General features: G+C 33.7%; 4 non-coding genes across 4 annotated transcripts; all 4 read left to right on the top strand.

Moving 5' to 3' along the window:
• Positions 1-32,371: 32,371 nt before the first annotated feature.
• Positions 32,372-32,442, top strand: TRNAG-GCC (transfer RNA glycine (anticodon GCC)). The gene has a single exon. It is a non-coding gene; the product is annotated as a tRNA-Gly (tRNA).
• A 4,385-nt stretch (positions 32,443-36,827) lies between these two features.
• TRNAG-GCC (transfer RNA glycine (anticodon GCC)) lies at positions 36,828-36,898 on the top strand. The gene has a single exon. It is a non-coding gene; the product is annotated as a tRNA-Gly (tRNA).
• Positions 36,899-38,961: 2,063 nt separating this feature from the next.
• Positions 38,962-39,032, top strand: TRNAG-GCC (transfer RNA glycine (anticodon GCC)). Its single transcript has one exon. It is a non-coding gene; the product is annotated as a tRNA-Gly (tRNA).
• Positions 39,033-41,143: 2,111 nt separating this feature from the next.
• On the top strand, positions 41,144-41,214 carry TRNAG-GCC (transfer RNA glycine (anticodon GCC)). Its single transcript has one exon. It is a non-coding gene; the product is annotated as a tRNA-Gly (tRNA).
• The last annotated feature ends 10,158 nt before the right edge of the window (positions 41,215-51,372 follow it).

Raw genomic sequence — 51,372 nt, 5'->3', positions numbered from 1 at the left:
GAATAGTGATACCGTGTACTCTGTTCGGCTGCGTAGGTTATAGGAAAGTAGAATAAACCTAATTTGGTCAAAACATACCCAGACCACACTAAATAACACAACACAAAATAAATCTAGTGCTGAAGGCTTCAACGGATTTTTTCTACCATCCTACATTCCGAATTAGCTTCTGCTTCTTCATGAAAAGTCGTAGCTCTTTTCTCTTAGCTTTCCAACTAATGGTAGCATGCATCGATCTGATACTCCTAGCTCCAGTTATAAATTTATTCGTGCAACTGCTAATGCTGAAAATAAACTGCGAAAAAAAAATAGTGTATAAATAAGATAATTATAAAAACACATTAAAAGGAAAAATAACCAACTAAAACATGGAAATGTAGAAGTATAAATATAGAAGAATGTGCATCAAAATGCACGGATCAGGTGCCCTAGAGAGGACTGGAATATGAAACTAGTTGATATCCCTCCTCATGTAAAAACATTATGATGCAAATGGACATAAAAAAGCAGGCATGACGAGACGGCATATTGAACAATTTAAGGCCATATTGTGGAAAAAGTGTATAACATAATATAGGGATTAGATTTCTATGATACATACTCCCCTCTATCCAAAATGACCAGTGTGATTCTAGTAGTCACACTAACTCTCAAAGCACAATTGGAATATACATAAACTTGATGTAAAAAGTACATTCATAAATGGAAAACTTCAAGAAGTTGTTTATATGGAAATAACCCATGTGGCTATCTCGTTTAGACTTAACAAGTGAGAGAGCTTATTAAATCCTATATGGCCTTAAAGAGGTGTGTAGAAAACATATGAGAAGCTAACCACGTCCCAACATAATATCACCAAGCTGCGTCTAAAATCTCACATTAGTCATTCACATTATGGTAGTATATGTAATGATGTGATACAAGCCGATAATTCACTTCTCTAATTTAGCACCTCAAAGTAGTTCTCCAGGAATCCTTCAAGATCAAAAAATTAGGTCAACTTAAATACTTTCTTGGCATTGAATTCTCCCGTTCTATCAAAGGAATTTAGATTTGTCAAATAATTATACTTGCATGATCTCATTTGTGACACCTCTTTCTGCTCCAACCTGTATGAAAACCCATCTGAGTACTCTCTAAAATTTTGCGGGACTGTGATGGCTATTGCCAGACATTTGTACAAATAAAGAAACATAGACGCATTATTATAGAATACAAAATAAAAAACCTATCATCCCATACATCGTTCAATAACCATCAGTTTCTTTACAAGATGGTCTCATTCACATCATGCGCAACTCGAGTAATCAAGTAGCTCAAACAAGACAACCCAAGCAAAAGCAATGTCTTTTTTACCTAGAAAGTCACCGCTACAACCCCTTGGTTTCACAACCGTAGAATGGGATGGATACATTGATTCTACATATTAAGTGTTGGATAATTCTTCTTCCATTGTAAAGATCTAATATCTTGAGAACCAATAAACATCTCACAGTATACATATCATTTATGAGGCAGATCAGATATAGAGCACATTCACTTCAACTATCCAAGTGAAAGCGTGAAAGTTAATTTACAATAAAGTTTCTCTTTCTAATACCTTAAAGAACGAGTCGTGACAGGAATGAAAGGGAAAAAGATAGATAAAGACGCAAAAGTATATTTCTATGATCCATCGCATCATCATAGATGAAGCTATGTCTATTAATGTGTTTATCATGCGAAAATCATAGGTTCCAAAAATCTTAAAATGTTTTAATGTTCTAGAATTTAAACATGATTTTGAAAACTCTAACTTACATTTTCTTCTCAATGACTCGAAGTTGTTGTTCTTTTTTTCGGGGACTAAATTAAACCTTGCATGTTTTGAAAGAGTAAAGTGAAATTTGATATGTTGATAATAATAACAACAACATAACTCATATGCAAATAAAAATACTATTAATTAGTTATATTATATAGTATAGACTTGCATAGTTACATGTGTAGTATCTTTTTCTAGTGCTCCCACTAAGCACCAGCGGTTTAGTGGTAGAATAGTACCCTGCCTCGATGCAGACCTAGGTTCGATTCCCGACTGCTGCACAAATATAGATATGGTAACATTAGTGATGTTTGGTAACTTCACCGGTCATCCTTCATTTGGATGAAGTGTAAATCGCTGAGCTCTATTTTAATTTTAAATTTTCATTTACCAGTCTCAAAAGCATAATATTATTTTCACCATAGTTTGAATTAAATTTTTCTTTTTGTTTGTTTTTGAATTAGTTTGTTTAAATCGTGACCATTTTAATTATTATGAATTGTATATAGGGTTTATGAAGATTTAATTTAAGCATTACCCCTATCTACTATACATTTATTTTTATACTTTAATGTGATGTTTTTTTAAAAATATATTATCTCGTCTCAATGTTTTTATCTTATATGCCCCTCATCTCTTTGTCGTTTTGTCTTGTCTATTAATGTTCAAACTGAACCTAAGTCTTATGCCGAGTCTATAAGTGCGACACTTTGAACCAAACCAAACAAGTCGAGTTGGGTGCCATAGAGAGGACTGGAATATGAAAACTAGTTGACCTCCCTCCTCATGTAAAACCATTAGGATGCAAACGGACATAAAAGAGCAGACATGACAGAGACGGTATATTGAAAAATTTAAGGCCATATTGTAGCAAACTTATATAACATAATATAGGGACTAGATTTCTATGATACATACTCCCCTCTATCCAAAGTGACCAGTGTGATTCTAGTAGTCACACTAACTCTCAAAGCACAATTGGAATATACATAAACTTGATGTAAAAAGTACATTCATCAATGGAAACCTTCAAGAAGGTGTTTATATGGAAATAACCCATGTGGCTATATCGTCTAGACCTAAGAAAGTGAGATAGCTTATTAAATCCATATATGGCCTTAAAGAGCTATGATGAAAAAATAAGTAAAGTTTGGTAACTTCACCTGTCATCCTTCATTTGGATGAAGTGTAAACTCCCTGAGCTCTATTTTAATTTTAAATTGTCATTTACCAGTCTCAAAAGCATAATATTATTTTCACCATAGTTTGAATTAAATTTTTCTTTTTTGTTTGTTTACATCACGAACATTTTAATTATTATGCATTGTATATAGGGTTTATGAACATTTAATTTAAGCATTACCCACTATCTACTATACATTTAATTTTATACCTTAATGTGATGTTTTTTTAAATTATATTATCTCGTCTCAATGTTTTTATCTTATATGCCCCTCATCTCTTTGTCATTTTGTCTTGTCTATTAATGTTCAAACTGAACCTAAGTCTTATGCCGAGGCTATAAGTGCGACACTTCGAACAAAACCAAACAAGTCGAGTTGGGTGCCCTAGAGAGGACTGGAATATGAAAACTAGTTGACCTCCCTCCTCATGTAAAACCATAGGATGTAAACGGACATAAAAAAGTAGGCATGACAGAGATGGTATATTGAACAATTTAAGGCCATATTGTGGCAAAAGTGTATAACATAATATAGGGACTAGATTTCTATGATACATACTCCCCTCCATCCAAAATGACCAGTGTGATTCTAGTAGTCACACTAACTCTCAAAGCACAATTGGAATATACATAAACTTGATGTAAAAAGTACATTCATAGATGGAAACCTTCAAGAAGTTGTTTATATGGAAATAACCCATGTTGCTATCTCGTCTAGACCTAACAAAGTGAGAGAGCATATTAAATCCATATATTGCCTTAAAAAGAGGCGTGTAGGAAAACATATGAGAAGCTAACCACGTTCCAACACAATATCACCAAGCCGCGTCTGAATCTCGCCGTAGTCATTCACATTATTGATAGTATATTGGTATGATGTGATACAAGCCGATAATTCACTTTCTAAATTTAGCACCCTCAAAGTAGTTCTCCAAGAATCCTTCAAGATCAAAAAATTAGGTCAACTTAAATACTTTCTTGGCATTGAATTCTCCCGTTCTATAGAAGGAATTTAGATTTGTCAAATAATATACTTGCATGATCTCATTTGTGACAACTTCTTTCTAGGCTCCAAACCTGTATCAACACCATCTGATAACTCTCTAAAATTTCTGCGGGACTGTGAGGCTCTATTCCCAGATATTTGTAAAAATTAAAGAAACATAGACGCATTATTGTAGAATACCAATATAAAACCTATCATCCCATACATCGTTCAATAACCCATCAAGTTTTTTTACAAGACTGGTCTCATTCACATCCATGTTGCAACTCGAGTAATCAAGTAGCTCAAATAATGCCCAAGCAATTGTCTGTTTTAACCTAGAAAGTCACCGCTACAACCCATTGGTTTCACAACCGTAGAATGGGATCGATACATTTATTCTAGAATATTAAGTTTTGGACAATTCTTCTTCCATTGTACAGATCTAATATCTTTGAGAACCAATAAACATCTCACAGTATACATATCATATTATGAGGCAGAATATGGAGCACATTCACTTCAACCATCCAAGTGAAAGAGTGAAAGTTAATTTACAATAAAGTTTCTCATTCTAATTACCTTAAAGAACGAGTCGTGACAAGGAATGAAAGGGAAAAAGATAGATAGAGATGCAAAAGTATATTTCTATGATCCATCGCATCATCATAGATGAAACTATGTCTATTAATGTGTTTATCATGCGAAAATCATAGGTTCCAAAATTCTTATAATGTTTTAATGTTCTAGAATTTAAACATGATTTTGAAAACTGTAACTTACTTTTTCTTCTCAACGACTCGAAGTTGTTGTTCTTTTTTTCAGGGACTAAATTAAACCTTGCATGTTTTGAAAGAGTAAAGTGAAATTTGATTATGTTGATAATAATAATAACAACATAACTCATATGCAATATAAAATACAATTAATTAGTTATATTATATAGTATAGACTTGCATAGTTACATGTGTAGTATCTTTTGCAAGTGCTCCCAATAAGCACCACGGTACAGACCCGAGTTTGATTCCCGGCTGGTGCACAAGTAGAGCTATGATGAACAAATTAGTGATGTTTGGTAACTTCACCTGTCATCCTTCATTTGGATGAAGTGTAAACTCCCTGAGCTATATTTTAATTTTAAATTGTCATTTACCAGTCTCAAAAGCATAATATTATTTTCACCATAGTTTGAACTAAATTTTTCTTTTTTTGTTTGTTTTTGAATTAGTTTGTTTAAATCACGGCCATTTTAATTATTATGCATTGTATATAGGGTTTATGAACATTTAATTTAAGCATTACCCACTATCTACTATACATTTAATTTTATACTTTAATGTGATGTTTTTTTAAATTATATTATCTCGTCTCAATGTTTTTATCTTATATGCCCCTCATCTCTTTGTCATTTTGTCTTGTCTATTAATGTTCAAACTGAACCTAAGTCTTATGCCGAGGCTATAAGTGCGACACTTCGAACAAAACCAAACAAGTTGAGTTGGGTGCCCTAGAGAGGACTGTAATACGAAAACTGTGAAGACATGACTTCTCAGATATTTCGATGACGACAAACCTTGTTACATAGCTAAAGTCGGATTAACAAAAAGATTTATCAAGGTTCAAGCTCGTATATGAAGTTTCCAACATATGATCAAGTCTTGATATATCACATGAAGAATTGGCTTTCACATGGATCAGGTGACACTTGAACTCTAGATAGTTATACAAGTGTTCATAACATGTTGTATTCATATCATAATAATTGAAAATAGTTTTATGCATCAAACAAACCACCACACTTCATTTTTTAAATTATTTTTCAAAACTGTGTTAGAGTAACCGGTTATCAGTTTTAGAGTAACCGATTACTCTGTGTGATTTTCAAACATTTTTGTAACGTTGGAACCATGTAACCGGTTATCCATTTTAAGGTAACCGGTTACCTCAAGCAATTTTCAAATTATTTTGTAACGTTGAATGCATGTAACCGGTTACCCTATTTAAGGTAACCGATTACCACTGATCCAGAATGAAAAATATTTGCATCTTTTCATGAAAACTCTTTTGTTCTCTTCATCATGAAACATGGCAACCTTTGGATTATTGCATTCATCTGAGGAGGTGTTTTAGACAATATATAAACATCGTTTTCCAGATTTCAAAATTACCTCCTTGCAAAATTTTAAATCATTTACACACATTCTCCCAATCTTTCTAAGTGTTCATCCAAATTTTCTTAAGAGTGAAACTTTGCATAAACCTTCATTTTCAGCATCATAGTTTCATTCCGTTTCAAGAACACTTGTATAATTACTGTGAGATTTGAGTGTTACAAAGGAGAAGATCAATTATTTAACTGATATACTTCAATTTTCATCTATCTCATCTTATACAAATTATTCAAAATTATATTCTTTGATTACAACTTATTCTTAGGATTGTTAAGGATAGGTTTGTAAGGTGTTATCCTTGTTATCCGGTGTGTGGATACAAGAGGTCCATTTCGGAGAAATTGAGTCTCGATTGGACTTTAAACATTGTAAACCAAGAGGATTGTTCTGTGTGTTAGAATAGATAGAAAGACCTTAAGGTGTCTTGTCTAGGAATCTAACATTATAGTGAAATTCTCTTTGTTGAAAGGGGAGTGGAGTACTCTCAATCTGCGACGGGAACCACTACACATCACCGTGTCCTTTACATTCCGCACTTTACTGCTTTTCTTCACTTAAGCATTTTAGAAAGTAAAAGTCATAAACCGTCAAAAATCCGTAAAATACTCTAAGTGCCTCATTCATCCCCCCCCTCTAAGCCACTCCTTAAACTTACAAAAACTAGTTGACCTCCCTCCTCATGTAAAACCATTAGGATCCAAACGGACATAAAAAAGCAGGCATGACAAAGATGGTATATTGAACAATTTAAGGACATATTGTGGCAAAAGTGTATAACATAACATAGGGACTAGATTTCTATGACATATACTCCCCTCTATCCAAAATGACCAGTGTGATACTAGTAGTCACACTAACTCTCAAAGCACAATTGGAATATACATAAACTTGATGTAAAAAGTACATTCATAGATGGAAACCTTCAAGAAGTTCTTTATATGGAAATAACCCATGTGGCTATCTCGTCTAGACCTAACAAAGTGAGAGAGCTTATTAAATCCATATATGGCCTTAAAGAGGCGTGTAGGAAAACATATGAGAAGCTAACCACGTTCCAACATAATATCACCAAGCCGCGTCTGAATCTCGCCTTAGTCATTCACATTATTGATAGTATATTGGTATGATGTGATACAAGCCGATAATTCACTTTCTAAATTTAGCACCCTCAAAGTAGTTCATCAGGAATCCTTCAAGATCAAAAAATTAGGTCAACTTAAATACTTTGTTGCCATTGAATTCTCCCGTTCTATAGAAGGAATTTAGATTTGTCAAATAATATACTTGCATGATCTCATTTGTGACAACTTCTTTCTAGGCTCCAAACCTGTATCAACACCATCTGATTACTCTTTAAAATTTCTGCGGGACTGTGAGGCTCTATTTCCAGACATTTGTACAAATTAAAGAAACATAGACGCATTATTGTAGAATACAAAAACAAAACCTATCATCCTTTACATCGTTCAATAACCCATCAAGTTTCTTTACAAGACTGGTCTCATTCACATCCATGTTGCAACTCGAGTAATCAAGTAGCTCAAACAATGCCCAAGCAATTGTCTGTTTTTACCTAGAAAGTCACCGCTACAACCCATTGGTTTCACAACCGTAGAATGGGATCGATTCATTTATTCTAGAATATTAAGTTTTGGACAATTCTTCTTCCATTGTAGAAATCTAATATCTTTGAGAACCAATAAACATCTCACAGTATACATATCATATTATGAGGCAGAATATAGAGCACATTCACTTCAACTATCCAAGTGAAAGAGTGAAAGTTAATTTACAATAAGGTTTCTAATTTCTAATTACCTTAAAGAACCAGTCGTGACAAGGAATGAAAGGGAAAAAGATAGATAGAGACGCAAAAGTATATTTCTACGATCCATCGCATCATCATAGATGAAGCTATGTCTATTAATGTGTTTATCATGCGAAAATCATAGGTTCCAAAATTCTTATAATGTTTTAATGTTCGAAAATTTAAACATGATTTTGAAAACTGTAACTTACTTTTTCTTCTCAACCACTCGAAGTTGTTGTTCTTTTTTTCAGGGACTAAATTAAACCTTGCATGTTTTGAAAGAGTAAAGTGAAATTTGATTATGTTGATAATAATAATAACAACATAACTCATATGCAATATAAAATACTATTAATTAGTTATATTATATAGTATAGACTTGCATAGTTACATGTGTAGTGTCTTTTGCAAGTGCTCCTAATAAGCACAGTGGTCTAGTGGTAGAATAGTACCCTGCCACGGTACGGTTCGATCTGATAGTTCGTGACAATCCTATCATGTATGGTGATGTCGTACCTCAATCACCCATGAAGTGTAACTCTATCTTTTAATTTTAAATTGTCGTTACTAGTCTCAAAAAGCATAATATTATTTTCACCATATTTTAATTAAATTTTTCTTTTTTTGTTTGTTTTTGAATTAGTTTGTTTAAATCACGAACATTTTAATTATTATGCATTGTATATAGGGTTTATGAACATTTAATTTAAGCATTACCCACTATCTACTATACATTTAATATACCTTAATGTGATGTTTTTTTAAATTATATTATCTCGTCTCAATGTTTTTATCTTATATGCCCCTCATCTCTTTGTCAATTTGTCTTGTCTATTAATGTTCAAACTGAACCTAAGTCTTATGTCGAGGCTAAAAGTGCGACACTTCGAACAAAACCAAACAAGTCGAGTTGGGTGCCCTAGAGAGGACTGGAATATGAAAACTAGTTGACCTCCCTCCTCATGTAAAACCATTAGGATGCAAACGGACATAAAAAAGCAGGCATGACAGAGATGGTATATTGAACAATTTAAGGCCATATTGTGGCAAAAGTGTATAACATAATATAAGGACTAGATTTCTATGATACATACTCCCCTCCATCCAAAATGACCAGTGTGATTCTAGTAGTCACACTAACTCTCAAAGCACAATTGGAATATACATAAACTTGATGTAAAAAGTACATTCATAGATGGAAACCTTCAAGAAGTTGTTTATATGGAAATAACCCATGTTGCTATCTCGTCTAGACCTAACAAAGTGAGAGAGCATATTAAATCCATATATTGCCTTAAAAAGAGGCGTGTAGGAAAACATATGAGAAGCTAACCACGTTCCAACATAATATCACCAAGCCGCGTCTGAATCTCGCCGTAGTCATTCACATTATTGATAGTATATTGGTATGATGTGATACAAGCCGATAATTCACTTTCTAAATTTAGCACCCTCAAAGTAGTTCTCCAGGAATCCTTCAAGATCAAAAAATTAGGTCAACTTAAATACTTTCTTGGCATTGAATTCTCCCGTTCTATAGAAGGAATTTAGATTTGTCAAATAATATACTTGCATGATCTCATTTGCGACAACTTCTTTCTAGGCTTCAAACCTGTATCAACACCATCTGATAACTCTCTAAAATTTCTGCGGGAGTGAGGCTCTATTCCCAGATATTTGTAAAAATTAGAGAAACATAGACGCATTATTGTAGAATACCAAAATAAAACCTATCATCCCATACATCGTTCAATAACCCATCAAGTTTCTTTACAAGACTGGTCTCATTCACATCCATGTTGCAACTCGAGTAATCAAGTAGCTCAAACAATGCCCAAGCAATTGTCTGTTTTTACCTAGAAAGTCACCGCTACAACCCATTGGTTTCACAACCGTAGAATGGGATCGATACATTTATTCTAGAATATTAAGTTTTGGACAATTCTTCTTCCATTGTACAGATCTAATATCTTTGAGAACCAATAAACATCTCACAGTATACATATCATATTATGAGGCAGAATATGGAGCACATTCACTTCAACTATCCAAGTGAAAGAGTGAAAGTTAATTTACAATAAAGTTTCTCATTCTAATTACCTTAAAGAACGAGTCGTGACAAGGAATGAAAGGGAAAAGATAGATAGAGATGCAAAAGTATATTTCTATGATCCATCGCATCATCATAGATGAAACTATGTCTATTAATGTGTTTATCATGCGAAAATCATAGGTTCCAAAATTCTTATAATGTTTTAATGTTCTAGAATTTAAACATGATTTTGAAAACTGTAACTTACTTTTTCTTCTCAACGACTCGAAGTTGTTGTTCTTTTTTTCAGGGACTAAATTAAACCTTGCATGTTTTGAAAGAGTAAAGTGAAATTTGATTATGTTGATAATAATAATAACAACATAACTCATATGCAATATAAAATACAATCAATTAGTTATATTATATAGTATAGACTTGCATAGTTACATGTGTAGTATCTTTTGCAAGTGCTCCCAATAAGCACGAGTGGTCTAGTGGTAGAATAGTACCTTGCCACGGTACAGACCAGAGTTTGATTCCCGGTTGGTGCACAAATAGAGCTATGATGATCAAATTAGTGATGTTTGGTAACTTCACCTGTCATCCTTCATTTGGATGAAGTGTAAACTCCTTGAGCTCTATTTTAATTTTAAATTGTCATTTACCAGTCTCAAAAGCATAATATTATTTTCACCATAGTTTGAACTAAATTTTTCTTTTTTTGTTTGTTTTTGAATTAGTTTGTTTAAATCACGACCATTTTAGTTATTATGCATTGTATATAGGGTTTATGAACATTTAAGCATTACCCACTATCTACTATACATTTAATTTTATACTTCAATGTGATGTTTTTTTAAATTATATTATCTCGTCTCAATGTTTTTATCTTATATGCCCCTCATCTCTTTGTCATTTTGTCTTGTCTATTAATGTTCAAACTGAACCTAAGTCTTATGCCGAGGCTATAAGTGCGACACTTCGAACAAAACCAAACAAGTTGAGTTGGGTGCCCTAGAGAGGACTGGAATACGAAAACTGTGAAGACATGACTTCTGAGATATTTTGATGACGACAAACCTTGTTACATAGCTAAAGTCTGATTAACAAAAAGATTGATCAAGGTTCAAGCTCGTATATGTAGTTTCCAACACAGATCAAGTCTTGATATATCACATGAAGAATTGGCTTTCACATGGATCAGGTAACACTTGAACTTCTAGATAGTTATACAAGTGTTCATAACATGTTGTATTCATATCATAATAATTGAAAATAGTTTTATGCATCTAACAAACCACCACACTTCATTTTTTAAATTATTTTTCAAAACTGTGTCAGAGTAACCGGTTATCAGTTTTAGAGTAACCGATTACTCTATGTGATTTTCAAACATTTTTGTAACGTTGGAACCATGTAACCAGTTATCCATTTTAAGGTAACCGGTTACCTCAAGCAAATTTCAAATTATTTTGTAACGTTGAATGCATGTATCCGGTACCCTATTAGGTAACCGATTACCACTGATCCAGAATGAAAAATATTTGCATCTTTTCATGAAAACTCTTTTGTTCTCTTCATCAGGAAACATGGAAACCTTTGGATTATTGCATTCATCTGAGGAGGTGTTTTAGACATTATATAAACATCATTTTCCAGATTTCAAAATTACCTCCTTGCAAATTTTTAAATCATTTACACACATTCTCCCAATCTTTCTAAGTGTTCATCCAAATTTTCTTAAGAGTGAAACTTTGCATAAACCTTCATTTTCAGCATCATAGTTTCATTCCATTTCAAGAACACTTGTATAATTACTGTGAGATTTGAGTGTTACGAAGGAGAAGATCAATTATTTAACTGATATACTTCAATTTTCATATATCCCATCTTATACAAATTATTCAGAATTATATTCTTTTATTACAACTTATTCTTAGGATTGTTAAGGATAGGTTTGTAAGGTGTTATCCTTGTTATCCGGTGTGTGGATACAAGAGGTCCATTTGGGAGAAATTGAGTCTCGATTGGACTTTAAACATTGAAAATCCAAGAGGATTGTTCTTGGTGTGTTAGAATAGATAGAAAGACCTTAAGGTGTCTTGTCTAGGAATCTAACATTATAGTGAAATGCTCTTTTGTGTTGAAAGGGGAGTGGAGTACTCTCAATCTGCGACGGGAACCACTACACATCACTGTGTCCTTTACTTTCCGCACTTTACTGCTTTTCTTCACTTAAGCATTTCAGAAAGTAAAAGTCATAAACCGTCAAAAATCCGGAAAATACTCTAAGTGCCTCATTCATCCCCCCTCTAAGCCACTCCTTAAACTTACAAAACTAGTTGACCTCCCTCCTCATGTAAAACCATTAGGATGCAATCGGACATAAAAAAGCATGCATGACAGAGATGGTATATTGAACAATTTAAGGACATATTGTGGCAAAAGTGTATAACATAATATAGGGACTAGATTTCTATGATATATACTCCCCTCTATCCAAAATGACCAGTGTGATTCTAGTAGTCACACTAACTCTTAAAGGACAATTAGAATATACATAAACTTGATGTAAAAAGTACATTTATAGATGGAAACCTTCAAGAAGTTTTTTATATGGAAATAACCCATGTGGCTATCTTGTTTAGACCTAACAAAGTGAGAGAGCTTATTAAATCCATATATGGCCTTAAAGAGGCGTGCAGGAAAACATATGAGAAGCTAACCACGTTCCAACACAATATCACCAAGCCGCGTTTGAATCTCGCCTTACTCATTCACATTATTGATAGTATATTGGTATGATGTGATACAAGCCGATAATTCACTTTCTAATTTAGCACCCTCAAAGTAGATCTCCAGGGATCCTTCAAGATCAAAAAAATTAGGTCAACTTAAATACTTTCTGGCATTGAATTCTCCCGTTTATCCAAGGAATTTAGATTTTTCAAATAATATACTTGCATGATCTCATTTGTGACAACTTCTTTCTAGGCTCCAAACCTGTATCACACCATCTGATTACTCTCTAAAATTTCTGCGGGACTGTGAGGCTCTATTGCCAGACATTTGTACAAATTAAAGAAACATAGACGCATTATGTAGAATACCAAAACAAAACCTATCATCCCATACATCGTTCAATAACCCATCATGTTTCTTTACAAGACTGGTCTCATTCACATCAATGTTGCAACTCGAGTAATCAAGTAGCTCAAACAATGCCCAAGCAATTGTCTGTTTTTACCTAGAAAGTCACTGCTACAACCTATTGGTTTCACAACCGTAGAATGGGATCGATACATTTATTCTAGAATATTAAGTTTTGGACAATTCTTCTTCGATTGTAGAGATCTAATATCTTTGAGAACCAATAAACATCTCACAGTATACATATCATCTTATGAGGCAGATAATATAGAGCACATTCACTTCAACTATCCAAGTGAAAGAGTGAAAGTTAATTTACAATAAAGTTTCTAATTTCTAATTACCTTAAAGAACCAGTCGTGACAAGGAATGAAAGGGAAAAAGATAGATAAAGGACGCAAAAGTATATTTCTACGATCCATCGCATCATCATAGATGAAGCTATGTCTATTAATGTGTTATCATGCGAAAATCATAGGTTCCAAAATTCTTATAATTTTTTAATGTTTAGAATTTAAACATGATTTTGAAAACTGTAACTTACTTTTTCTTCTCAACGACTCGAAGTTGTTGTTCTTTTTTTCAGGGACTAAATTAAACCTTGCATGTTTTGAAAGAGTAACGTGAAATTTGATTATGTTGATAATAATAATAACAACATAACTCATACGCAATATAAAATACTATTAATTAGTTATATTATATAGTATAGAGTTGCATAGTTACCTGTGTAGTATCTTTTGCAAGTGCGCCCAATAAGCACCAGTGGTCTAGTGGTAGAATAGTACCCAGCCACGGTACTATTTTAACCATAGTTTGAATTAAATTTTTCTTTTTTTGTTTGTTTTTGAATTAGTTTGTTTAAATCACGACCATTTTAATTATTATGCATTGTATATAGGGTTTATGAACATTTAATTTAAGCATTACCCACTATCTACTATACATTTAATTTTATACTTCAATGTGATGTTTTTTTAAATTATATTATCTAGTCTCAATGTTTTTATCTTATATGCCCCTCATCTCTTTGTCATTTTGTCTTGTCTATTAATGTTCAAACTGAACCTAAGTCTTATGCCTAGGCTATAAGTGCGACACTTCGAACAAAACCAAACAAGTCGAGTTGGATGCCCTAGAGAGGACTGGAATATGAAAACTAGTTGACCTCCCTCCTCATGTAAAACCATTAGGATGCAAGCGGACATAAAAAAGGAGGCATGACAGAGATGGTATATTGAACAATTTAAGGATATATTGTGGCAAAAGTGTATAACATAATATAGGGACTAGATTTCTATGATATATACTCCCCTCTATCCAAAATGACCAGTGTGATTCTAGTAGTCACACTAACTCTCAAAGCACAATTGGAATATACATAAACTTGGTGTAAAAAGTACATTCATAGATGGAAACCTTCAAGAAGTTATTTATATGGAAATAACCAATGTGGCTATATCGTCTAGACCTAACAAAGTGAGAGAGCTTATTAAATCCATATATGGCCTTAAAAAGAGGCGTGTAGGAAAACATATGAGAAGCGAACCACGTTCCAACACAATATCACCAAGCCGCGTCTGAATCTCGCCTTAGTCATTCACATTATTGATAGTATATTGGTATGATGTGATACAAGCCGATAATTCACTTTCTAAATTTAGCACCCTCAAAGTAGTTCTCCAGGAATCCTTCAAGATCAAAAAATTAGGTCAACTTAAATACTTTCTTGGCATTGAATTCTCCTGTTCAATCAAAGGAATTTAGATTTGTTAAATAATATACTTGCATGATCTCATTTGTGACAACTTCTTTCTAGGCTCCAAATCTGTATCAACACCATCTGATTACTCTCTAAAATTTCTGCGGGACTGGGAGGCTCTATTGCCATACATTTGTACAAATTAAAGAAAACATAGACGCATTATTGTAGAATACCAAAACAAAACCTATCATCCCATACATCGTTCAATAACCCATCAAGTTTCTTTACAAGACTGGTCTCATTCACATCCATGTTGCAACTCGAGTGATCAAGTAGCTCAAACAATGCCCAAGCAATTGTCTGTTTTTACCTAGAAAGTCACCGCTACAACCCATTGGTTTCACAACCGTAGAATGGGATCGATACATTTATTCTAGAATATTAAGTTTGGACAACTCTTTTTGCATTGTAGAGATCTAATATCTTTGAGAACAAATAAACATCTCAAAGTATACATATCATATTATGAGGCAGAATATAGAGCACATTCACTTCAACTATCCAAGTGAAAGAGTGAAAGTTAATTTACAATAAAGTTTCTAATTTCTAATTACCTTAAAGAACCAGTCGTGACAAGGAATGAAAGGGAAAAAGATAGATAAAGACGCAAAAGTATATTTCTACGATCCATCGCATCATCATAGATGATGCTATGTCTATTGATGTGTTTATCATGCGAAAATCATAGGTTCCAAAATTCTTATAATGTTTTAATGTTCTAGAATTTAAACATGATTTTGAAAACTGTAACTTACTTTTTCTTCTCAACGACTCGAAGTTGTTGTTCTTTTTTTCAGGGACTAAATTAAACCTTGCATGTTTTGAAAGAGTAAAGTGAAATTTGATTATGTTGATAATAATAATAACAACATAACTCATATGCAATATAAAATACTATTAATTAGTTATATTATATAGTATAGACTTGCATACTTACATGTGTAGTATCTTTCGCAAGTGCTCCCAATAAGCACGAGTGGTCTAGTGGTAGAATAGTACCCTGCCACGGTACTATTTTCACCATAGTTTGAATTAAATTTTTCTTTTTTCTTTGTTTTGAATTAGTTTGTTTAAATCACGACCATTTTAATTAATATGCATTGTATATAGGGTTTTATGAACATTTAATTTAAGCATTACCCATTATCTACTATAAATTTAATTTTATACTTTAATGTGATGTTTTTTTAAATTATATTATCTCGTCTCAATGTTTTTATCTTATATGCCCCTCATCTCTTTGTCATTTTGTCTTGTCTATTAATGTTCAAACTGAACCTAAGTCTTATACCAAGGCTATAAGTGCGACACATCGAACAAAACCAAACAAGTCGAGTTGGGTGCCCTAGAGAGGACTGGAATATGAAAACTAGTTGACCTCCCATCTCATGTAAAACCATTAGGATGCAAACAGACATAAAAAAGAAGACATGACAGAGATGGTATATCGAACAATTTAAGGACATATTATGGCAAAAGTGTATAACATAATATAGGGACTAGATTTCTATGATATATACTCCCCTCTATCCAAAATGACCAGTGTGATTCTAGTAGTCACACTAACTCTCAAAGCACAATTGGAATATACATAAACTTGATGTAAAAAGTACATTCATAGATGGAAACCTTCAAGAAGTTGTTTATATGGAAATAACCCATGTGGCTATCTCGTCTAGACCTAACAAAGTGAGAGAGCATATTAAATCCATATATGGCCTTAAAAGAGGCGTGTAGGAAAACATATGAGAAGATAACCACGTTCCAACACAATATCACCAAGCCGCGTCTAAATCTCGCCTTAGTCATTCACATTATTGATATTATATTGGTTTGTTATATGATTTATGATGTGATACAAGCCGATAATTCACTTTCTAAATTTAGCACCCTCAAAGTAGTTCTCCAGGAATCCTTCAAGATCAAAAAATTAGGTCAACTTAAATACTTTCTTGGCATTGAATTCTCCCGTTCTATAGAAGGAATTTAGATTTGTCAAATAATATACTTGCATGATCTCATTTGTGACAACTTCTTTCTAGGCTCCAAACCTGTATCAACACCATCTGATTACTCTCTAAAATTTCTTTGGGACTGTGAGGCTCTATTGCCAGATATTTGTACAAATTAAAGAAACATAGACACATTATTGTAGAATACAAAAACAAAACCTATCATCCCATACATCATTCAATAACCCATCAAGTTTCTTTACATGATTGGTCTCATTCACATCCGTGTTGCAACTCGTGTAATCAAGTAGCTCAAACAATGCCCAAGCAATTGTCTATTTTTACCTAGAAAGTCACCGCTACAACCCATTGGTTTCACAACCGTAGAATGGGATCGATACATTTATTCTAGAATATTAAGTTTTGGATAATTCTTCTTCCATTGTAGAAATCTAATATCTTTGAGAACCAATAAACATCTCACAGTATACATATCATATTATGAGGCAGAATATAGAGCACATTCACTTCAAATATCCAAGTGAAAAAGTGAAAGTTAATTTACAATAAAGTTTCTAATTTCTAATTACCTTAAAGAACCAGTCGTGACAAGGAATGAAAGGGAAAAAGATAGATACAGACGCAAAAGTATATTTCTACGATCCATTGCATCATCATAGATGAAGCTATGTCTATTAATGTGTTTATCATGCGAAAATCATAGGTTCCAAAATTCTTATAATGTTTTAATGTTCTAGAATTTAAACATGATTTTGAAAACTGTAACTTACTTTTTCTTCTCAACGACTCGAAGTTGTTGTTCTTTTTTTCAGGGACTAAATTAAACCTTGCATGTTTTGAAAGAGTAAAGTGAAATTTGATTATGTTGATAATAATAATAACAACATAACTCATATGCAATATAAAATACTATTAATTAGTTATATTATATAGTATAGACTTGCATAGTTACATGTGTAGTATCTTTTGCAAGTGCTCCCAGTAAGCACCAGTGGTCTAGTGGTAGAATAATACCCTGCCACGGTAAGACCCGGTTCGATTCCCGGCTGGTGCACAAGTAGAGCTATGATGAACAAATTAGTGATGTTTGGTAACCTCACCAGTCATCCTTCGTTTGGATGAAGTGTAAACTCCCTGAGCTCTATTTTAATTTTAAATTGTCATTTACCAGTCTCAAAAGCATAATATTATTTTCACCATAGTTTGGATTAAATTTTTCTTTTTTGTTTGTGCATTACCCACTATCTACTATACATTTAATTTTATACTTTAATGTGATGTTTTTTTAAATTATATTTTCTCGTCCCAATGTTTTTATCTTATATGCCCTTCATCTCTTTGTCATTTTGTCTTGTCTATTAATGTTCAAACTGAACCTAAGTCTTATGCCGAGGCTATAAGTGCGACACTTCGAACAAAACCAAACAAGTCGAGTTGGGTGCCCTAGAGAGGACTGGAATATGAAAACTAGTTGACCTCCCTCCTCATGTAAAACCATTAGGATGCAAACGAACATAAAAAAGGAGGCATGACAGAGATGGTATATTGAACAATTTAAGGACATATTGTGGCAAAAGTGTATAACATAATATAGGGACTAGATTTCTATGATACATACTCCCCTCCATCCAAAATGACCAGTGTGATTCTAGTAGTCACACTAACTCTCAAAGCACAATTGGAATATACATAAACTTGATGTAAAAAGTACATTCATAGATGGAAACCTTCAAGAAGTTGTTTATATGGAAATAACCCATGTGGCTATCTCGTCTAGACCTAACAAAGTGAGAGAGCTTATTAAATCCATATATGGCCTTAAAGAGGCGTGTAGGAAAACATATGAGAAGCTAACCACGTTCCAACACAATATCACCAAGCCGCGTCTGAATCTCGCCTTAGTCATTCACATTATTGATAGTATATTGGTATGATGTGATACAAGCCGATAATTCACTTTCTAAATTTAGCACCCTCAAAGTAGTTCTCCAGGAATCCTTCAAGATCAAAAAAATAGGTCAACTTAAATACTTTCTTGGCTTTGAATTCTCCCGTTCTATCAAAGGAATTTAGATTTGTCAAATAATATACTTGCATGATCTCATTTGTGACAACTTCTTTCTAGGCTCCAAACCTGTATCAACACCATCTGATAACTCTCTAAAATTTCTGCGGGACTGTGAGGCTCTATTGCCAGACATTTGTACAAATTAAAGAAACATAGACGCATTATTGTAGAATACCAAAACAAAACCTATCATCCCATACATCGTTCAATAACCCATCAAGTTTCTTTACAAGACTGGTCTCATTCACTTCCATGTTGCAACTCGAGTAATCAAGTATCTCAAACAATGCCCAAGCAATTGTCTGTTTTTACCTAGAAAGTCACCGCTACAACCCATTGGTTTCGCAACCGTAGAATGGGATCGATACATTTATTCTATAATATTAAGTTTTGGACAATTCTTCTTCCATTGTAGAGATCTAATATCTTTGAGAACAAATAAACATCTTACAGTATACATATCATATTATGAGGCAGAATATAGAGCACATTCACTTCAACTATCCAAGTGAAAGAGTGATAGTTAATTTACAATAAAGTTTCTCATTCTAATTACCTTAAAGAACGAGTCGTGACAAGGAATGAAAGGGAAAAGGATAGATAGAGACGCAAAAGTATATTTCTACGATCCATCGCATCATCATAGATGAAGCTATGTCTATTAATGTGTTTATCATGCGAAAATCATAGGTTCCAAAATTCTTATAATGTTTTAATGTTCTAGAATTTAAACATGATTTTGAAAACTGTAACTTACTTTTTCTTCTCAACGACTCGAAGTTGTTGTTCTTTTTTTCAGGGACTAAATTAAACCTTGCATGTTTTGAAAGAGTAAAGTGAAATTTGATTATGTTGATAATAATAATAACAACATAACTCATATGCAATATAAAATACTATTGATTAGTTATATTATATAGTACAGACTTGCATAGTTACATGTGTAGTATCTTTTGCAAGTGCTCCCAATAAGCACCAGTGGTCTAGTGGTAGAATAGTACCCTGCCACGGTACAGATGTTTGGTAACCTCACTAGTCAACCTTCGTTTGGATGAAGTGTAAACTCCCTGAGCTCTATTTTAATTTTAAATTGTCATTTACCAGTCTCAAAAGCATAATATTATTTTCACCATAGTTTGAATTAAATTTTTCTTTTTTGTTTGTTTTTGAATTAGTTTGTTTAAACCACGACCATTTTAATTATTATGCATTGTATATAGGGTTTATGAACATTTAATTTAAGCATTACCCACTATCTACTATAGATTTAATTTTATACTTTGATGTGATGTTTTTTTAAATTATATTATCTCGTCTAAATGTTTTTATCTTATATGCCCCTCATCTCTTTGTCATTTTGTCTTGTCTATTAATGTTCAAACTGAACCTAAGTCTTATGTCGAGGCTATAAGTGTGACACTTCGAACAAAACCAAACAAGTCGAGTTGGGTGCCCTAGAGAGGACTGGAATATGAAAACTAGTTGACCTCCCTCCTCATGTAAAACCATTAGGATGCAAACGGACATAAAAAAGCAGGCATGACAGAGATGGTATATTGAACAATTTAAGGCCATATTGTGGCAAAAGTGTATAACATAATATAGGGACTAGATTTCTATGATACATACTCCCCTCCATCCAAAATGACCAGTGTGATTCTAGTAGTCACACTAACTCTCAAAGCACAATTGGAATATACATAAACTTGATGTAAAAAGTACATTCATAGATGGAAACCTTCAAGAAGTTGTTTATATGGAAATAACCCATGTGGCTATCTCGTCTAGACCTAACAAAGTGAGAGAGCTTATTAAATCCATATATGGCCTTAAAGAGGCGTGTAGGAAAACATATGAGAAGCTAACCACGTTCCAACACAATATCACCAAGCCGCGTCTGAATCTCGCCTTAGTCATTCACATTATTGATAGTATATTGGTATGATGCGATACAAGCCGATAATTCACTTTCTAAATTTAGCACCCTCAAAGTAGTTCTCCAGGAATCCTTCAAGATCAAAAAACTAGGTCAACTTAAATACTTTCTTGGCTTTGAATTCTCCCGTTCTATCAAAGGAATTTAGATTTGTCAAATAATATACTTGCATGATCTCATTTGTGACAACTTCTTTCTAGGCTCCAAACCTGTATCAACACCATCTGATAACTCTCTAAAATTTCTGCGGGACTGTGAGGCTCTATTGCCAGACATTTGTACAAATTAAAGAAACATAGACGCATTATTGTAGAATACCAAAACAAAACCTATCATCCCATACATCGTTCAATAACCCATCAAGTTTCTTTACAAGACTGGTCTCATTCACTTCCATGTTGCAACTCGAGTAATCAAGTATCTCAAACAATGCCCAAGCAATTGTCTGTTTTTACCTAGAAAGTCACCGCTACAACCCATTGGTTTCACAACCGTAGAATGGGATCGATACATTTATTCTATAATATTAAGTTTTGGACAATTCTTCTTCCATTGTAGAGATCTAATATCTTTGAGAACAAATAAACATCTTACAGTATACATATCATATTATGAGGCAGAATATAGAGCACATTCACTTCAACTATCCAAGTGAAAGAGTGAAAGTTAATTTACAATAAAGTTTCTCATTCTAATTACCTTAAAGAACGAGTCGTGACAAGGAATGAAAGGGAAAAAGATAGATAGAGACGCAAAAGTATATTTCTACGATCCATCGCATCATCATAGATGAAGCTATGTCTATTAATGTGTTTATCATGCGAAAATCATAGGTTCCAAAATTCTTATAATGTTTTAATGTTCTAGAATTTAAACATGATTTTGAAAACTGTAACTTACTTTTTCTTCTCAACGACTCGAAGTTGTTGTTCTTTTTTTCAGGGACTAAATTAAACCTTGCATGTTTTGAAAGAGTAAAGTGAAATTTTATTATGTTGATAATAGTAATAATAACATAACTCATATGCAATATAAAATACTATTGATTAGTTATATTATATAGTATAGACTTGCATAGTTACATGTGTAGTATCTTTTGCAAGTGCTCCCAATAAGCACCAGTGGTCTAGTGGTTGAATAGTACCCTGCCACGGTACAGATGTTTGGTAACCTCACCAGTCATCCTTCGTTTGGATGAAGGGTAAACTCCCTGAGCTATATTTTAATTTTAAATTGTCATTTACCAGTCTCAAAAGCATAATATTATTTTCACCATAGTTTGAATTAATTTTTTCTTTTTTAGTTTGTTTTTGAATTAGTTTGTTTAAATCACGACCATTTTAATTATTATGCATTGTATATAGGGTTTATGAACATTTAATTTAAGCATTACCCACTATCTACTATAGATTTAATTTTATACTTTGATGTGATGTTTTTTTAAATTATATTATCTCGTCTCAATGTTTTTATCTTATATGCCCCTCATCTCTTTGTCATTTTGTCTTGTCTATTAATGTTCAAACTGAACCTAAGTCTTATGCCGAGGCTATAAGTGTGACACTTCGAACAAAACCAAACAAGTCGAGTTGGGTGCCCTAGAGAGGACTGGAATATGAAAACTAGTTGACCTCCCTCCTCATGTAAAACCATTAGGATGCAAACGGACATAAAAAAGCAGGCATGACAGAGATGGTATATTGAACAATTTAAGGCCATATTGTGGCAAAAGTGTATAACATAATATAGGGACTAGATTTCTATGATACATACTCCCCTCCATCCAAAATGACCAGTGTGATTCTAGTAGTCACACTAACTCTCAAAGCACAATTGGAATATACATAAACTTGATGTAAAAAGTACATTCATAGATGGAAACCTTCAAGAAGTTGTTTATATGGAAATAACCCATGTGGCTATCTCGTCTAGACCTAACAAAGTGAGAGAGCTTATTAAATCCATATATGGCCTTAAAGAGGCGTGTAGGAAAACATATGAGAAGCTAACCACGTTCCAACACAATATCACCAAGCCGCGTCTGAATCTCGCCTTAGTCATTCACATTATTGATAGTATATTGGTATGATGCGATACAAGCCGATAATTCACTTTCTAAATTTAGCACCCTCAAAGTAGTTCTCCAGGAATCCTTCAAGATCAAAAAATTAGGTCAACTTAAATACTTTCTTGGCTTTGAATTCTCCCGTTCTATCAAAGGAATTTAGATTTGTCAAATAATATACTTGCATGATCTCATTTGTGACAACTTCTTTCTAGGCTCCAAACCTGTATCAACACCATCTGATAACTCTCTAAAATTTCTGCGGGACTGTGAGGCTCTATTGCCAGACATTTGTACAAATTAAAGAAACATAGACGCATTATTGTAGAATACCAAAACAAAACCTATCATCCCATACATCGTTCAATAACCCATCAAGTTTCTTTACAAGACTGGTCTCATTCACTTCCATGTTGCAACTCGAGTAATCAAGTATCTCAAACAATGCCCAAGCAATTGTCTGTTTTTACCTAGAAAGTCACCGCTACAACCCATTGGTTTCACAACCGTAGAATGGGATCGATACATTTATTCTATAATATTAAGTTTTGGACAATTCTTCTTCCATTGTAGAGATCTAATATCTTTGAGAACAAATAAACATCTTACAGTATACATATCATATTATGAGGCAGAATATAGAGCACATTCACTTCAACTATCCAAGTGAAAGAGTGAAAGTTAATTTACAATAAAGTTTCACATTCTAATTACCTTAAAGAACGAGTCGTGACAAGGAATGAAAGGGAAAAGGATAGATAGAGACGCAAAAGTATATTTCTATGATCCATCGCATCATCATAGATGAAGCTATGTCTATTAATGTGTTTATCATGCGAAAATCATAGGTTCCAAAATTCTTATAATGTTTTAATGTTCTAGAATTTAAACATGATTTTGAAAACTGTAACTTACTTTTTCTTCTCAACGACTCGAAGTTGTTGTTCTTTTTTTCAGGGACTAAATTAAACCTTGCATGTTTTGAAAGAGTAAAGTGAAATTTGATTATGTTGATAATAATAATAACAACATAACTCATATGCAATATAAAATACTATTGATTAGTTATATTATATAGTATAGACTTACATAGTTACATGTGTAGTATCTTTTGCAAGTGCTCCCAATAAGCACCGGTGGTCTAGTGGTTGAATAGTACCCTGCCACGGTACAGATCGGGTTCGATTCCCGGCTGGTGCACAAGTAGAGCTATGATTAACAAATTAGTGATGTTTGGTAACTTCACCAGTCATCCTTCGTTTGGATGAAGTGTAAACTCCTTGTGCTCTATTTTAATTTTAAATTGTCATTTAAGGTCATATTGTGGCAAAAGTGTATAACATAATATAGGGACTAGATTTCTATGATACATACTCCCCTCTATCCAAAATGACCAGTGTGATTCTAGTAGTCACACTAACTCTCAAAGCACAATTGGAATATACATAAACTTGATGTAAAAAGTACATTCATAGATGGAAACCTTCAAGAAGTTGTTTATATGGAAATAACCCACGTGGCTATCTCGTCTAGACCTAGCAAAGTGAGAGAGCTTATTAAATCCATATATGGCCTTAAAGAGGCGTGTAGGAAAACATATGAGAAGCTAAAACACAAGAAAACAAAAACCAAAAACCACGTTCCAACGCCACGTTCCAACACAATATCACCAAGCCGCGTATGAATCTCGCCTTAGTCATTCACATTATTGATAGTATATTGGTATGATGCGATACAAGCCGATAATTCACTTTCTAAATTTAGCACCCTCAAAGTAGTTCTCCAGGAATCCTTCAAGATCAAAAAATTAGGTCAACTTAAATAATATTAAAATACTTTCCTTTACTTTTCTAAATACTTTCTTTTTTTCTTTCTTGGCTTTGAATTCTCTTCCATTTCTCTCTCTTCTCACCCAACTCCTCTGAATTCTCTTCTCTCTTCTGTCTCTTCGTCCCTCCCTGCTCCGTTCTATCAAAGGAATTTAGATTTGTCAAATAATATACTTGCATGATCTCATTTGTGACAACTTCTTTCTAGGCTTCTCTTGACAACTTTCTTTATAGGCTTCTTCTCCAAAACCTAACCAAACCTGTATCCACAATCCAAACCTGTATCAACACCATCTGATAACTCTCTAAAATTTCTGCGGGACTGTGAGGCTCTATTGCCAGACATTTGTACAAATTAAAGAAACATAGACGCATTATTGTAGAATACCAAAACAAAACCTATCATCCCATACATCGTTCAATAACCCATCAAGTTTCTTTACAAGACTGGTCTCATTCACTTCCATGTTGCAACTCGAGTAATCAAGTATCTCAAACAATGCCCAAGCAATTGTCTGTTTTTACCTAGAAAGTCACCGCTACAACCCATTGGTTTCACAACCGTAGAATGGGATCGATACATTTATTCTATAATATTAAGTTTTGGACAATTCTTCTTCCATTGTAGAGATCTAATATCTTTGAGAACAAATAAACATCTTACAGTATACATATCATATTATGAGGCAGAATATAGAGCACATTCACTTCAACTATCCAAGTGAAAGAGTGAAAGTTAATTTACAATAAAGTTTCTCATTCTAATTACCTTAAAGAACGAGTCGTGACAAGGAATGAAAGGGAAAAGGATAGATAGAGACGCAAAAGTATATTTCTACGATCCATCGCATCATCATAGATGAAGCTATGTCTATTAATGTGTTTATCATGCGAAAATCATAGGTTCCAAAATTCTTATAATGTTTTAATGTTCTAGAATTTAAACATGATTTTGAAAACTGTAACTTACTTTTTCTTCTCAACGACTCGAAGTTGTTGTTCTTTTTTTCAGGGACTAAATTAAACCTTGCATGTTTTGAAAGAGTAAAGTGAAATTTGATTATGTTGATAATAATAATAACAACATAACTCATATGCAATATAAAATACTATTGATTAGTTATATTATATAGTATAGACTTGCATAGTTACATGTGTAGTATCTTTTGCAAGTGCTCCCAATAAGCACCAGTGGTCTAGTGGTTGAATAGTACCCTGCCACGGTACAGATGTTTGGTAACCTCACCAGTCAACCTTCGTTTGGATGAAGTGTAAACTCCCTGAGCTCTATTTTAATTTTAAATTGTCATTTACCAGTCTCAAAAGCATAATATTATTTTCACCATAGTTTGAATTAAATTTTTCTTTTTTTGTTTGTTTTTGAATTAGTTTGTTTAAACCACGACCATTTTAATTATTATGCATTGTATATAGGGTTTATGAACATTTAATTTAAGCATTACCCACTATCTACTATAGATTTAATTTTATACTTTGATGTGATGTTTTTTTAAATTATATTATCTCGTCTCAATGTTTTTATCTTATATGCCCCTCATCTCTTTGTCATTTTGTCTTGTCTATTAATGTTCAAACTGAACCTAAGTCTTATGCCGAGGCTATAAGTGTGACACTTCGAACAAAACCAAACAAGTCGAGTTGGGTGCCCTAGAGAGGACTGGAATATGAAAACTAGTTGACCTCCCTCCTCATGTAAAACCATTAGGATGCAAACGGACATAAAAAAGCAGGCATGACAGAGATGGTATATTGAACAATTTAAGGCCATATTGTGGCAAAAGTGTATAACATAATATAGGGACTAGATTTCTATGATACATACTCCCCTCCATCCAAAATGACCAGTGTGATTCTAGTAGTCACACTAACTCTCAAAGCACAATTGGAATATACATAAACTTGATGTAAAAAGTACATTCATAGATGGAAACCTTCAAGAAGTTGTTTATATGGAAATAACCCATGTGGCTATCTCGTCTAGACCTAACAAAGTGAGAGAGCTTATTAAATCCATATATGGCCTTAAAGAGGCGTGTAGGAAAACATATGAGAAGCTAACCACGTTCCAACACAATATCACCAAGCCGCGTCTGAATCTCGCCTTAGTCATTCACATTATTGATAGTATATTGGTATGATGCGATACAAGCCGATAATTCACTTTCTAAATTTAGCACCCTCAAAGTAGTTCTCCAGGAATCCTTCAAGATCAAAAAATTAGGTCAACTTAAATACTTTCTTGGCTTTGAATTCTCCCGTTCTATCAAAGGAATTTAGATTTGTCAAATAATATACTTGCATGATCTCATTTGTGACAACTTCTTTCTAGGCTCCAAACCTGTATCAACACCATCTGATAACTCTCTAAAATATTTTCGCTGGCGGAACTGTGAGGCCTCTAATTTTCTTCCTCTAAAAATTTCTGCGGGACTGTGAGGCTCTATTGCCAGACATTTGTACAAATTAAAGAAACATAGACGCATTATTGTAGAATACCAAAACAAAACCTATCATCCCATACCTACCCACTCAACCTCTTCCTCCTCTGCCTCATAAACCCTCTCCCTTCCCTCCCGCGTTTCAAATCGTTCAATAACCCATCAAGTTTCTTTACAAGACTGGTCTCATTCACTTCCATGTTGCAACTCGAGTAATCAAGCATCTCAAACAATGCCCAAGCAATTGTCTGTTTTTGCCTAGAAAGTCACCGCTACATACCATTGGTTTCACAACCGTAGAATGGGATCGATACATTTATTCTAGAATATAAAGTTTTGGACAATTCTTCTTCCATTGTAGAGATCTAATATCTTTGAGAACAAATAAACATCTTACAGTATACATATCATATTATGAGGCAGAATATAGAGCACATTCACTTCAACTATCCAAGTGAAAGAGTGAAAGTTAATTTACAATAAAGTTTCTCATTCTAATTACCTTAAAGAACGAGTCGTGACAAGGAATGAAAGGGGAAAAGATAGATAGAGACGCAAAAGTATATTTCTACGATCCATCGCATCATCATAGATGAAGCTATGTCTATTAATGTGTTTATCATGCGAAAATCATAGGTTCCAAAATTCTTATAATGTTTTAATGTTCTAGAATTTAAACATGATTTTGAAAACTGTAACTTACTTTTTCTTCTCAACGACTCGAAGTTGTTGTTCTTTTTTTCAGGGACTAAATTAAACCTTGCATGTTTTGAAAGAGTAAAGTGAAATTTGATTATGTTGATAATAATAATAACAACATAACTCATATGCAATATAAAATACTATTGATTAGTTATATTATATAGTATAGACTTGCATAGTTACATGTGTAGTATCTTTTGCAAGTGCTCCCAATAAGCACCAGTGGTCTAGTGGTAGAATAGTACCCTGCCACGGTACAGACCCATTCCCGGCTGGTGCACAAGTAGAGCTATGATGAACAAATTAGTGATGTTTGGTAACCTCACCAGTCATCCTTCGTTTGGATGAAGTGTAAACTCCCTGAGCTCTATTTTAATTTTAAATTGTCATTTACCAGTCTCAAAAGCATAATATTATTTTCACCATAGTTTGAATTAAATTTTTCTTTTTTTGTTTGTTTTTGAATTAGTTTGTTTAAACCACGACCATTTTAATTATTATGCATTGTATATAGGGTTTATGAACATTTAATTTAAGCATTACCCACTATCTACTATAGATTTAATTTTATACTTTGATGTGATGTTTTTTTAAATTATATTATCTCGTCTCAATGTTTTTATCTTATATGCCCCTCATCTCTTTGTCATTTTGTCTTGTCTATTAATGTTCAAACTGAACCTAAGTCTTATGCCGAGGCTATAAGTGTGACACTTCGAACAAAACCAAACAAGTCGAGTTGGGTGCCCTAGAGAGGACTGGAATATGAAAACTAGTTGACCTCCCTCCTCATGTAAAACCATTAGGATGCAAACGGACATAAAAAAGCAGGCATGACAGAGATGGTATATTGAACAATTTAAGGCCATATTGTGGCAAAAGTGTATAACATAATATAGGGACTAGATTTCTATGATACATACTCCCCTCCATCCAAAATGACCAGTGTGATTCTAGTAGTCACACTAACTCTCAAAGCACAATTGGAATATACATAAACTTGATGTAAAAAGTACATTCATAGATGGAAACCTTCAAGAAGTTGTTTATATGGAAATAACCCATGTGGCTATCTCGTCTAGACCTAACAAAGTGAGAGAGCTTATTAAATCCATATATGGCCTTAAAGAGGCGTGTAGGAAAACATATGAGAAGCTAACCACGTTCCAACACAATATCACCAAGCCGCGTCTGAATCTCGCCTTAGTCATTCACATTATTGATAGTATATTGGTATGATGCGATACAAGCCGATAATTCACTTTCTAAATTTAGCACCCTCAAAGTAGTTCTCCAGGAATCCTTCAAGATCAAAAAACTAGGTCAACTTAAATACTTTCTTGGCTTTGAATTCTCCCGTTCTATCAAAGGAATTTAGATTTGTCAAATAATATACTTGCATGATCTCATTTGTGACAACTTCTTTCTAGGCTCCAAACCTGTATCAACACCATCTGATAACTCTCTAAAATTTCTGCGGGACTGTGAGGCTCTATTGCCAGACATTTGTACAAATTAAAGAAACATAGACGCATTATTGTAGAATACCAAAACAAAACCTATCATCCCATACATCGTTCAATAACCCATCAAGTTTCTTTACAAGACTGGTCTCATTCACTTCCATGTTGCAACTCGAGTAATCAAGTATCTCAAACAATGCCCAAGCAATTGTCTGTTTTTACCTAGAAAGTCACCGCTACAACCCATTGGTTTCACAACCGTAGAATGGGATCGATACATTTATTCTATAATATTAAGTTTTGGACAATTCTTCTTCCATTGTAGAGATCTAATATCTTTGAGAACAAATAAACATCTTACAGTATACATATCATATTATGAGGCAGAATATAGAGCACATTCACTTCAACTATCCAAGTGAAAGAGTGAAAGTTAATTTACAATAAAGTTTCTCATTCTAATTACCTTAAAGAACGAGTCGTGACAAGGAATGAAAGGGAAAAGATAGATAGAGACGCAAAAGTATATTTCTACGATCCATCGCATCATCATAGATGAAGCTATGTCTATTAATGTGTTTATCATGCGAAAATCATAGGTTCCAAAATTCTTATAATGTTTTAATGTTCTAGAATTTAAACATGATTTTGAAAACTGTAACTTACTTTTTCTTCTCAACGACTCGAAGTTGTTGTTCTTTTTTTCAGGGACTAAATTAAACCTTGCATGTTTTGAAAGAGTAAAGTGAAATTTGATTATGTTGATAATAATAATAACAACATAACTCATATGCAATATAAAATACTATTGATTAGTTATATTATATAGTATAGACTTGCATAGTTACATGTGTAGTATCTTTTGCAAGTGCTCCCAATAAGCACCAGTGGTCTAGTGGTAGAATAGTACCCTGCCACGGTACAGATCGATTCCCGGCTGGTGCACAAGTAGAGCTATGATGAACAATTAGTGATGTTTGGTAACCTCACCAGTCATCCTTCGTTTGGATGAAGTGTAAACTCCCTGAGCTCTATTTTAATTTTAAATTGTCATTTACCAGTCTCAAAAGCATAATATTATTTTCACCATAGTTTGAATTAAATTTTTCTTTTTTTGTTTGTTTTTGAATTAGTTTGTTTAAACCACGACCATTTTAATTATTATGCATTGTATATAGGGTTTATGAACATTTAATTTAAGCATTACCCACTATCTACTATAGATTTAATTTTATACTTTGATGTGATGTTTTTTTAAATTATATTATCTCGTCTCAATGTTTTTATCTTATATGCCCCTCATCTCTTTGTCATTTTGTCTTGTCTATTAATGTTCAAACTGAACCTAAGTCTTATGCCGAGGCTATAAGTGTGACACTTCGAACACTGGAATATGAAAACTAGTTGACCTCCCTCCTCATGTAAAACCATTAGGATGCAAACGGACATAAAAAAGCAGGCATGACAGAGATGGTATATTGAACAATTTAAGGCCATATTGTGGCAAAAGTGTATAACATAATATAGGGACTAGATTTCTATGATACATACTCCCCTCCATCCAAAATGACCAGTGTGATTCTAGTAGTCACACTAACTCTCAAAGCACAATTGGAATATACATAAACTTGATGTAAAAAGTACATTCATAGATGGAAACCTTCAAGAAGTTGTTTATATGGAAATAACCCATGTGGCTATCTCGTCTAGACCTAACAAAGTGAGAGAGCTTATTAAATCCATATATGGCCTTAAAGAGGCGTGTAGGAAAACATATGAGAAGCTAACCACGTTCCAACACAATATCACCAAGCCGCGTCTGAATCTCGCCTTAGTCATTCACATTATTGATAGTATATTGGTATGATGCGATACAAGCCGATAATTCACTTTCTAAATTTAGCACCCTCAAAGTAGTTCTCCAGGAATCCTTCAAGATCAAAAAATTAGGTCAACTTAAATACTTTCTTGGCTTTGAATTCTCCCGTTCTATCAAAGGAATTTAGATTTGTCAAATAATATACTTGCATGATCTCATTTGTGACAACTTCTTTCTAGGCTCCAAACCTGTATCAACACCATCTGATAACTCTCTAAAATTTCTGCGGGACTGTGAGGCTCTATTGCCAGACATTTGTACAAATTAAAGAAACATAGACGCATTATTGTAGAATACCAAAACAAAACCTATCATCCCATACATCGTTCAATAACCCATCAAGTTTCTTTACAAGACTGGTCTCATTCACTTCCATGTTGCAACTCGAGTAATCAAGTATCTCAAACAATGCCCAAGCAATTGTCTGTTTTTACCTAGAAAGTCACCGCTACAACCCATTGGTTTCACAACCGTAGAATGGGATCGATACATTTATTCTATAATATTAAGTTTTGGACAATTCTTCTTCCATTGTAGAGATCTAATATCTTTGAGAACAAATAAACATCTTACAGTATACATATCATATTATGAGGCAGAATATAGAGCACATTCACTTCAACTATCCAAGTGAAAGAGTGAAAGTTAATTTACAATAAAGTTTCTCATTCTAATTACCTTAAAGAACGAGTCGTGACAAGGAATGAAAGGGAAAAAGATAGATAGAGACGCAAAAGTATATTTCTACGATCCATCGCATCATCATAGATGAAGCTATGTCTATTAATGTGTTTATCATGCGAAAATCATAGGTTCCAAAATTCTTATAATGTTTTAATGTTCTAGAATTTAAACATGATTTTGAAAACTGTAACTTACTTTTTCTTCTCAACGACTCGAAGTTGTTGTTCTTTTTTTCAGGGACTAAATTAAACCTTGCATGTTTTGAAAGAGTAAAGTGAAATTTGATTATGTTGATAATAATAATAACAACATAACTCATATGCAATATAAAATACTATTGATTAGTTATATTATATAGTATAGACTTGCATAGTTACATGTGTAGTATCTTTTGCAAGTGCTCCCAATAAGCACCAGTGGTCTAGTGGTAGAATAGTACCCTGCCACGGTACAGACCCGGGTTCGATTCCCGGCTGGTGCACAAGTAGAGCTATGATGAACAAATTAGTGATGTTTGGTAACCTCACCAGTCATCCTTCGTTTGGATGAAGTGTAAACTCCCTGAGCTCTATTTTAATTTTAAATTGTCATTTACCAGTCTCAAAAGCATAATATTATTTTCACCATAGTTTGAATTAAATTTTTCTTTTTTTGTTTGTTTTTGAATTAGTTTGTTTAAACCACGACCATTTTAATTATTATGCATTGTATATAGGGTTTATGAACATTTAATTTAAGCATTACCCACTATCTACTATAGATTTAATTTTATACTTTGATGTGATGTTTTTTTAAATTATATTATCTCGTCTCAATGTTTTTATCTTATATGCCCCTCATCTCTTTGTCATTTTGTCTTGTCTATTAATGTTCAAACTGAACCTAAGTCTTATGCCGAGGCTATAAGTGTGACACTTCGAACAAAACCAAACAAGTCGAGTTGGGTGCCCTAGAGAGGACTGGAATATGAAAACTAGTTGACCTCCCTCCTCATGTAAAACCATTAGGATGCAAACGGACATAAAAAAGCAGGCATGACAGAGATGGTATATTGAACAATTTAAGGCCATATTGTGGCAAAAGTGTATAACATAATATAGGGACTAGATTTCTATGATACATACTCCCCTCCATCCAAAATGACCAGTGTGATTCTAGTAGTCACACTAACTCTCAAAGCACAATTGGAATATACATAAACTTGATGTAAAAAGTACATTCATAGATGGAAACCTTCAAGAAGTTGTTTATATGGAAATAACCCATGTGGCTATCTCGTCTAGACCTAACAAAGTGAGAGAGCTTATTAAATCCATATATGGCCTTAAAGAGGCGTGTAGGAAAACATATGAGAAGCTCCCTCCACAACCAACGCACGTTTCCACCCACAATAATCAACCCAAGCCGCGTCCTGAAATTCTCCCGCCCTTAAGTCATTTCACCATTTATTTTGAATAGTAGATTGGTATGATGCGATGCAAAGCCCCGAATAAGTCACTTTCTAAATTTAACGAACCTCAAAGTAGTTTGCTTCCCCAGGAAATCCGTCCAAGATAAAAAAAATTAAAGGTCCCAACTTAAAATACTTTTTTTCGCTTCTTTGCCACGTTGGCTAGTCCTCGTATAGAACCTTTAACAAAAGTGAGAAGAGAGCTATTCACCCTATATGGCCTTAAAGAGGGCGTGTAGGAACACATATTGATCCCTAACCACGTTCCAACACAATATCACCAAGCCGCGTCTGAATCTCGCCTTAGTCATTCACATTATTGATAGTATATTGGTATGATGCGATACAAGCCGATAATTCACTTTCTAAATTTAGCACCCTCAAAGTAGTTCTCCAGGAATCCTTCAAGATCAAAAAATTAGGTCAACTTAAATACTTTCTTGGCTTTGAATTCTCCCGTTCTATCAAAGGAATTTAGATTTGTCAAATAATATACTTGCATGATCTCATTTGTGACAACTTCTTTCTAGGCTCCAAACCTGTATCAACACCATCTGATAACTCTCTAAAATTTCTGCGGGACTGTGAGGCTCTATTGCCAGACATTTGTACAAATTAAAGAAACATAGACGCATTATTGTAGAATACCAAAACAAAACCTATCATCCCATACATCGTTCAATAACCCATCAAGTTTCTTTACAAGACTGGTCTCATTCACTTCCATGTTGCAACTCGAGTAATCAAGTATCTCAAACAATGCCCAAGCAATTGTCTGTTTTTACCTAGAAAGTCACCGCTACAACCCATTGGTTTCACAACCGTAGAATGGGATCGATACATTTATTCTATAATATTAAGTTTTGGACAATTCTTCTTCCATTGTAGAGATCTAATATCTTTGAGAACAAATAAACATCTTACAGTATACATATCATATTATGAGGCAGAATATAGAGCACATTCACTTCAACTATCCAAGTGAAAGAGTGAAAGTTAATTTACAATAAAGTTTCTCATTCTAATTACCTTAAAGAACGAGTCGTGACAAGGAATGAAAGGGAAAAGATAGATAGAGACGCAAAAGTATATTTCTACGATCCATCGCATCATCATAGATGAAGCTATGTCTATTAATGTGTTTATCATGCGAAAATCATAGGTTCCAAAATTCTTATAATGTTTTAATGTTCTAGAATTTAAACATGATTTTGAAAACTGTAACTTACTTTTTCTTCTCAACGACTCGAAGTTGTTGTTCTTTTTTTCAGGGACTAAATTAAACCTTGCATGTTTTGAAAGAGTAAAGTGAAATTTGATTATGTTGATAATAATAATAACAACATAACTCATATGCAATATAAATACTATTGATTAGTTATATTATATAGTATAGACTTGCATAGTTACATGTGTAGTATCTTTTGCAAGTGCTCCCAATAAGCACCAGTGGTCTAGTGGTAGAATAGTACCCTGCCACGGTACATATTTTCACCATAGTTTGAATTAAATTTTTCTTTTTTTGTTTGTTTTTGAATTAGTTTGTTTAAACCACGACCATTTTAATTATTATGCATTGTATATAGGGTTTATGAACATTTAATTTAAGCATTACCCACTATCTACTATAGATTTAATTTTATACTTTGATGTGATGTTTTTTTAAATTATATTATCTCGTCTCAATGTTTTTATCTTATATGCCCCTCATCTCTTTGTCATTTTGTCTTGTCTATTAATGTTCAAACTGAACCTAAGTCTTATGCCGAGGCTATAAGTGTGACACTTCGAACAAAACCAAACAAGTCGAGTTGGGTGCCCTAGAGAGGACTGGAATATGAAAACTAGTTGACCTCCCTCCTCATGTAAAACCATTAGGATGCAAACGGACATAAAAAAGCAGGCATGACAGAGATGGTATATTGAACAATTTAAGGCCATATTGTGGCAAAAGTGTATAACATAATATAGGGACTAGATTTCTATGATACATACTCCCCTCCATCCAAAATGACCAGTGTGATTCTAGTAGTCACACTAACTCTCAAAGCACAATTGGAATATACATAAACTTGATGTAAAAAGTACATTCATAGATGGAAACCTTCAAGAAGTTGTTTATATGGAAATAACCCATGTGGCTATCTCGTCTAGACCTAACAAAGTGAGAGAGCTTATTAAATCCATATATGGCCTTAAAGAGGCGTGTAGGAAAACATATGAGAAGCTAACCACGTTCCAACACAATATCACCAAGCCGCGTCTGAATCTCGCCTTAGTCATTCACATTATTGATAGTATATTGGTATGATGCGATACAAGCCGATAATTCACTTTCTAAATTTAGCACCCTCAAAGTAGTTCTCCAGGAATCCTTCAAGATCAAAAAATTAGGTCAACTTAAATACTTTCTTGGCTTTGAATTCTCCCGTTCTATCAAAGGAATTTAGATTTGTCAAATAATATACTTGCATGATCTCATTTGTGACAACTTCTTTCTAGGCTCCAAACCTGTATCAACACCATCTGATAACTCTCTAAAATTTCTGCGGGACTGTGAGGCTCTATTGCCAGACATTTGTACAAATTAAAGAAACATAGACGCATTATTGTAGAATACCAAAACAAAACCTATCATCCCATACATCGTTCAATAACCCATCAAGTTTCTTTACAAGACTGGTCTCATTCACTTCCATGTTGCAACTCGAGTAATCAAGTATCTCAAACAATGCCCAAGCAATTGTCTGTTTTTACCTAGAAAGTCACCGCTACAACCCATTGGTTTCACAACCGTAGAATGGGATCGATACATTTATTCTATAATATTAAGTTTTGGACAATTCTTCTTCCATTGTAGAGATCTAATATCTTTGAGAACAAATAAACATCTTACAGTATACATATCATATTATGAGGCAGAATATAGAGCACATTCACTTCAACTATCCAAGTGAAAGAGTGAAAGTTAATTTACAATAAAGTTTCTCATTCTAATTACCTTAAAGAACGAGTCGTGACAAGGAATGAAAGGGAAAAGATAGATAGAGACGCAAAAGTATATTTCTACGATCCATCGCATCATCATAGATGAAGCTATGTCTATTAATGTGTTTATCATGCGAAAATCATAGGTTCCAAAATTCTTATAATGTTTTAATGTTCTAGAATTTAAACATGATTTTGAAAACTGTAACTTACTTTTTCTTCTCAACGACTCGAAGTTGTTGTTCTTTTTTTCAGGGACTAAATTAAACCTTGCATGTTTTGAAAGAGTAAAGTGAAATTTGATTATGTTGATAATAATAATAACAACATAACTCATATGCAATATAAAATACTATTGATTAGTTATATTATATAGTATAGACTTGCATAGTTACATGTGTAGTATCTTTTGCAAGTGCTCCCAATAAGCACCAGTGGTCTAGTGGTAGAATAGTACCCTGCCACGGTACAGACCCGGGTTCGATTCCCGGCTGGTGCACAAGTAGAGCTATGATGAACACTTAGTGATGTTTGGTAACCTCACCAGTCATCCTTCGTTTGGATGAAGTGTAAACTCCCTGAGCTCTATTTTAATTTTAAATTGTCATTTACCAGTCTCAAAAGCATAATATTATTTTCACCATAGTTTGAATTAAATTTTTCTTTTTTTGTTTGTTTTTGAATTAGTTTGTTTAAACCACGACCATTTTAATTATTATGCATTGTATATAGGGTTTATGAACATTTAATTTAAGCATTACCCACTATCTACTATAGATTTAATTTTATACTTTGATGTGATGTTTTTTTAAATTATATTATCTCGTCTCAATGTTTTTATCTTATATGCCCCTCATCTCTTTGTCATTTTGTCTTGTCTATTAATGTTCAAACTGAACCTAAGTCTTATGCCGAGGCTATAAGTGTGACACTTCGAACAAAACCAAACAAGTCGAGTTGGGTGCCCTAGAGAGGACTGGAATATGAAAACTAGTTGACCTCCCTCCTCATGTAAAACCATTAGGATGCAAACGGACATAAAAAAGCAGGCATGACAGAGATGGTATATTGAACAATTTAAGGCCATATTGTGGCAAAAGTGTATAACATAATATAGGGACTAGATTTCTATGATACATACTCCCCTCCATCCAAAATGACCAGTGTGATTCTAGTAGTCACACTAACTCTCAAAGCACAATTGGAATATACATAAACTTGATGTAAAAAGTACATTCATAGATGGAAACCTTCAAGAAGTTGTTTATATGGAAATAACCCATGTGGCTATCTCGTCTAGACCTAACAAAGTGAGAGAGCTTATTAAATCCATATATGGCCTTAAAGAGGCGTGTAGGAAAACATATGAGAAGCTAACCACGTTCCAACACAATATCACCAAGCCGCGTCTGAATCTCGCCTTAGTCATTCACATTATTGATAGTATATTGGTATGATGCGATACAAGCCGATAATTCACTTTCTAAATTTAGCACCCTCAAAGTAGTTCTCCAGGAATCCTTCAAGATCAAAAAATTAGGTCAACTTAAATACTTTCTTGGCTTTGAATTCTCCCGTTCTATCAAAGGAATTTAGATTTGTCAAATAATATACTTGCATGATCTCATTTGTGACAACTTCTTTCTAGGCTCCAAACCTGTATCAACACCATCTGATAACTCTCTAAAATTTCTGCGGGACTGTGAGGCTCTATTGCCAGACATTTGTACAAATTAAAGAAACATAGACGCATTATTGTAGAATACCAAAACAAAACCTATCATCCCATACATCGTTCAATAACCCATCAAGTTTCTTTACAAGACTGGTCTCATTCACTTCCATGTTGCAACTCGAGTAATCAAGTATCTCAAACAATGCCCAAGCAATTGTCTGTTTTTACCTAGAAAGTCACCGCTACAACCCATTGGTTTCACAACCGTAGAATGGGATCGATACATTTATTCTATAATATTAAGTTTTGGACAATTCTTCTTCCATTGTAGAGATCTAATATCTTTGAGAACAAATAAACATCTTACAGTATACATATCATATTATGAGGCAGAATATAGAGCACATTCACTTCAACTATCCAAGTGAAAGAGTGAAAGTTAATTTACAATAAAGTTTCTCATTCTAATTACCTTAAAGAACGAGTCGTGACAAGGAATGAAAGGGAAAAGATAGATAGAGACGCAAAAGTATATTTCTACGATCCATCGCATCATCATAGATGAAGCTATGTCTATTAATGTGTTTATCATGCGAAAATCATAGGTTCCAAAATTCTTATAATGTTTTAATGTTCTAGAATTTAAACATGATTTTGAAAACTGTAACTTACTTTTTCTTCTCAACGACTCGAAGTTGTTGTTCTTTTTTTCAGGGACTAAATTAAACCTTGCATGTTTTGAAAGAGTAAAGTGAAATTTGATTATGTTGATAATAATAATAACAACATAACTCATATGCAATATAAAATACTATTGATTAGTTATATTATATAGTATAGACTTGCATAGTTACATGTGTAGTATCTTTTGCAAGTGCTCCCAATAAGCACCAGTGGTCTAGTGGTAGAATAGTACCCTGCCACGGTACAGACCCGGGTTCGATTCCCGGCTGGTGCACAAGTAGAGCTATGATGAACAAATTAGTGATGTTTGGTAACCTCACCAGTCATCCTTCGTTTGGATGAAGTGTAAACTCCCTGAGCTCTATTTTAATTTTAAATTGTCATTTACCAGTCTCAAAAGCATAATATTATTTTCACCATAGTTTGAATTAAATTTTTCTTTTTTTGTTTGTTTTTGAATTAGTTTGTTTAAACCACGACCATTTTAATTATTATGCATTGTATGGGACGGGGGGGAAGAAAGAAAAAGATGTAATAATAAAACATGATAATAGGGTTTATGAACATTTAATTTAAGCATTACCCACTATCTACTATAGATTTAATTTTATACTTTGATGTGATGTTTTTTTAAATTATATTATCTCGTCTCAATGTTTTTATCTTATATGCCCCTCATCTCTTTGTCATTTTGTCTTGTCTATTAATGTTCAAACTGAACCTAAGTCTTATGCCGAGGCTATAAGTGTGACACTTCGAACAAAACCAAACAAGTCGAGTTGGGTGCCCTAGAGAGGACTGGAATATGAAAACTAGTTGACCTCCCTCCTCATGTAAAACCATTAGGATGCAAACGGACATAAAAAAGCAGGCATGACAGAGATGGTATATTGAACAATTTAAGGCCATATTGTGGCAAAAGTGTATAACATAATATAGGGACTAGATTTCTATGATACATACTCCCCTCCATCCAAAATGACCAGTGTGATTCTAGTAGTCACACTAACTCTCAAAGCACAATTGGAATATACATAAACTTGATGTAAAAAGTACATTCATAGATGGAAACCTTCAAGAAGTTGTTTATATGGAAATAACCCATGTGGCTATCTCGTCTAGACCTAACAAAGTGAGAGAGCTTATTAAATCCATATATGGCCTTAAAGAGGCGTGTAGGAAAACATATGAGAAGCTAACCACGTTCCAACACAATATCACCAAGCCGCGTCTGAATCTCGCCTTAGTCATTCACATTATTGATAGTATATTGGTATGATGCGATACAAGCCGATAATTCACTTTCTAAATTTAGCACCCTCAAAGTAGTTCTCCAGGAATCCTTCAAGATCAAAAAATTAGGTCAACTTAAATACTTTCTTGGCTTTGAATTCTCCCGTTCTATCAAAGGAATTTAGATTTGTCAAATAATATACTTGCATGATCTCATTTGTGACAACTTCTTTCTAGGCTCCAAACCTGTATCAACACCATCTGATAACTCTCTAAAATTTCTGCGGGACTGTGAGGCTCTATTGCCAGACATTTGTACAAATTAAAGAAACATAGACGCATTATTGTAGAATACCAAAACAAAACCTATCATCCCATACATCGTTCAATAACCCATCAAGTTTCTTTACAAGACTGGTCTCATTCACTTCCATGTTGCAACTCGAGTAATCAAGTATCTCAAACAATGCCCAAGCAATTGTCTGTTTTTACCTAGAAAGTCACCGCTACAACCCATTGGTTTCACAACCGTAGAATGGGATCGATACATTTATTCTATAATATTAAGTTTTGGACAATTCTTCTTCCATTGTAGAGATCTAATATCTTTGAGAACAAATAAACATCTTACAGTATACATATCATATTATGAGGCAGAATATAGAGCACATTCACTTCAACTATCCAAGTGAAAGAGTGAAAGTTAATTTACAATAAAGTTTCTCATTCTAATTACCTTAAAGAACGAGTCGTGACAAGGAATGAAAGGGAAAAAGATAGATAGAGACGCAAAAGTATATTTCTACGATCCATCGCATCATCATAGATGAAGCTATGTCTATTAATGTGTTTATCATGCGAAAATCATAGGTTCCAAAATTCTTATAATGTTTTAATGTTCTAGAATTTAAACATGATTTTGAAAACTGTAACTTACTTTTTCTTCTCAACGACTCGAAGTTGTTGTTCTTTTTTTCAGGGACTAAATTAAACCTTGCATGTTTTGAAAGAGTAAAGTGAAATTTGATTATGTTGATAATAATAATAACAACATAACTCATATGCAATATAAAATACTATTGATTAGTTATATTATATAGTATAGACTTGCATAGTTACATGTGTAGTATCTTTTGCAAGTGCTCCCAATAAGCACCAGTGGTCTAGTGGTAGAATAGTACCCTGCCACGGTACAGACCCGGGTTCGATTCCCGGCTGGTGCACAAGTAGAGCTATGATGAACAAATTAGTGATGTTTGGTAACCTCACCAGTCATCCTTCATTTGGATGAAGTGTAAACTCCCTGAGCTCTATTTTAATTTTAAATTGTCATTACAGTCTCAAAGCATAATATATTTTCACATAGTTACCAGTCTCAAAAGCATAATATTATTTTCACCATAGTTTAAGGCCATATTGTGGCAAAAGTGTATAACATAATATAGGGACTAGATTTCTATGATACATACTCCCCTCCATCCAAAATGACCAGTGTGATTCTAGTAGTCACACTAACTCTCAAAGCACAATTGGAATATACATAAACTTGATGTAAAAAGTACATTCATAGATGGAAACCTTCAAGAAGTTGTTTATATGGAAATAACCCATGTGGCTATCTCGTCTAGACCTAACAAAGTGAGAGAGCTTATTAAATCCATATATGGCCTTAAAGAGGCGTGTAGGAAAACATATGAGAAGCTAACCACGTTCCAACACAATATCACCAAGCCGCGTCTGAATCTCGCCTTAGTCATTCACATTATTGATAGTATATTGGTATGATGCGATACAAGCCGATAATTCACTTTCTAAATTTAGCACCCTCAAAGTAGTTCTCCAGGAATCCTTCAAGATCAAAAAATTAGGTCAACTTAAATACTTTCTTGGCTTTGAATTCTCCCGTTCTATCAAAGGAATTTAGATTTGTCAAATAATATACTTGCATGATCTCATTTGTGACAACTTCTTTCTAGGCTCCAAACCTGTATCAACACCATCTGATAACTCTCTAAAATTTCTGCGGGACTGTGAGGCTCTATTGCCAGACATTTGTACAAATTAAAGAAACATAGACGCATTATTGTAGAATACCAAAACAAAACCTATCATCCCATACATCGTTCAATAACCCATCAAGTTTCTTTACAAGACTGGTCTCATTCACTTCCATGTTGCAACTCGAGTAATCAAGTATCTCAAACAATGCCCAAGCAATTGTCTGTTTTTACCTAGAAAGTCACCGCTACAACCCATTGGTTTCACAACCGTAGAATGGGATCGATACATTTATTCTATAATATTAAGTTTTGGACAATTCTTCTTCCATTGTAGAGATCTAATATCTTTGAGAACAAATAAACATCTTACAGTATACATATCATATTATGAGGCAGAATATAGAGCACATTCACTTCAACTATCCAAGTGAAAGAGTGAAAGTTAATTTACAATAAAGTTTCTCATTCTAATTACCTTAAAGAACGAGTCGTGACAAGGAATGAAAGGGAAAAAGATAGATAGAGACGCAAAAGTATATTTCTACGATCCATCGCATCATCATAGATGAAGCTATGTCTATTAATGTGTTTATCATGCGAAAATCATAGGTTCCAAAATTCTTATAATGTTTTAATGTTCTAGAATTTAAACATGATTTTGAAAACTGTAACTTACTTTTTCTTCTCAACGACTCGAAGTTGTTGTTCTTTTTTTCAGGGACTAAATTAAACCTTGCATGTTTTGAAAGAGTAAAGTGAAATTTGATTATGTTTTTTTTTTTTTTTTTTTTTTTTTGTTTATTTTTTTTTTTTTTTTTTTTTTTTTTTTTTTTTTTTCTTTTTTTTTTGTGTTTTTTGTTTTTTTTTGTTTTTTTTTTTTTTTTTTTTTTTTTTGTTTTTTTTTTTTATTTGTTTCTATTGTTTTTTTTTTTTGGGTGGGTTTTTTTTTTTTTTTTTTTTTTGTTATTTTTTTTTAATTTTTTTTTTTTTGTTTCTTTTTTTTTTTTTTTTTGTTTTTTTTTTCTTTTTTTTTTTTTGTGTTTTTTTTGTATTTTTTTTTTTTTTTTTATGTTTTTTTTTTTTATTTTTTAATTTTTTTGATAATAATAATAACAACATAACTCATATGCAATATAAAATACTATTGATTAGTTATATTATATAGTATAGACTTGCATAGTTACATGTGTAGTATCTTTTGCAAGTGCTCCCAATAAGCACCAGTGGTCTAGTGGTAGAATAGTACCCTGCCACGGTACAGACCCGGGTTCGATTCCTGCTGGTGCACAAGTAGAGCTATGATGAACAAATTAGTGATGTTTGGTAACCTCACCAGTCATCCTTCATTTGGATGAAGTGTAAACCTTTGTTTGAGTTTAAATCCTATATTTTAATTTTAAATTGTCATTTACCAGTCTCAAAAGCATAATATTATTTTCACCATAGTTTGAATTAAATTTTTCTTTTTTTTTTGTTTTTGAATTAGTTTGTTTAAATCACGACCATTTTAATTATTATGCATTGTATATAGGGTTTATGAACATTTAATTTAAGCATTACCCACTATCTACTATACATTTAATTTTATACTTTGATGTGATGTTTTTTAAAATTATATTATCTCGTCTCAATGTTTTTATCTTATATGCCCCTCATCTCTTTGTCATTTTGTCTTGGCTATTAATGTTCAAACTGAACCTAAGTCTTATGCCGAGGCTATAAGTGCGACACTTCGAACAAAACCAAACAAGTCGAGTTGGGTGCCCTAGAGAGGACTGGAATATGAAAACTAGTTGACCTCCCTCCTCATGTAAAACCATTAGGATGCAAACGGACATAAAAAAGCAGGCATGACAGAGATGGTATATTGAACAATTTAAGGCCATATTGTGGCAAAAGTGTATAACATAATATAGGGACTAGATTTCTATGATACATACTCCCCTCCATCCAAAATGACCAGTGTGATTCTAGTAGTCACACTAACTCTCAAAGCACAATTGGAATATACATAAACTTGATGTAAAAAGTACATTCATAGATGGAAACCTTCAAGAAGTTGTTTATATGGAAATAACCCATGTGGCTATCTCGTCTAGACCTAACAAAGTGAGAGAGCTTATTAAATCCATATATGGCCTTAAAGAGGCGTGTAGGAAAACATATGAGAAGCTAACCACGTTCCAACACAATATCACCAAGCCGCGTCTGAATCTCGCCTTAGTCATTCACATTATTGATAGTATATTGGTATGATGCGATACAAGCCGATAATTCACTTTCTAAATTTAGCACCCTCAAAGTAGTTCTCCAGGAATCCTTCAAGATCAAAAAATTAGGTCAACTTAAATACTTTCTTGGCTTTGAATTCTCCCGTTCTATCAAAGGAATTTAGATTTGTCAAATAATATACTTGCATGATCTCATTTGTGACAACTTCTTTCTAGGCTCCAAACCTGTATCAACACCATCTGATAACTCTCTAAAATTTCTGCGGGACTGTGAGGCTCTATTGCCAGACATTTGTACAAATTAAAGAAACATAGACGCATTATTGTAGAATACCAAAACAAAACCTATCATCCCATACATCGTTCAATAACCCATCAAGTTTCTTTACAAGACTGGTCTCATTCACTTCCATGTTGCAACTCGAGTAATCAAGTATCTCAAACAATGCCCAAGCAATTGTCTGTTTTTACCTAGAAAGTCACCGCTACAACCCATTGGTTTCACAACCGTAGAATGGGATCGATACATTTATTCTAGAATATAAAGTTTTGGACAGTTCTTCTTCCATTGTAGAGATCTAATATATTTGAGAACCAATAAACATCTCACAGTATACATATCATATTACGAGGCAGAATATAAAGCACGTTCACTTCAACTATCCAAGTGAAAGAGTGAAAGTTAATTTACAATAAAGTTTCTCATTCTAATTACCTTAAAGAACGAGTCGTGACAAGGAATGAAAGGGAAAAAGATAGATAGAGACGCAAAAGTATATTTCTACGATCCATCGCATCATCATAGATGAAGCTATGTCTATTAATGTGTTTATCATGCGAAAATCATAGGTTCCAAAATTCTTATAATGTTTTAATGTTCTAGAATTTAAACATGATTTTGAAAACTGTAACTTACTTTTTCTTCTCAACGACTCGAAGTTGTTGTTCTTTTTTTCAGGGACTAAATTAAACCTTGCATGTTTTGAAAGAGTAAAGTGAAATTTGATTATGTTGATAATAATAATAACAACATAACTCATATGCAATATAAAATACTATTGATTAGTTATATTATATAGTATAGACTTGCATAGTTACATGTGTAGTATCTTTTGCAAGTGCTCCCAATAAGCACCAGTGGTCTAGTGGTAGAATAGTACCCTGCCACGGTACAGACCCGGGTACAAATTAGTGATGTTTGGTAACCTCACCAGTCATCCTTCATTTGGATGAAGTGTAAACTCCCTGAGCTCTATTTTAATTTTAAATTGTCATTTACCAGTCTCAAAAGCATAATATTATTTTCACCATAGTTTGAATTAAATTTTTCTTTTTTTGTTTGTTTTTGAATTAGTTTGTTTAAACCACGACCATTTTAATTATTATGCATTGTATATAGGGTTTATGAACATTTAATTTAAGCATTACCCACTATCTACTATAGATTTAATTTTATACTTTGATGTGATGTTTTTTTAAATTATATTATCTCGTCTCAATGTTTTTATCTTATATGCCCCTCATCTCTTTGTCATTTTGTCTTGTCTATTAATGTTCAAACTGAACCTAAGTCTTATGCCGAGGCTATAAGTGTGACACTTCGAACAAAACCAAACAAGTCGAGTTGGGTGCCCTAGAGAGGACTGGAATATGAAAACTAGTTGACCTCCCTCCTCATGTAAAACCATTAGGATGCAAACGGACATAAAAAAGCAGGCATGACAGAGATGGTATATTGAACAATTTAAGGCCATATTGTGGCAAAAGTGTATAACATAATATAGGGACTAGATTTCTATGATACATACTCCCCTCCATCCAAAATGACCAGTGTGATTCTAGTAGTCACACTAACTCTCAAAGCACAATTGGAATATACATAAACTTGATGTAAAAAGTACATTCATAGATGGAAACCTTCAAGAAGTTGTTTATATGGAAATAACCCATGTGGCTATCTCGTCTAGACCTAACAAAGTGAGAGAGCTTATTAAATCCATATATGGCCTTAAAGAGGCGTGTAGGAAAACATATGAGAAGCTAACCACGTTCCAACACAATATCACCAAGCCGCGTCTGAATCTCGCCTTAGTCATTCACATTATTGATAGTATATTGGTATGATGCGATACAAGCCGATAATTCACTTTCTAAATTTAGCACCCTCAAAGTAGTTCTCCAGGAATCCTTCAAGATCAAAAAATTAGGTCAACTTAAATACTTTCTTGGCTTTGAATTCTCCCGTTCTATCAAAGGAATTTAGATTTGTCAAATAATATACTTGCATGATCTCATTTGTGACAACTTCTTTCTAGGCTCCAAACCTGTATCAACACCATCTGATAACTCTCTAAAATTTCTGCGGGACTGTGAGGCTCTATTGCCAGACATTTGTACAAATTAAAGAAACATAGACGCATTATTGTAGAATACCAAAACAAAACCTATCATCCCATACATCGTTCAATAACCCATCAAGTTTCTTTACAAGACTGGTCTCATTCACTTCCATGTTGCAACTCGAGTAATCAAGTATCTCAAACAATGCCCAAGCAATTGTCTGTTTTTACCTAGAAAGTCACCGCTACAAACCATTGGTTTCACAACCGTAGAATGGGATCGATACATTTATTCTATAATATTAAGTTTTGGACAATTCTTCTTCCATTGTAGAGATCTAATATCTTTGAGAACCAATAAACATCTTACAGTATACAAGAAGAGAAAAAAAGAGAGGAAGGAAGTGCGGAGGATAAACGGCGCAGTCAAAGAAAGGAGTGAAGCATATCATATTATGAGGCAGAATATAGAGCACATTCACTTCAACTATCCAAGTGAAAGAGTGAAAGTTAATTTACAATAAAGTTTCTCATTCTAATTACCTTAAAGAACGAGTCGTGACAAGGAATGAAAGGGAAAAAGATAGATAGAGACGCAAAAGTATATTTCTACGATCCATCGCATCATCATAGATGAAGCTATGTCTATTAATGTGTTTATCATGCGAAAATCATAGGTTCCAAAATTCTTATAATGTTTTAATGTTCTAGAATTTAAACATGATTTTGAAAACTGTAACTTACTTTTTCTTCTCAACGACTCGAAGTTGTTGTTCTTTTTTTCAGGGACTAAATTAAACCTTGCATGTTTTGAAAGAGTAAAGTGAAATTTGATTATGTTGATAATAATAATAACAACATAACTCATATGCAATATAAAATACTATTGATTAGTTATATTATATAGTATAGACTTGCATAGTTACATGTGTAGTATCTTTTGCAAGTGCTCCCAATAAGCACCAGTGGTCTAGTGGTAGAATAGTACCCTGCCACGGTACAGACCCGGTTCGATTCCCGGCTGGTGCACAAGTAGAGCTATGATGAACAAATTAGTGATGTTTGGTAACCTCACCAGTCATCCTTCATTTGGATGAAGTGTAAACTCCCTGAGCTCTATTTTAATTTTAAATTGTCATTTACCAGTCTCAAAAGCATAATATTATTTTCACCATAGTTTGAATTAAATTTTTCTTTTTTGGTTTGTTTTTGAATGAGTTTGTTTAAATCACGACCATTTTAATTATTATGCATTGTATATTGGGTTTATGAACATTTAATTTAAGCATTACCCACTATCTACTATAGATTTAATTTTATACTTTGATGTGATGTTTTTTTAAATTATATTATCTCGTCTCAATGTTTTTATCTTATATGCCCCTCATCTCTTTGTCATTTTGTCTTGGCTATTAATGTTCAAACTGAACCTAAGTCTTATGCCGAGGCTATAAGTGCGACACTTCGAACAAAACCAAACAAGTCGAGTTGGGTGCCCTAGAGAGGACTGGAATATGAAAACTAGTTGACCTCCCTCCTCATGTAAAACCATTAGGATGCAAACGGACATAAAAAAGCAGGCATGACAGAGATGGTATATTGAACAATTTAAGGCCATATTGTGGCAAAAGTGTATAACATAATATAGGGACTAGATTTCTATGATACATACTCCCCTCCATCCAAAATGACCAGTGTGATTCTAGTAGTCACACTAACTCTCAAAGCACAATTGGAATATACATAAACTTGATGTAAAAAGTACATTCATAGATGGAAACCTTCAAGAAGTTGTTTATATGGAAATAACCCATGTGGCTATCTCGTCTAGACCTAACAAAGTGAGAGAGCTTATTAAATCCATATATGGCCTTAAAGAGGCGTGTAGGAAAACATATGAGAAGCTAACCACGTTCCAACACAATATCACCAAGCCGCGTCTGAATCTCGCCTTAGTCATTCACATTATTGATAGTATATTGGTATGATGCGATACAAGCCGATAATTCACTTTCTAAATTTAGCACCCTCAAAGTAGTTCTCCAGGAATCCTTCAAGATCAAAAATTAGGTCAACTTAAATACTTTCTTGGCTTTGAATTCTCCCGTTCTATCAAAGGAATTTAGATTTGTCAAATAATATACTTGCATGATCTCATTTGTGACAACTTCTTTCTAGGCTCCAAACCTGTATCAACACCATCTGATAACTCTCTAAAATTTCTGCGGGACTGTGAGGCTCTATTGCCAGACATTTGTACAAATTAAAGAAACATAGACGCATTATTGTAGAATACCAAAACAAAACCTATCATCCCATACATCGTTCAATAACCCATCAAGTTTCTTTACAAGACTGGTCTCATTCACTTCCATGTTGCAACTCGAGTAATCAAGCATCTCAAACAATGCCCAAGCAATTGTCTGTTTTTGCCTAGAAAGTCACCGCTACATACCATTGGTTTCACAACCGTAGAATGGGATCGATACATTTATTCTAGAATATAAAGTTTTGGACAGTTCTTCTTCCATTGTAGAGATCTAATATATTTGAGAACCAATAAACATCTTACAGTATATCACTTCAACTATCCAAGTGAAAGAGTGAAAGTTAATTTACAATAAAGTTTCTCATTCTAATTACCTTAAAGAACGAGTCGTGACAAGGAATGAAAGGGAAAAGATAGATAGAGACGCAAAAGTATTCTGCTTTTTTTTGTTACTTGTCACGTGATTTCTACGATCCATCGCATCATCATAGATGAAGCTATGTCTATTAATGTGTTTATCATGCGAAAATCATAGGTTCCAAAATTCTTATAATGTTTTAATGTTCTAGAATTTAAACATGATTTTGAAAACTGTAACTTACTTTTTCTTCTCAACGACTCGAAGTTGTTGTTCTTTTTTTCAGGGACTAAATTAAACCCTGCATGTTTTGAAAGAGTAAAGTGAAATTTGATGATGTTGATAATAATAATAACAACATAACTCATATGCAATATAAAATACTATTGATTAGTTATATTATATAGTATAGACTTGCATAGCTACATGTGTAGTATCTTTTGCAAGTGCTCCCAATAAGCACCAGGGGCTAGTGGTTGAATAGTATGCACTACAGCCGGGTTCATTCCGGTGGTACAAGTATGTTATGATGAACAAATTCATTGTCTACCAGTCATCCTCATTTGGATAAAGTGTAAACTCCCTGAGCTCTATTTTAATTTTAAATTGTCATTACTAGTCTCAAAAGCATAATATATTATTTTCAAATGTGATGTTTTTTTAACTTATATTATCTCGTCTCAATGTTTTTATCTTATATGCCCCTCATCTCTTTGTCATTTTGTCTTGTCTATTAATGTTCAAACTGAACCTAAGTCTTATGCCGAGGCTATAAGTGCGACACTTCGAACAAAACCAAACAAGTCGAGTTGGGTGCCCTAGAGAGGACTGGAATATGAAATGTAGTTGACCTCCCTCCTCATGTAAAACCATTAGGATGCAAACGGACATAAAAAGAAGGCATGACAGAGATGGTATATTGAACAATTTATGGCCATATTGTGGCAAAAGTGTATAACATAATATAGGGACTAGATTTCTATGATACATACTCCCCTCCATCCAAAATGACCAGTGTGATTCTAGTAGTCACACTAACTCTCAAAGCACAATTGGAATATACATAAACTTGATGTAAAAAGTACATTCATAGATGGAAACCTTCAAGAAGTTGTTTATATGGAAATAACCCATGTGGCTATCTCGTCTAGACCTAACAAAGTGAGAGAGCTTATTAAATCCATATATGGCCTTAAAGAGGCGTGTAGGAAACCATATGAGAAGCTAACCACGTTCCAACACAATATCACAAGTCGCGTCTGTCGCCCCGCGAAAAATCAACCGGCGGGAAAAAACAAAAACAAACAGAGCCGCCACCGTATGTATTTATCCCAAAAGAGGGAAAGAAACGCTCGAAGTAAACCTGGAAAAGACATGGTCTCGCGAGACCAAAGAGAAATGGGATCGGGAGTCGGTTATGCGAAGGGAAGGTATTAGAACCCTACGCATTCCGTCGTACTCGACGGGATCCACGCTCAAAAGAATAGAGAAAGGTGCTAAACACTGCTCAAAAGAATGAACACACACTGGAATAAACACAGATGGAAGAAGACCGGAAGCGGACTTGGCAGGGATGTCGCATCCTGGGCCTACGTAGTTTGTCAAAACAAACATCAGAGTCGACGTAGTTCGGGGAAAGGGAATGGGCTCGCTAGGGATATCAATCCTATGCCTACGTATTCATCTGGAATGAGAATCAGAGCTACCGTAGTTCAGCTCACGCACGCCGAAACAAAAACACACGCACAGACGCTGAGACATCAAAGCAAAACACAAACGGAAACAGACTGCCAATCATGGACTTATGTCGACTCCAAACAACAACACAAACAAGGAAAACCGAATGCCAATCGTTGGACTTACAATCGAACTCCAAGCAAACAAGAGTTAACCGGAAGCTGTGAGTCGTCAAAAGCACAAAAAAAGTTGAACAAACAAGCTAACAGGGAGTCTGGTACTCGAGCCTGCTAGCTGTCAAGCAAAAACACACACAAAAAAGGAAAAGGGGTGCCCGGAGAGATCTCGCACGATCTCCTGCCTAGTACCTCATCTGGTATGAGGATCAGGGGCAACATAGTTCCCTTCACAGGGGAAGAACTTCTAACCTAACAGAGACTGGGAAATGACCAACTAGAAGGGAGACTGACTCGAGCCTACTTAGTTATCATGTAATCCATAATGGTC

Source organism: Lathyrus oleraceus, unplaced genomic scaffold (assembly GCF_024323335.1).
Source record: "Lathyrus oleraceus cultivar Zhongwan6 unplaced genomic scaffold, CAAS_Psat_ZW6_1.0 chrUn0559, whole genome shotgun sequence".
NCBI lineage: Eukaryota > Viridiplantae > Streptophyta > Magnoliopsida > Fabales > Fabaceae > Lathyrus > Lathyrus oleraceus.
Note: the sequence above shows the minus strand (reverse complement) of the source record. Positions and strands in the feature narration are given on the sequence as shown.